Below are 72,089 nucleotides of genomic sequence, written 5' to 3' on the forward strand. Positions count from 1 at the left end.
ATGCATAAGTGAAGGGTAGGTATAGAAAACAAAAAGCCCCATGAAAATGAAAAGTCCATTAAAATGGAAAGTCAAAAGACATTTCATCTCCATACAAAAGAAGTTGTCGAGTGCGTTCCTTCTCCATTACCTTTCTTTTAGCACTTCCTTCTCTTTAGAATTTCCTTGCACTATGTAGGTAGAGTTTCCTTGCACTATGTAAGGTCTTGAAATCGTATCACTAGGACTCCTCTATGTCAGGACAAGGGTCCTGTACCCTAAGAACTAGGATAGTCATGGACTACGGTCAAGGGTCGGGCTAGGCAGTATGGACAGGGGATCCGTCTAGGGCAAAGGGCTAGGAGCCCGCCTATATAAAGGGAGGTTGGGAGGAGGATCTCAGGTCTAGTTTCCCTAGTTCTTACACTGGTATCAGAGCTTAGGAGTCTCTCTTCCACTCTCTCTCTAGGCGTGGTCACTTTAGGTCCCTAAAAGCAAGGTCTTTAGGTGAGAACCGTGGCTTTTCTGAGGCTTTTTCAAAAATAGCCTTTTTCCTTGCCAATTCGGGCAGTCTTTCCCGTTTTGGAACCGGGTGTGTGGTGCATGCTTTTGCGAGGAGTTTGGCTTGAAGGCAACACCATGGGGAGGTAGGAGGGTTGCCAAGAGCTCGCGGCCGTAGCAAGCCATACCATCAACTTCTTCTTCCTCGCGTTGAGCAGCACGCTGCCTCTGTGTTTTTTTGCTTCAAAATTCGCCAATTTCACATCGAAAGGCCTTTTGGCCATTAGCTTTAAGCCTTGGCCATTGGTAGTGGCCTTTCCCACAAGCAAGGAGGAAATTCACTGCAGCCCAAGCAAGGCGAAGCAAACACTCGGCTTTCCATATTGTCTCACGAAGTCCGACTACGCTCAAAAATTGCAAGAAATTCCTGAACCTGCATATTTTTCCGATTGCAACGAATTCAAGTGGCGTTCAAGCAACATCATAGCCGAAGCTTTCAAAAATTGAGCTTCTTTTCAAAGGCGACGCTTCAACCATCTACACTGCACGCGTTCAGTCGTCTTTTGAACCACGGGCAATAGTGCGGAGATCGATTTTTACGCCGCCGGTGCAAATTCTTGTTTATTCGACGGTTAAGTGCTACGACGCGCAAAGGGGAGTTCGCTATACTTGGCAAGTGCTACCAAAATCAGTAATTTTTTTCTGAGTACTTCTTTCACTGCACTGTGTAGCCATGGATTCGGATATCAACATGACATTCGATTTTGAGCAAAGTACTCCCGATCCTACCAATGACGGCTCGCGGCCGGCAGATCCTCTCAAGGAGAGTACCCGCGACGCCACGACAGGAGAAGATACTTATGAATTGCTCGATATTCAAGAATTTCATGCACTTCAGACACGAATGACAGTCATGGATGAAAATTTTAAGGCTTTAAATGAAAATGTTACTAAACTTTCCACATTAGTCATTCAATTGATGCAACAGCAGACTAAGAGTACTGCTGACACCCACATGCATGAGCACGTTGGAGCACAAGGACGAGGCCCAATTAATGAAACACTGCATACTCTCACTACCAAAGAGGTAGATGATTTGTTGAAGAATTTTAAACCACCAGTTTTCAAGGGCGAAGACCAGGACCGCAATAAGGATGCAATGAACATCTTTCTCAGTAAATGGGATGGAATTCACGCCTTACAGCGTACTCCGGATGCAGTAAGAGCTCTGCAAACGAGTTTAACCCTGGAAGGCAAGGCCTACAAATGGTGGAAGGCAAGGCCTACAAATGGTGGATGTCTCTCAAGGAGAAGAAAATCATACCACAGAGTTGGGCAGCCTTTGAATCAATGTTTAGCAAGGAATTTTTGCCTACGAACGAGGCCGATCGGAATTGGACTGCTTGGGACACGTGTTCCATGCGCCAATATCCATCACTCCTTGATTATATCTCTCACTATAGTGACGTCATCCTCAAGTTGGAAGGCTTGGATACCTTTCTATAAGTACGAGGGTTCATACGAGGTCTGACTCCAAAACTTAAGCCTGATGATAAGAAAACACATAACAGTAATGTGCCTGCTAGTGCACATAGTAGTACACGCACTCAGTACGGGCACAATAAACAAAAATTTATAGTTGCTAATTCAGATGCGTCTAAAAAACCCAAGGGGTCCAGGGATCCTCTCTCTCCTGAGGATTTTGATAAGGCCAAGAAAGAGAAGCTATGTTTTCAATGCTTAGGAAGAGGCCATGGCAAAAAGGATTGTCCCAAGGGAAAATCTGTTGCCCAAGGGAAGGAGAAAGCAGTGCACACGGTGCAACTACTGCCTCTCGAGTCTTCCTCAAAGTTCTCTACAGTGGAAATAACACACAATGAGGTGGTGCATGAATGCTGTCTCACAGCTTCCATGTGGCAACAAACCTTTGGACCACATGAGTTAGTACGTATGCACGGATATCTGCAAGGGCACAAGGTGCGCATCTTGCTAGATGACTACACACAATTTCATCAATTATGGATTGGTGAAAAAGCTCAAACTGCCTCAAACTCTGAGTACCCACTGCTACAAGGTAGCAATGATGAATGGACATAATAGTGAAATATGGGATACTCAATGCCAAGCTGTTCCATTGGAAGTACAGGGGTACTCTACTTGTTTGGATTTTCAAGTTATGAACATGGAAAGGGCTGATGTGGTTCTTGGTAGGGAGTGGTTGCATAGCCTAGGACCATCACTGAAGCGTAGCACAACAGTTTGATGTTTGATTTCCATGGCACACATGTGTTGTTGTTAGGAGAAAAGGATATACCATCATCACCATTGATTTGTATTGTCGAGCTTATGCAGCTCGTTTCTGATAATGAAATAGAACAGGTTTTCTTGTGTTACTTACTGTCTCATTTTCTTTCTAACATTGAGTCTATTGAACATTCCTCAACGCCTCATGCTTCTCTCCTCTATTCCACCAATTTCTAATTCTACACAAGCAAACGTTCCTAATCAATTACAAAAATTGTTAAAGGAATTTCAAGATGTCTTTCCTAATGATTTGCCATCAGGTTTACCGCTGACACACTCAGTGCAACATGGCATTGACGTGGCTGCAGGCTGTAAACTTGTTAGTAAACCACCTTACCATATGAGTTACTCAGAGGCTGCTGAGGTGGAACGTCAGCTTGTTGACTACCTTAGCAGAGGGTTTATACAACCTAGTTCTTCACCATGGGCTTCGCCTCTCCTTTTGGTGAAGAAAAAGGACGGCAGTATGCGCATGTGCGTAGACTACTGGGGTTTAAATGCGGTTACAGTTAAGAACAAATACCCATTGCCAAGGGTAGATGAGTTATTTGATAAGCTAACTCATGCTCGCATTTTTACAAAAATCAACTTGCGGCCAGGATATCACCAAGTCCGTATTCGGCATGCCGATATACCTAAGACTGCATTCCGAACACGGTTTGGACATTACGAGTTTTTGGTTATGCCCTTTGGGTTAACCAATGCGCCCGCGACATTCATGACACTAATGGATAGTGTCTTGAAACCATATTTGGGCAAATTTGTCATTGTGTTCCTCGATGCCATTTAGTTTATAGTGCTTCTGAAGAAGAGCACTTACAACATCTCAGGCAGGTGTTTGAGTTGTTACATGCAAACAAGTTATATGCCAAGGAATCTAAATGTGATTTTCTCAAGGAGGAAATTCATTATTTAGGGCATGTTATTTCAGCTAATGGCCTATACATGGATCAATCCAAAGTGGATACCATCCGGAAATGGCCACCTCCTAAAAATCTGGAAGAATTACATATCTTTTTAGGCTTTGCAGGTTTTTACCGAAGGTTCATTAAAAACTATGCTCACATTGTTGTACCTATGACGGACCAACTAAAAGGCAAAGGTAAGGCTTTTCAGTGGGGTTCCGCTCAACAGCACAGCTTTGGAACACTCAAAGACGCATTAGCTACAGCTCCTATACTAGCTATTGTAGATCCTTTGAAACCATTTTGTTTTGGAAACGGATGCCAGTGATCGTACTATTAGAGCAGTCCTGTACAAGACGGACGGCCAATTGCATTTGAAAGTAAGAAGCTGGATGTAGCTCAGCAGAATTATTCTGCTTACGAATGCAAACTCTATGCAATAGTGTCTGCCTTAAAGACATGGCGGCACTATCTGTATGGTGCTCAGTTCGAGATTGTGTTTGACCATGAAAGCATCAAATGGTTTACACAACAAACAGATTTAGAGGGTCGAAAAGCCAGTTGGGCCGAGATCTTTCGGGAATATGATACCAAGTTAAGGTATCCCAAAGGCCGATACAATGTAGTGGCAGATGCTCTCAGTCGAATGCCAGAGATAAATTCGCTCTTGTTCACTGAGCTTCGTAGTGAATTTTTAGAATCTCTCAAGGGCAAATATGAGCAAGATGCAACATATTCCAAAGTGTGGAGCCATGTTCAAAAGAGGGATCCTTCTCACTCCAATGCAGTAAGTGTACAGTTAACCTCCACACCTATTTCTCCTTTATCAAGTGATGAACTACAGCGCTGGAAGCATTTTACCATCGATAATGGGTACCTACTCCACAAGGGGAGAGTTTGTGTACCGACAGACACATACATTCGGCGCCAAATTCTTTATGAATGTCATGATAGTCCAAGTGCAGGGCACTCGGGGATTAGAAAAACTTATTCTCTCGTACGATGACAGTTTTACTGGCCAGGTCTACATGGCTTTGTTCAAGCTTATGTCTTGCATTGCCAAAAATGTCAAGTTAACAAAGCAGAGCGCCTGAAAGCAGGAGGACTCTTACATCCTTTGGAAATTTCCAATGGAAAATGGGAAAGTATCTCCATGGATTTCATTGTAGGTTTACCAACCACTATACGAGGTCATGACTCAGTATGGGTTGTCGTAGACAGGTTGACTAAACTATGTAAGTTTATTCCGACCAAATCAACGGTTAAGACACCAGAACTAGCAAAGTTATTTGTGGAAAATCTATACAAATTGTATGGGTTGCCAAGTAACATTGTTAGTGACCGTGACCCTAAGTTTAACAGCCACTCCTGGAGCGCTGTATTTAAACGATTGGGTACACAACTCAACCTCAGTACAGCTGATCATCGAGAAACGGATGGTCAAACGAAACGGGTTAACCAGGTGCTAGAGGATATGCTAAGAGCATACGTCAGCAAAAAACAGACAGACTGGGAAGAATACTTACCTATTCTCAAGTTTGCCTACAACAGCTCTAAGCATGTCACAACAGGTTTTAGTCCTTTCATGCTCATGTACGGGTTTCAACCTAGGTCACTAGTTACGGTGGGGTTGGCAACCGAAAAACTCCAACAGGGATTTTCTCCAAGACCACATGGATATGCTGAAACTTGCTCGTCAAAATGTCCGACAATCACAGGATCGGTATAAGAAATACGCTAATGAGAAACGTCGGCAAGTTACCTTCGAAGAAGGGGAATAAGTATTTTTACATGTGCCAGAACATTCAGAAAGTCTGAAAATTGGACCGACACCTAAATTATCTCCCCGATATTGTGGGCCTTTCAAAATACTCAAGCGAGTTGGTGATCGTGCCTACAAACTACTACTACCATCACATTCTCGCATTCATCCGGTGTTTCATGTAAGCCATCTATGAAAGCGGTTACATGGGGATGACAACGTCATTGACCAACATGTTTTGGTCGATAACATTGACCCTCCTACTTTACCACATGAACCTGAACGTGTGATGGATTATCATGAGTTGCGTACACGACATCATGTACGACAACAAGCCTTAATCAAGTGGAAAGACCGACCTGAAGAAGGTGCCACTTGGAAAAACATTAGTGTTCTTAAGAAGAAGTTTCCCACTTTTGTTTTCGAGGACGAAAACTCTTCTTTAAGGGGGGAGTAATGTCAGGACAAGGGTCCTGTACCCTAAGAACTAGGATAGTCATGGACTACGGCCAAGGGTTGGGCTAGGCAGTGTGGACAGGGGATCCGTCTAGGGCAAGGGGCTAGGAGCCCGCCTATATAAAGGGAGGTTGGGAGGAGAATCTCAGGTCTAGTTTCCCTAGTTCTTACACTCTATATAGATTTAGTGTGAGCCCACCATTTGTAGGTGGGATTACACTAAATCTAGGTTTTTTGGATTTTTTGGAATCTTTGAGTTTTTGACATTTTATATTTTTTGAAGCCATTAGGAATACCTTTTAATTTTTAATGATTATAGTAATTATATTTGTGGCTCAATCTAGGTTTGGTCCTTTTGGGCTAAACATTGCATGCTTGGGCAGGAATAAGCCTAGACATAGAGTGCTAATATTTGTGAATGCCACAAGTTTTTCTACATGTACATGTCCCATATTACTTGTTTTAGTTGTTCAATTCATTGTCATGCTATGTTGGCTCATACATTAGGTACCTCCTAACTACAACCCACCAGCTAGGTGGTGTCCCTATCATCTAGGCAGAGGTGTTTGTCCCTCATGAGGAGGGACCTCAGGGAGGTGTAGGGACACCTCTTGATGGCTTTGACTTTTGGCCTCACTGTCATACCAAGGGTAGGACTGGGCACGGCCAAGGGCCAGGACAGACATGCAGTCAAGGGGGTCCCTATATTTAGAAGGCCAAGGGCTTATATAGGGCATGGCTGGGTGGTGATGAGCATGTTCAGTTCCCCTGCCCTTTCACTGGTATCAGAGCAAGGTGGAGAGGATGGAGAAGCAGGGAGCTATGGAGGAGGGATGCATGGTGATCTCTCTCTCTCTCTCTCTCTCTCTCTCTCTCTCTCTCTCTCTCTCTCTCTCTCTCTTCATGGAAGAAAGCGAAGAGAGGTGATTGAAGGTCATGGAGTTCCAAGCCTCAATTTCTTGGGCTTGCATGAAGCTGCATGCACTCGAGGAAGAGGAAGATTGGGATGAGGCCTTCACTGTTTTGGGAGAGGCTCGTGGGAAGTGTCGCTTGCACACACGCAGTGGGCGGAATTGCTCAATGGGAAAATGGCCCTGGCTAAGCTTGATGGAATCGCCATGGCGATTCCAGTACATCTCGTCAAAGGCTCGCCCGCAACAGAGACCCATGGAGGGCGCCATCACTGTTTTCTCTCTCCTCCTCGACGGCTCTGTGCAACGCCATGGCCAGGCAAAACTTACACGTTAATTTTTATTTTTAGTTTTTTGGAATCCAGGGTTGGGCACCCTATTTTGGGCACCCACTCTTGCTAAGGGCTGCAGCCCATGCTATGCATGTGAGGCTACATCATGTTGCATGTCATCATGCGCCAAAGACCACCATCACAGGCTCTGCAAGACATCCCAGGTGCCGGGTTTTGCCATGGTGGGCCCAAACACAAGCTGTTGGATCACAATTTGCGCTCATCCATGGGTTTCCATGGCGGATAAAAGTCATGCTCGTCTTCGCAATTGGGAAGCCAATGGCAAGGCCATGTCTTCCAGCATGGAGCAATCCCGAGAAAGAGAATACCACAAGAATGATGTTATTGGTTGATTCAAGACGCGGGGGTTGAGGTAAATTAAGAGTTTGTTATCAAAATTTCGTGTGAGCGAGGCCTATTACAGATATACAACACCAAGCAAGGCTGCAATCGACAAGTATATGTCCTACCATGGTAACGACCATGGTTACGGCTACAACAAGTTCTCAAGCATGACTAAAGTGTCAACAGAGACCATCGACAAGGTATGCAGTAGCTTTTGTTTTAGGATTCATCCATGTTTTCAAACATGCTATGTAGCTCTGGCATGCAGGCACAAGCACGGCTTGTGACAGTTTCGTACGCATTCAACTTTTGTTGATTACTTTGTTTGCAAAGAATCACTGTTTTGTTGAGGGATCAATATCAAGCACGGCTTGAGTACACAATACTTCGACAACTCACGTTCATCGAAGGTTGAAGGTTGATACAAAGGCAACTCAATATTCGATTACGGTATTCGGCAAGGCCGACCGGTAAGTATAATTTCATAACTGTCTACCATCAGAAACATTTCAGGAGCAAGGCTCCTTATAGAGACACCCCAATAAACCGATTTCTGCCTTACGTCGGTTGTTAGTTTTTTATCTCTTCTCTCCTCATTGTGCTATCTCAAGGCGGAGGAAATCAAGATTCCTTGGCTTCATGCATTGGATGCATACTCATTTCCAAGCCATTACAGCTTGCCAGGGAGCATGCAATATAGGTACATGAAGCATCGTTGAAAAAACATTGACATCCACAGCTAGGAGCTGAATGCAATGTTGACCACCATATGAATTTTCACAATGCCAACTTGTCAAGCAAAGGTTGCTTTGAACAAGCAGTATTGGACAATCGTTGACATTTGATAACTCGGTTGTAGATGGTATCTTTTCACTATCGGGAAATGTTATGATTCTCAATCCGTAGCAAAATTTGGCAAGGCCGTTTCCCTATACCTTTTTGACAAGGTCAACCTTTGCTTTCGCTCGGACCTATGTATGTCACCAAGAGCATTTGTTAGCTATAAGCACTCAGGTTACATTCTTGTCTCATCCATTTGATGAACTTATGTGAAGCAAGGCTTCTATTTATGCATCTTGCATCGCCTATGCTATGAGCATACAAACTTGGGCGGACTTGAATATGCTTGCAGGTTATTTCATTGCATGACAGATGGGCGTATATGATACAAGGGACGTATCTGTACATATGACAGCTCTCACTCGTGCAACAGATATGGCTATGCGCCATTTTTAAGCGAGTTTTCTTCCACAGAATATCGGGCCAACTGGTTACAACGACGACCAAGTACTGCCCAATGACTCCGCATCACGGGCAGTGGCACACAAGTTTGGGGAACCAGCAAAATGGGAATATCAGCTCACAGAATCCCTACCAATCTAAATTGTGCAAGGCACTAATGGTTTTGGTTATCACGGTTGAGGCCATCACTCTCCGCAAGGGCTTACAATTCTTCATGCAAGGCATGCTCATGAGGTGGATTCAATTCTACCGCTTCATGCATTACACTTCCGCTATCACACTTGCAACTCTGTCAAGGACAGACTAAGTGATGGATTGTTTAATATGATTGTTGGTTGCTATTAACACGCAACAACACTAAAAGGAACCTAAATCTAGGACTTATTTTACGCGCAAAGTACCAATGCTAAGTCATCTTCATACAAGCACGACCCCTGCATGGTAGGTGGGTCGGAATGAGTTTTCTGTTTTTCTGTTACCTCTCTCGATGAGAGAGTCATACCGAAAAACTGCAAAATGCTTATAGGATAAGCTGCAATTTAGGCATAAGATGCGTAAGAGCACACAGCTTGGGTACACACTCTAACAACTTAAGGAAAGTTCCTCAACCCAGCATGCTCTCTCTCTCTCTCTCTCTCTCTCTCTCTCTCTCTCTCTCTCTCTCTCTCTCTCTCTCTCTGGGAATAATAAAAATCTTCTAAGAAACTTTTGATACATGTTTTGATCGTAAGTCAGCCTGACCCAAGGTGCTCTAACTCTCAGCTAACACGTGGTTAAGATGCTACTCAAATTAGTCTTGATCGGTTCGTCCATTGAACACTAACTTGCATAAATGGCTATGAGCGACACTGGCTAAGAGCCATTGTCAGGCCAAAGGTAAGACCTAACTATTGGCATTCTCTGAGTGATTGTTTTCAAGATCGAACAGACCTACCCCGGAAAGTACACATCGTCGTTACTCTTGTCATTACGGATCTCTAGAGTGTCATTTTTGCACTACATGTTTTCAGTGTGACACTCAAGTTGAGTTTTTGATAATCTTCAACTCACAGCAGTTGATCTCTACAAGGAAGTATCGATGCAGCAATCCGTTGAGACAACGTGGCTGTCCATAAGAGCAACGCTTTACACGCATGCGTATTCTCATGCTCTTGTTCTCTCTCTCTATAGCACTACGAGTGTCTATGGACGCATTGTTTTGGGGTAAGACCCCACGGGTGCTTACTTCAACTTTTCAATTGATTCTCATCATCCTGTACAAGGTTGACTATATTGTTTACCATTACCTGCTAGTTGAGCAGTTTCTACAAAGGGTCTTACCAAGTGGTTTGACTTCATAGATTTTACCCAACGGGTTTGGATTGCGAAGGCAACACCCAAGGTTCCCAGTGCAATGTTGCTTAATTTTTTCACAGGTGGGAGACGTATTCCTGTGCATTTGAATACCGATAACTGAACTTTCAGTTCAATCCCCAAGGCCATGCCAAGGGCATGTCGAAACAAGTATCTTTGGGCCGTGGTGTCCAATGTACATTATGCTCTTATGAACCCACTTGTAGGATTCGATTTGACACATGTTGTCACATGGGATACAACATGGTCCAGGGACTCAAGGAGTTCGGTTTAGCCAGTGTGGAGCAATGAATGAGGGTCCCTCTTACTCTTGTCGCGGAGTATTTAGAGTTATCTCCACACACAAGTACACCTTGTACTTGCAGGATGTTCTTTTTTAACCATCCTTACATGAGACATATTCCACATGTGGAGAATATGAGTCTCTGGACTGACACTGGCGCCCATTATTTCAAATATGTGTCACAACAAAGTCCCTAGGTGCTGGTCCCATCTATTTCCAAGACCATTTTCAGCACGACGTATCAGGAACAATTTCGGTGGCCAAAAATTATCGGATACTTAGAAAGACTTGTTAAGGTACAAGTGCTGCTAAGCAACTTTATAGATGGTTGTTTATACATATAGCAAGGCTCTAAATTGTTAATGAAAAAGTTTCATTGTTTGTACGTAGAAGTGATCAATGTTTCACCTTCTATTATGGTTCAAACGTTTCAGCAAGACTTGCAAAAGATTTCAAATGAAAGTATTTAGTTTCTTTTTAGAACTATTTATATTCCTTTTTAATGTGTGCTAGGCGCATCACATTTGCCATAAGTATTGGCAAGGATCACCATGGATATATAGGTTCGGATCTGGTTTTTGCTAAATGCATGCACACTAGGTGTTATGGGCCCTAGTGTTTAGCAAAGGCTGATTTGAAACGGCATGCATATTCCTCAAGTTGTGGCTTATGAAGCATTTTGCACTCTATATGCAGTATCTCTATGAGATTACTTTTGGGTCTACTAATCACCAATAGAGGTCATGGCTCAGTTTGGGTGTTTGTGGATTTTTCAAGATAACCACTATGGTTACTCCGGACATTGTTGATTCCTCAACAGTGTTACACGATATTGTGATTCCCATTTACCAGTCATCTGGGAAGACTGTCTGTAAACCGTGAGAAAAAACACACCTCAGTATTGTCAGTTATCCAAGGGGATACGTAGATTACAAACTGTAATCTTGTGCTGAAGGATATACAAAGTGTGTATGTTAGCACCAAGCGATCCAATCAGTAAGCATTTATTGCTCTACTTGGAGTTTGCTTACCATAAGTTAAAGCATGTTGCGACTAGGTGTAGTCTCTTCATGTATAAATCAAGTTCTCAACCTTGAACATTAGTTATGGTGGGGTTGTTTACTGCTGAAAAACAAGTCAAGGACTTCAACTTGGTTGATGAATTATGTTAGCAAGTTACTTTCATGGAAAGTGAAAAGAGGTACTCTTTAGGGTACATCTTTGTGTGATAACTCGTTTTGCATACTCATGTGTGTTCTAAATGGACTCTATACGCTATGATTGGATAGGAATCGCCAACACAAGATGGTTGCAAATGGACAACAATGTGAAAAATCAAGATGTTACTCTTGGTTTCATTGAACCTCCTGTTGAACCGTGTTCCGATCATCCATACAGTTGGATCCATGAAGGATGCCATTATAAAAAACATTAGTGTATCATCACTCTTGTTTTCGAGGACGAAAACGCTTCTCCAAGGGGGGAGTAATGTCATGCCAAGTGTAGGACCGGGCACGGCCAAGGGCCAGGACGGATATGCAGTCAAGGGGGTCCCTATATTTAGAAGTCCAAGGGCCTATATAGGGCAAGGCTGGGTGGTGATGAGCATGTTCAGTTCCCCTGCCCTTTCACTCACAAGCATAAATTACGAGACCGGTTCAAGTCATGCCAAAAACAAAGATAATACAAGCATGAATATGCAAGTATCCTCTTTCTTTATGTATAACTATATATACCATTTGCTTTATCACCTATAAATCTTAACAAGATGGTAGGAGTGTTCGAAAGGCTAAAAGTAAGTAAACTCTAGCATCGAAAATTATACAGTGCTATCATCCAAAAGAAAAAAGCTCACATCTTAGTGTTTATTACCCTTCACATTGATTGGCTCATTTGTGATGATTATGAAGCTCTAAAGAGAGACTCAAGAAAGGAAAGACTCTGCAAAGAGGGGCAAAGCAAAAGAGATTGTCAATGTAATACTGGAAAAATGTTGAGGCACTCATACAATTGCTAATTGGCCAACCAAATATCAACTCATTAATAATCATCAAAATATTTCTATGTGGGCTAGAGCCTTAGAAGCGTTGTAGCAGATTGTGATATACTAAACAACAATGATTTCAATGAAATGCTTCACACAAAGGTGAGAAAAGATTTATTAAGAAATTTAAAATTTTGAAGGTGATGATACAAACTATGAAGACTCGTTAGTAAAAAGAAAAAATTTCTATCAAGAAGAAAGACGAAGCAAATAAAAAAAAGGAGTAAAATCAGATGCAATTTCAAGAAATTGGAACCAAAACTAGTAGGGTGGTCTTCAAAGACCCTGTTATTAAAGTTGCAGTATAACAACAACAAAAAATTGCATTTGTTGTGGGAAAATGAATGGAGGCAAGGAACCACTTGTAAAGCTTGGGGTAAGCATAGAACAGTTTAGCAAACATCAAATAATTTGGCAAGAGTGCAATAAGCCACAATAGTCTCAACCACTAGCTTAGGTGCACGTAGTCTTATTGAGGACCTCCCAAGGTCCATAACTCCAATGAATATTGAGGCTAAAGAAATATAATCTCATTATGAATAATGTCATTGTTCAATGTATCAAAGTCAAAGAAGCAATGGTTGATAATAAGGTGGAATTAATGGAAGGAGAAATCCAAAGCTACAGAGGAAGAACGATTGGATAAATTCGGCAACTTGCAAAGATACATGTGGATGTAGTGGACTAAAACTCCCTATTCTAAATGTTCAACTCTTTTGATATAATGATCGAATGGAGCTCTCCTAGATGGGGAATCTATAGTACAAATGTTACCAAAGTCAATTTGTCTCATATTGGGAAGTGCCAAATTTGGCGAAACTCCATTTTAGGTGAAAATGAAGGATCAAAGAAAAGTGCAACCTCTTGCAATTGTCATAAAAGAAAAGGTTCAAGTAGCGGGACTAACTTGTCCTAAAATGTTCATCAAAGAACATCACTCAAACAGTCCTGTTGCATCCGCTCTCGCTCTTTGGCTTTACAAAGCAACAACTCCAGCAACGTCACACCTGCCTCCCCCACAATGCAGCATCGCAATAGCAAAAAAATATCTAGCCCTTCGCGTTGGCATGCGGCATCGCTCTCTCTTCTCTCTCCCGTCTCCCCCCCACGTGCTGGCTCCAACGTTTTTCTCATCGAAGGCATTAGAGCATCTACACACATTCTCGTTAATGAGACCTGCTGCGAAAATTAGAAGGGTGGGAGCTTCCTTCTTCTTTCTCTTGTTGTCCATCTTCAGAAGCAATATTCACTTTAGCTTTACTTTCCTTGAGAAATGTCATGAAAGATCATTGGTTCATGCACATGTGGTAGATAGGTGAGTTCTTGAAGCAATTCTTTGCAAGGTGTCCTAGCTTTTCATAAGAGAACCCCTTTAGTTTAAAATTAGAAGAGCTTCATAAACACAGTATCAGACAATTTGGGGATTTCCCAAGTTCCAATTGTTAGAGTTTTGGCATCTCTAGTTCCCAATGTGATCCCATTATTTATTTTGGCTTTCAGGTATTTACTTGGTGAGCCTAAGATACTTTTCCGAATTCTTGACGCAAGAAGAGGCCGCTTGGCGTGATCTCAGCCATTGGCTTTGATCCGAATCGCATGGCAAGCAGCTCCCAAGGATCTTTTTTTAGGCTTTTTAAATCGTGCGCTCGCAATTGCTTTTTTTTTTTCCCGACTCCTGCACACACAACAGAGCCCCTCCGCCTCTCCTAAACTCTTTGCACAATGCCTTGACTGACATTCGTCTACCCTACAGGTCCCATGCTCGAAAATTCGCCAGGAAGCAAGGCGATATGAGGAAGCTCGAACACACACACACACAGAGGTATGTGGGCTTTTTTTTAATCGCGCGCTCGCAATTGGTTTTTTTTTCCAACTCCTGTACGCACAACAGAGCCCCTCTACCTCTCCTAAACTCTATGCACTATGCCTTGATTGACATTCGTCTACCCGGTCCCATGCTCGAAAATTTGCCAGGCAGCCAGGCGATATGAGGAAGCTCGAACACACACACACACACACACACACAGGGATATGTGGGCTTCAAAGGAGCAATAACTCAGAGAGGAAAAGATCAAGGAGCAGAGCAGCGCCAAGAAAGCAGCAATCTCTTCTACGCAAGCAAACATGGAGACGAAGAGATCAGCTCATGTAAAGCCTGTGCTAAGAAGTAGGATACATGCTGATTGTAGGATATACTTGTCTCTCTAGATGCAATCATCTTTGAAGGCATGTGACACTATGCTCATATAAGATATCTGAGCGTGCAGCTTCATTCATGTAGCCCAATTCTCTAACGTCAGATTAGTGGCAGCATCGTACGATCAATCGAAGCCCCTCTACGCTTGCTTTTCAAATCTATGCTCGCTTTTCATAGCCAATTGTTGATACCTTTTCAAAGAGCTATATAATTTATTGGCAGCGATGTCGTACGGTTTCAAAGCAGCACCAAGAAAGCAGCAATATCTTCTATGCAAGAGGATACGAAGAGGTCAGCTCACTTAAAGCATGTGCTTAGAAGTAGGATACATGTTGATTGCATGATATACTCAACAAGGGCAGGGACAGAAAGCTTTGGGCTGTTTTCAGTGGATGCAAAGTGAGAGCATTTATCCAGATGCAATCACCAATGCTTGCATTTGAAGGCATGTGGCACTATGCAGAACGCCAATATGGGCAAGATAATTCATGATGATATTGTTATTCAAGGGCAATTGAAACAAAAATGTTGTGTGTGGCACTACCTTGGTTAACATGTATGCTAATTGTGGTGTACTTTAGAAAGCATTTGTGCTTCCTCACAAGCTTCTTGTCCGAAACATCATCTCTTGGAGCACAATATTGCAATGAATGAGAAGCAAAGACATCTCTCCATATGCAATCACCTTTGAAGGCATGTGACACTATGCAACATGCTCATATGGGCCAAAATATTCATAATGATATTGAGTCGAGGGTTGTTTCAAAACAACATAGTGCTTGGCACTGCCTTGGTCGACATGTATGCCAAATGTGGTGTACTTCCGAATGCACAAAGCTTGCGACAAGAGCTTCTCTTTCGGAATGTCATCTCTTGGAGTGCATTGATTGGGGGATTGAGGGATATGCACAACAGGGATAAGGCCAGGAAAATTTTGATTTTTTTCGGTAGATGCAAAGCGAGGGCATTTCAATCACCTATGCTAGCAACTTGGAAGTGCTAGAGGAGCTTTTTGTCTAGAATGTCGTCTCTCAAAACGCACTGATTGCAGGATATACTCAACAGGGGTAGGGACATAAAGCTTTGGCCTGTTTTCAGTGAATGCAAAGTGAGGGCATTTATCTAAATGCAATCGCCTATTCTTGCATCGTGAAGGCAAGTGGCACTATGCAGAACGCCCATATGGGCAATATAATTCATGATGATATTGTTAGTCAAGGGTTACTGAAACAAAATGTTGTCTAAAATGTCATCTCTTGGAGCACACTATTATAGCGGATGAGAAGTAAGGACCATGAAGCTACAAAACTCGCAGAATAGGATGGTTGCAGTTGGCTCTGGGAGATGTCTGCATTATTCGCATATTTATGGAGTACATTGGTCAGTGTGTATGCCCAAAGCTTCTCTTCCATCTTCTTTTTCGTATCCTTCACTCTTATTTTGACACGACCGCTTTTAATCACACTATTAGAGTCTTATTATCCATTCATCTGTAATAATTATGCAAATCTCGATTTTTAAATTTTGTATTTGAAAGATGACGATGTTTTCTACCACTTGGGTATTTCTCCTTTCTAGGTCGTCCATTGAGCTTCACATTTACTGTCCATTGGATTCTTTTTGTCATCAAATTTACTTGCGCTCGCCAATTGGATGTTACAAACTTCTTTCACGTAAACTAATGCAACGTCGGTCTTAACGTGTGTTTTGTGTTTGACAGAGACGACATATATTCACAACAGTGGACATTGCAAGGTTCGTTAACTGCATTCAATTCCCCATGGCTATATGTTTGCTTGCCGCAACACATAAATGCTACGGGAAGGGCACGGCTTCCATTTCTTATAATTTTTGGAGAGACCACAGTGCCAACTCTCCACCATACTTTTGTATAAAAGTATGGCACTTCTGCATTACGTGCACTGTATACTTTGCATTTTCAGTCTATGACTCTTCACTGCAAGGCGAAATGTTAAACTATTCACATTGCTTTTTTGTAGCTTCACTCAAATACTGGCCTGCAATTTGGACAATCGAAACGTACCTATACATCATTACAAGTCATTAAAATACTTTATTTCTTATTGCAGTTCATTGATGCTTTATCCACTTGCTTGTTTTAGATTTTGCACATTGCTTCCTTTAGTTACATTTACATGTATGTTTTCTTCAGAACTATACATTCAATGTCGATCAACATATGTACATATTAATTAGAGATGCAAGTCTTTGCATACGATTGCTAGCCGATGCATGTAATGTACTACAATAGTGAATGCGCCTTGTATATCTTTACTTTAGTCCTAAATAATTGATGCCACACTATATATGTCCTCGTCTCTCCCAGACGAGATCTATCAAAATCATGTTTGTTTAATGTTTCCTTAAGTTTAGTTTAGCTACACTTTTTCCTCACTAGTACATGCTCAATTTCAATCATCGTATCTTTATATCAATAGATACACACTTCTTTTCTCATAGATGCTTGATGTCAATCTGCGTATGCCATAATATGTTCTATAGATGTTTTATAGCAACGCCCACCAGGCAAGACTAGTTATTTTACTTATTTGTCAAAGTGGGTATGGCAATTTTGTAAGGTGGGTATATGTGTGACCTCTTGCCCCCGTTGTATACACATGCAGTTATTCATTGCCAAGGTTGATTGGTTCAGGAGACTCTCTCTCTCTCTCTCTCTCTCTCTCTCCCTCTCTCTCTCTCTATGCTTTTCTAGCAAGAATGATTTTCTAGCAAGTAGAATGTCCGAAATGGGTGAGGAAGGGAGTAATTGAAGAGCTTTTTTTTTTTTTTTTTTTACCATAAGAAGAAGAGTCATATTATATCATTATTAGCATGACCTACCAATCTATCATCCAGAGAAAAATAAGTGAGTTTCAAAACCTATCAAGCAAAAGAGTTTATGCATGCATTATCGAATCTCGATATAAAGAAAGCAATTGGCTCATTACATCTAATGTCACATGAGTTCACGAAGATGATATTGTTGAGGCAGCTTGCAAAAATACACGTGGATGTGGTGGACTAAAAACTCCCTATTCTAAATGTTCAACTCTTTTGATATAATGATCAAATGGAGCTCTCCTGGATGGAGAATCTATAGTACAAATTTTACCAAAGTCAATTTGTCTCATATTGGGAAGTGCCAAATTTGGTGAAGCTCCATTTTAGGTGAAAATGAAGGATCAAAGAAAAGTGCAACCTCTTGTAATTGTCATAGAAGAAAAGGTTCAAGTAGCGGGACTAACTTGTCCTAAAATATTCAAAGAACATCACTCAAATAGTCATAGTCAAAAAGTCGGAGCTTCCTTCTCCTTTCTCTTGTTGTCCATCTTCAAAAGCAATATTCACTTTACGTTTATTTTCCTTGAGAAATGTCATGAAAGATCATTGGTTCTTGCACATGTGGTACATAGGTGAGTTCTTGAAGCAATTCTTTGCAGGGTGTCCTAGCTTTTCACAAGAGAAACCCTTTAGTTTAAAGTTAGAAATAGCTGCATAAACACAGTATCAGACAATTTGGGGATTTCCCAAGTTCCAATTGTTAGAGTTTTAGTGTAGTTCCCAATGTGATCCCATTATTGGCTTTCAGGTATTTATTTTACTTATTTGTCAAAGTGAGTATGGCAATTTAGTAAGGTGGGTATATATGTGACCTCTTGCCCCCGTTGTATACACATGTAGTTATTCATTGCCAACGTTGATTGGTTCAAGAGAGGCTCTCTCTCTCTCTCTCTCTCTCTCTCTCTCTCTCTCTCTCTCTCTCTCTCTCTCTCTCTCTGCTTCCGCATCATCGACTTTGACATGGTATCAGAGTCGTGTTCTTGAAGAGGCTTGGAAGAGGAGGAGTTGTACCATGGAGTAGCAAATGAGAAGAGCTCGTGTAGACTCCCTTGTCGCCGGTGACCTGTCCCCCCCACTTTAGTGTTTCAAAACGCTACTACTCAGCGGCGTCGATGAACCCCTAGTACCAACATTTTAAAAGGCTATCCAACGGTGGCGCATGGAGTAGGCATTGAAACCCAAACCCCCCCCCCCCCCCCCCCCACACACACACACACACACATTTTTTTCATGAGTGATTCCAGCATTTCAAAATGCTCTAAACTAACAGGGGTGGGGCTTTTGAGCTGCAGAGAGGGGTGAAGTGACTATCCTTGGAAGATTGGAAGCAAGGCAATTTGAGCCTAAAACGGGGGCGTCAAAGCAGGAGCAGCTTGGGAGAATTCAAGAGTGGAGCCCACTTCATGTGGAGCTCTAGGCAAAGTGTGTGGAGCGGCTTGGAGATTGTGCGGCCATCTTTTCGAGTGCGAGAAGGTCTTGGGGGATTCACCGTTCAGTACCCCCCTATATAACGTGCGTTTGTGGGGTATTAAGAAAACCCCTCTTTTAACATGTCTAAATGAATAAAATGACCTTTTATTTTAGGATTTTTTTTCAAATTGAATGTAAAAACCCCTTATTTTAATGTATCTCTGTTTTTTAAAACCCCTCCTTTCGAACTCCCGTTATAAATTAACATGATTGCATAGTGCACGGTGCTAAGCCCAGATCTTGCAACTTCAACATGGTCCCCCTTTGCTCAAGCACCAGCAACAAACGGAACGGCGATAACTACATCCCATTGGAATTTGATTATGTGACTCTGGTTCTCACGGAAAGGCTTATGGGGCATTGTCACCGGCTCAGAGCCCTGTCCTACAACGGATCCTAACAACAGGTACACTTGCCTTCAAGATGACGAGAATCTCATGTGTCGATTGGGATGTTGCTAATATGAAGGCAATGTCGGCCATTGTGAAATTTCTTACAAAGGAAATTTCTCCAGCCATTCAGACTTTGAAGACTACCAACTAAATGTGGTTCAAGCTTGTTGGAATGTTTCATCAAGATTCTACGATGCAAGCAGTCACCCTTCTTGGACAGCTATTTGCCATCCAATTTCACCCAAAAGTTCTATGCAATCATTTCTTATGTATACATACATACATACATACATACATACATACATATATATATATATATATATATATATATATATATATATATATATATATATATGTATACATATATATACGTGTATATATATATATATATGTGTGTGTGTGTGTGTGTGTGTGTGTGTGTATATGTATATATACATACATATGTATATATACACATATATATATATTTATGTATGTATATATATATATATATATATATATATATATATATATATATATATATATATATATATATATATATATATATATATACACGTTGTCACATTTGTGGAAAGCGTGGTCATTTGTCTAAAGATTGCGGATCCAAAGGCAAAGATGGAGACTCTACAAAGGATAAAGGTAAAAGCAAGCATCATGAGGAAAGCACTGATAGTGACTCAGAGAAGGACAGCAAATAGCCCGTTGGTATAGTGGAGTCTACACTGGGAGTGGGAAAAAGGGGCAAGCAGTACTCTCTATATTTAATTTGGGCCCTTGTGTTGGAGTTCAAGTTATCGGTGTTTGAACCTGTGGGTCGAAGTTCAAGGCACATGCATCTAGCAAGGAACCAATCAAAAGTATCTAAAACACTATGGATGAGTCCATTGTTTTTGGTGGATCATGGACAAGATGTTCCACAATTCATTATCTTGGAATGTTTTGAACATGATGTGTTCACAGTTCACGAATGGGGATTCTTGGATGTACTGTGGTCTACAATTCAAGTTTTCTAAAGGACAACCAATACTCACGATGGCATTCTTTTAAGGGACAAAGCTGAGGGTAGAAAATATGAGGTGGATCCAACATGATATTTGTGGCTGGTGTGTCCATGGTAGCTTCTTCATCGACTTCATTTCACTATTTATGTCCATTATGAGTTGTAGAGTGGGTGTTAAGAGTTTTGGCATCCAGTGTGATCCCATTATTTATTTTGCTTTTAGGTATTTATTTTACTTATTTGTCAAAGTGTAGGTAGGGCAATTTATTGAGGTGGGTATATGTGACCCCCTTTCCCCCAATGTATACACATACATTTATTCATTGCCAAGGTTGATTGGTTTAGAAGACTCTCTCTCTCTCTCTCTCTCTCTCTCTCTCTCTCTACGCTTCCACATGTCGACTTTGACACCAATCTCCCATAAGGGGTGGCCATGTTGCCTGATACAACCTTAACAAAGTTTCTATTTTCATAAAAGGAAGACCATTAGCTTCACTAATGGGTTCAAGACTACCTTGTGCACCTCATTGGTTTTTGTCTTGAGCTTGTCATAGTCTTGAGTACATTTTCCTTGAACATAATCCCACTTCTCATTGTGTGCGTCATCCACTCCAAAGCTACATGATCTACCTTTCTTAACTTAGCTCGCAACCTACCTAATTGTGGACCGTTTGTTCTTGCAAAACTTCTTGAACTGACTATCAGACCAATAGTGTATGAAGCGATCACAAAATGTCACAACCTTTGCTGTAATAAACCTCTCTATCTCTCTCTCTCTGTCTCATATTTCCCTATTCAATAATTGCCAAATAGATTTATGAGGTCTCTTCGGATTCTTCTTGTGACGTTAGACATTTACCTCTCTCAAAACATCAGGACTCATCGGATAGAGTACAGTTTACAATCAATAATAGGTTAGATGTTCAATCTTTGATCATTTAAATAGACTGCAAAGTTTTATCATGACCCTTTCAAACAACAAAGATATTCAAAAATATAAAATCTGAGTCCTCTTACATGTTGGCAACAAAAGACTTGACGATATTTTTTTCATGACAGGCGTTTTTTATGTGCTGTGTCTAGCATACAAAAAACCCCAAAAAAAAACACTTTTACATGTGGAACTCACTGCTCAAAAAATACTTTTCTGGAAATAAAAATTGGGAAATTCTACATACGAAAAAAAAAATTAGAGGTAAATACACTATTATTTGGAGGTTTTTTAATTAAATCTCTGTAAATTTTGTAGGCTCTCCCCTTCAAATTGAAAAGTCAGGAGTAAAATTCAGAGTTTGTAGGTTGAATTACACTAAACCAAGGCTTTCTTCACAAACTACATTCGATATAAATATTGTGAACAACTGTTTAGCACCAAAAAAATGAAACATAACAGCACAATCAAGGAGAAACCCCGTGCACCATGAGCTACAAGATTCATATTAGCTGTGATAGTCAACCTAAAATAACTTCACAATGCTTTATATGGACAAGTGGCCCATGGATTAAATCCTCTCAATTCTATCTCACACTACTAATCACTAATAATGCTATTATCTCTCTCTTTTGAAGGTATGACTGATGGCTTTTCCCTCCATAACGCATAAACTTCATCTGTTCTAAAGCGTTGAGTAAAGGTTGCATCTTCCATTGGAGTAGTCACACCATGAGCAAACGCAAGCAGACCTGTATACGCAATCATCGCCCCATTGTCTACACAGTAGCGGTCATCGGTGGAGTAAAGGTTGCCACCTCGCTCACTGCACATTATCTGCATCATTTCTTGAAGCCTAATGTTACAGCCCACGCCTCCGACAATCAACACATCCTTTTTGTCGCAGTGAGCCATCGCTCTCTCAGTAATTTCCACAAGCATCGCAAACAAGGTTTCCTGCAATGGGGCAAAAAAGCGTTATTTCAATCCTTTTAAGGCTACATGCCACCAACAGACGAGCAATGTAATTGACAAGCAATGAATTACAAAAATAAATTTTCGAGGCCCTTACTAATATATACTAAGGCAAGGAACTTCGGTACATTAGGTATCGTACATTAGGTACGGGTACGATACACGTATTGTTTTTCACTCTCAGATAAGGTGCAGAAGGTACAAAATGTGTTTAAAAAAACTACAAAAATTCAGTTTATTTCTAGCTTTGTTGAATAAAGATGGAACTTTCATTTAAACTAGACACAAAGAAAAGATATTTGAAGTGATGCTACAATGACTCTAACTAAAACAAGGGCCGTCACTAACGCGCAGACGGCGGCCCTGCCTGCTGAGAGAGAGAGAGAGAGAGAGAGAGAGAGAGAGAGAGAGAAGAAGAAGAAGAAGATTTTAACGTCGTAGGAAACTATCCCAAGAGACCTTAAAGATCTATCCAACGAGGAGAGTTGAACTCAAGACCTGTTATTCAAGAGGGAAATGGCATAACCAATCTACCACACTTTGGGGGGGGGGGGGGGGGGGAGAGAGAGAGAGAGAGAGAGAGAGAGAGTGAGTCAGCTTGCTCTCGTCTCTGCACTCCTTGCACTGCTGCTATCGGCAAAGCCTTTGTATGCAAGTGCTATTTTATTACAAAGCATCGGAGAATCTGAAAATAGCCTAAAAAATGTGTACAATATTTGATAGGCACCACGTCTATATAACTACCTGCAAGCAGGCAGTGCCAACAAAGATCTTGGAAGGCACAAAGTATGACTCTACCGCCACACCCTTTTTATTTTTAACAATTATCAAGAGTGACAAACCGATCAATAGAATACGTACCATACGGATGGTATGGGGTACGCAAATGCATGCAACCATGTAATAGCTAAGGGTGCATTCAGACTGTGCACACAAGCGAGCCTCATTATCCTTCTTCCATGCCACAGCTTATTCGCCCTTTCGGGACATAGGGAGCTACTGTAAAGTGGTGCTATAGGCAGCAGCGAATAGTGATGGAGCTTCTCATTCGGCTATTGGTCCCCAATAAGTGGGGTCAGCAGATCTACGTGTGCCCGCGTTTCTTGCTGCAGCCGTCCTTAGAGACCTTTCGTTCCGAGGGGTAGAGGCCGCTCGCTGAGCTGGTGGGTCCGGACATGGTACACCTTTTTCCAAGCGAATAGCATCTTGCCACATCTGCGAGACACCCGTGCCCAAATCAGTGTTCCAAGCAGTCTGAAAGCTGCCTAAGGTCATTGCAACAGGTCATAACTCTAGTGGTTTGAGTGTTTGTGTGGGTTCCATAAGGCCCAGGTTTGAGTCCAGAGACATACTCCTAAAACACAGATACTCAAGGCCATGTACAGCCTACAGGGAAACCGCTAAGCGAATCTCAAAAAATGACAATCATAGGCTAAAAGGGCTGGTCAGGTGAGATAACAACTAGCTGCCTCGACATGCACCAGTAGACAACAAATGGCTTACAGCTGCAAGCTTGCTGGACAGAAGAGTCTCCACAATTCTCAAAGACCATATTATTATCAGAGATGTGTGAATAGTCCGGAGTATACATTATGATGTACACTCCCCCTCTTGGCTCCTCCCATTGCTCTGAATGGTCCTGCCCATGGTAATGAAGGTGCTCATTCCCATTCAAGTTCGATCCCAACTGTTTCAAAAGAATCTAAGGAACTTTGACTCCTGGTTGAGAAAGTAAAAGGCCTACTAAACTCATTGCAGTCAGCTAATCAGATAATTATACATATTCCACATAAAAAAACATACACAAAGTGGCATGCAAGCAATCGCGACTTCTTCTTGGAAGCATAAGGCTTGCCACTATCAAATTGATCCTCCTGCTGCTCACTTTGATTGTTGCACCTCGGTCTAGACAAAGCCTTCAAGATAATGAAATTCTTGTCACGATGTCAATTGTAATAATAATGATACAGCCTCATTGTTGCAGCCTACTTATTCCAAATCTGGAGAGTCACAGTCAAAGGACATGAGTCTACGACACATGATTCTGTCTGAAAGGATACGGTTCTTTAGTGAGAGTGGTTGTTGCAACCTACACTTAATGGATAATGGGCACGCTATTTGCCTATAGAAATTTCTATTCAACTAAAAGATTCGTCTGTCGCATGGGGCACTCCCTTTGTGATTGCTCATAAGGAGCCCTTGTATCATGCTTTTAAACAATTGACTTGGTGTTCTATATTGACAGATTGCTTACATGGCATAGCCACAAACCGGAGCAACACCCCCTCTCAGCTCTTGGACGGGCAACTCATTCCTTTACTTCTTCGGAATTCTCTGATGAACTATCATCTGGATCCCTTGGTTCTTTCTTTTCCTTGGAAGACTCTTGCCCAATTGAGGTGGACATTGGCTTGTCCGTAGGATAGGTCAATGAGTTGTGTCCCATAAGCCTTTAAATTCAATCAGACTTTTGTTGCCGACAACACCATCGAATCTCTTTCGGCACTTTACAACAAAACCGCTCAATCTGGTCTTTCAAAGTGATCCTCCGAAACGAGGACACTGGCAAATAGATATCCCGAAACCTTTGGCAATAATCATCCAAAGTGTCTTCCTCATTTATTCTCAAATGATGCCAAGCCGTAATGACGCCTTCTTTATATTTTTCCGTTATCTAGGTAGAAGTGAAAACTCTCTTGAATTTTACCCACTTCTCCGGTGCTTCTCTAAGCAACAACAGAGTAGACCACCATGTCTGTACTGTTAGGTGCAACGGAATGAATGTTTGAACTTTGCTCAAGATGAGTGCTCCGAACTATGCTCAAGGTTCCTTTTGTTCTTATGGAAGGGAGAGCCTTCCGTTCTTAATGAGAGAGTGCTATGATCACAAACAAAGTGGATGGACACTTTACATGCAAGTGTATGAGACTGAGAGATAGAGAGAGAAGAGAAATACGACACCAGAGATGTAAAACCCTCCTCTGAAGGCCCCACTCTCGTCGGCGAGAGTGGTCTACTATTGATTGCACAAACTGGTACAAACTGAATGCATGAGATTGATGCAAGTCTAGGCTAGATCGATGACGACGACGGGAATGGCGACACTGATCTAAGGGCTGAAATCTGCTACTCTTTATCTGTTGTCCAAAAACGTTGATAGGCTGAAATCTGCTACTGCTGAAAACGCTATTGAAAACGCTAATTTTGTTGGTCTTTATGGCTGAAAACTGTTGGTGCTTATCTGCTGAAATCTGATGGTTCTTAGGGCTGAAAACTGATGATCTTTACCTGCTGAAAATCTGCTGCTATGAGGCCGATTTTGTCATGCTGAAAACGCTAATGCTGCAGATCTGGAAAACGCTAGAGCTCTCCAAAAACACTAGGGCTGCAGATTTGGAAAAACGCTAGATGCTAGGATCTGCTGGCGATGACTTCTTGCTGAGAAAACGCTAGCCAAGAGAAAATCTGTGGCGATGGCTTCTTGAGGAAAAACGCTAGGACTGGGGATCTTCTTGCTTGGAAACGCTAGGCTGAGAGGTTATGGCGATGGGTGCTAGATGCAAAAACGCCAAGGCTGCGGGGGGGCTTGCTTGAGAAGTTGCCTGTTGAGCCAAGCTTTTGTTGCCTCTTCTGCCAATTAGTGCTAGTCTAGGTTTGCTTATATACAAACTTACTCAATTTACCCTACCTACTTTCCAACAAAAGTCACTTAAAAATAATAAGTGAAAAATGTCAAAAATAGGTAAAATAGGATAAATGCACTGGAAAATTCCCCTGAAGGATTCTGATGGGAATGCTTATGGTCATGCTGTGTACAACCAGAGGATATGCATCTACTCGAAGTGATTGGGCATGCACGGTCTGCGAACAGACTCACAAAAGTGCCAAATCATTTCTAAATCTAGACTGACTGGACTGACTGAACATGTTGTAGCTTGTCCACGGACACATAGGGTTGGATGTGTCACGTGACATCCCCTCCTTTTCAAAGTGAGGTACTGATACCCAACTGTATGGCGTCGAGAGAGATCGCCAATAGCAGCCGGTACTTGAACTTCATAAAGGTCTGCAAAGCTTGCTTCTTTGGCCGCGCCGAAAGCAACACAAAGTCTTCTATTGCTCCTTCAATGCTTCAACTTCGTCGAAAGTCATGCTTCTTTCTTCTTCAAGAATCTCCATGGCTGAAAATTCCTGAAACCACTTCCAACACAAACCATGAACATACCCATTCCATGTAAAGTGAATGGAAAAAATCTCGTCTTCCTCAAAGACTGTGCATGCAATGTAGATGAACAAAGAGACGGAGTGCCAAACCGTTCACCACACACACGCAAACAATGAGATCGAATCTTTCTCTTATGATCTAAAACAATCAACTGTGGCAATTCACAACAGAAATGCCCAAGCTTGATGCTCATATTTTCATGTACTCTTGCTACAACTGTGTCGTGCCAAGGAAGAGACATGGGATGTGACTTCCTTGAATGCATACCTTTCAGCTTTTCATGAATCATCCGCATACATCTGTGCTCATTTATGAGTGAATCGTGCTCAACGAACAATATGTCATGCCTAGGAAAAGGAATCACATAAAGACGGTGACTAAAATATAGGAAACGATCACGAATACAACACTCAAACAATGCGTGCTGACTAATCATGCGAACACATAGTACTTCCTGTAAGCGTTCTTTGGACCTAGGCTCGAGAGCCAAGACTGGTTCTTCCTGATTGGTCGAATCTTCCCGTGGGGGTTCTGTGGACCTCGACTCGAGAGCCAAGATCGGTTCTTCACGATTGATCGAATCTGCAACGAGGTTAGCTTCACTAGAGAAAGTATCAACTAACACATCATCCTTGTGAACAATCACATTATCTTCATGCAAATCATCATGCTCGTGAGAAATCACATCTTGATCATGCAAATCATCATGTTTATCATTATCATCCAAATCATCATGCTTGTCATTGTCATTCAAATCATCATGCAAATCATTGTCATTCAAATCATCATGCAAATTCTGTGTCATGCTCGGGAGAAGAAGAGACTAAGAGAGTCTCCTTTGCTCGAATCTCTTCAATCTTCGCTTGCACATTAGCAATGAGAGAGGAAGAATGAACAACATTCTTACGATTCGATTCTGTTTTTCTTTCTGCGTACTTGCGATCAAATTCTTTGGCCTCCAAGCGTAATTGCTCGCGCTCACGCTCCATGGCTTCCATTCTTGCTTCGTGCCACATTGTCATCATGTCCATCATTGTCTTGCACCAAGCCTCCATGGGATCTGGTGTAATCCTTGGCGTAGATGGGAAAGGGAGAGAATCGGAAAAACCTCTTGGTGGGGAAAATTCTTCTTCACCTCTCTCATGCTCATCACCTCCAAGCAAAGTATCCATTCCGCTTCGAGTGATGACCATCCACTGAAATCTTGGGTTCTTGTGGATTCTTGTGGTCTTGGGTTCTTAAGTTCACGAGGAACTTGGGTTCTTGGGGATCTTGGTTCTTGGGGTTCTTGAGTTGTTGAGGTTCTTGAGGTTCTTCTTTCGCTTGCAATCTATGTTAGAAGGATCTTCTCTTTACCCTAGTTCTGCTCTTTTCCGCGGGTGCACCCCTTGGCGGCCTTGCGCTCACACCAAGGTTGCTTTTTCCCACCTCATGTCGATTGGCCGGCCGCTAAGTGCACAGTCCGCTCTCAATGAGTGAAAAGAGGTACAAGGGGAGGCTGGACAAGCCCTTCTTTCCTGGGATTCCTGTCACTCTTCAAAAACACGACTAGGAATCGACACGCCCAAGCGAACTTGGGTTCGTGCGACCTCAACAAGCAAAAAAAAATCTGTGGTTCTTGTGGTTCTTTCCTTGAGTTATACAAAACACTGTCAAAGCTCTGATACCAATGTTAGGTGCAGCGGAATGAATGTTTGAACTTTGCTCAAGATGAGTGCTCCGAACTGTGCTCAAGGTTCCTTTTGTTCTTATGGAAGGGAGAGCCTTCCGTTCTTAATGAGAGAGTGCTATGATCACAAACAAAGTGGATGGACATTGTGCGTGCAAGTGTATGAGACTGAGAGATAGAGAGAGAAGAGAAATACGACACCAGAGACGTTGTAAAACCCTCCTCCGAAGGCCCCACTCTCGTCGGCGAGAGTGGTCTACTATTGATTGCACAAACTGGTACAAACTGAATGCATGAGACTAATGCAAGTCTAGGCTAGATAGATGACGACAATGGGAATGGCGAGACCGATCTAAGGGCTGAAATCTGCTACTCTTTATTTGCTGTCCAAAAATGCTGATAGGCTGAAATCTGCTACTGCTGAAAATGCTATTGAAAACGCTGATTTTGCTGGTCTTTATGGCTGAAAACTGTTGGTGCTTATCTGTTGATATCTGATGGTTCTTAGGGCTGAAAACTGATGATCTTTACCTGCTGAAAATCTGCTGCTATGAGGCCGATTCTGTCATGCTGAAAATGCTAATGCTGCAGATCTGGAAAACGCTAGGGCTCTCCAAAAACGCTAGGGCTGTAGATTGGGAAAAACGCTAGATGCTGGGATCTGCTGGCGATGACTTCTTGCTAAGGAAACGCTAGCCAAGAGAAAATCTGTGGCGATGGCTTCTTGAGGAAAAACGTTAGGACTGGGGATCTTCTTGCTTGGAAACGCTAAGCTGAGAGGTTATGGCGATGGGTGCTTGATACAAAAACACCAAGGCTGTGGGGGGTCTTGCTTGAGAAGTTGCCTGTTGAGCCAAGCTCCTGTTGCCTCTTCTGCCAATTAGTGCTAGTCTAGGTTTGCCTATATACAATCTTACTCAATTTACCCTACCTACTTTCCAACAAAAGTCACTTAAAAATAATAAGTGAAAAATGTCAAAAATAGGTAAAATAGGCTAAATGCACTGGAAAATTCCCCTGAAGGATTCTGATAGATTCTGATGGGAATGCTTATGATCATGCTACATGCAACCAGAGGATATGCATCTACACTAAGTGACTGGGCATGCACAGTCTGCGAACAGACTCATAAAAGTGCCAGATCACTTCTCAATCTAGATTGACTGGACTGACTGAACCCTGCTCATGTTGTAGCTTGTCCACGGACACATAGGGTTGGATGTGTCACGTGACATGTACATTTCCTTTTCAGTTGAAAGTTCATTAGACGATTCTGATTTTAGGCGGGGAGGGGGAGGGGGAGGGGGAGATCCAAATGGACGACGATCATATTCAAGTTCATCTTTTCTTTTGGCTCAGGAACAATTTCATGGAGCAATGAGGAACACCCTACAGTTTCAGGGGCAGTTTCATGGAGCAATAAGGAACAACCTACAATTGCCTTATCATCCACAAAGGCGGAGTATAAGGTTGTTTATAGTGCTACATGTGAGTTAGTGTGGTTACAGGGCTACTTTCAAAGATTGGCTTGCTACAATAGACCACAATCTACTCTGACAACCAGAGTTGTATGGCCATTACGAGAGACACGGTGTTTCATTCCCAGACAATTTGTTTGAGAGAAGACTGAGGAGGGCTCTATTCGACAAGAGTATGGTCCGACGTCAGACAACCCTTCAGATAAGTTCACCAAACCTCTTCCACAAGGGACACTATCCTCTCATGCAAGCTCCCTTGGGACTTGGCAAGATGCCACCCTTCGTACCTTGGAGCGTTCCGAGAAACGACTTCATCAGGCGACGTTAAACTGCTGTAAGAAATCAAGGGCTCGATGGGTGTCTTGGTAGACTGAAAACGTGTCAAACTTGATTGTTTGACCCCCAGCCTTGAACTCCTTGGTCTTCTTGTTCTTTTTCTCATTGTCCGAACTTTTGGCAAAGGATGAGGTCTCCTCCTCTGAACTGCTAGATAGCTCCCTGTGCCTTCTAGAATTTTTCAAAAATCTGCTTTTCTTGCTCTTTTTGTTGCTAATTGGACTATTTTCTTATGATTAATCTTTTCTTTTTATGATATTTTATTATGTGCACTAAGAACTGTTAAAAGATTGTAGCTACAAGAACTACCATCAGGAACGGACAAACTCTGATGTGTCATTTGATGGGTGACGGTAAACATCGCGAAGGAGTTTCCGTAAGTTCAGTGGAAAGGGCCGGGTTACGAGTGCCCCTGATGCGTCACATGATGGGTGACGGGTGCATCAGTAAGGGGGCATCCCGTAGGCTAAGGAGGAAATCCGAACTGAGTAAGAAAGTACGCGTAAGAACGCAAGCACAAGAATAAAGATGGGTTCAATGACGCTTTTTACGAAAAGCAGGAACAGTCGCAGGAGGACAGATGTTTTCCCACGAGGAGTCTGTGTCTGCATTGCATCTGTGTCGTGTCCTACACCCGGGGACGCCTAATGTGTCCGTGTAGCATTGTTTTCACTAACTGAGTGAGTTTTAAAGTTTGAACAGGTTCACACTTTATTTTATAAAGTGACCGGTCACTTTTAAGTGACTGGCCCCTTCATTAATAAAATAAAGCAAGCAAGGCTCGTAATAAAAAAAACCAGCGACACAAAGTCATTTGTGGCTCCTTCAATACTTCAACTTTGTCTATGGACGTAGGTCCATCTTCTTCAAGAATCTCCAAGGCTGAAAATTCTTGAAACCACTTCCAACACAAAAACATGAACACACCTATTCCATGTAACGTGACTGGAAAAACGCTTGTCTTCTCTAAAGACTGTGCATGCAATGTAAATGAACATAGAGACGGAGTGCCAAACCGTTCATCAAACACATGCAAACAATGAGATCGAATCTTTTCTTTCTGATCTAAATCAATCAAATATGGCAAATCATAATGGAAATGCCGATGCTTGATGCTCAATCCTTCTTGTGCTCTTTCTACGACTATGTCATGCCAAGGAAGAGACATGGAATGTGACTTCCTTGAATGCATACTTTTCACCTTTTCATGAGAAATCCGCATGCATCCGTGCTCATTCATGAGTGAAACGTGCTCAACGTACAATATGGCATGCCTATGAAAAGGGATCACATAAAGACGCTGACTGAAATACAGGAAACGATCACGAATGAAACACTCGAACAATGCGTGCTGACTAATCATTCGTACACATAATACTTCATGTGGGGGTTCTTTGGACCTAGGCTCAAGAGCCAAGATCGGATCTTCGTGTTTGATTGAATCTTCCTGTGGGGGTTCTGTGGACCTCGACTCGAGAGCCAAGATCGGTTCTTCGTGATTAATCGAATTTGCAATGAGGTTAGCTTCACTAAAAAAAGTATCAACCAATACATCATCCTTGTGAACAATCACATCATCTTCCTGCAAATCATCATGCTTGTGAGAAATCACATCTTGATCATGCAAACCATCTTGCTTATCATCATGAAAATCCTGTGTCATGCTTTGGAGAAGAAGAGACTGAGAGAGTCTCCTTTTCCCGAATCTCTTGCATCTGTGCTTGAACTGGAGAAAAGAGTCGCACCATCTCTTGCATTCTTGCTTTGTTCTCGCGATCAAATTTTGCTTCTCTTTCTTCGCGCTCACGTGCTATGGCTTTCATTCTATCTACGTATTTACGCTCTATAGCTGCCATTATTTCGTCGCTTTCTAATTTCCTTGCTTCGCGTTCTAACTTGCTGTCCATAAACATCTGCTCCAACTCCTCCATAGGAGTTAGTGCAATCCTTGTCGTAGATAGGGAAGGAGGAGGGTCGGAAAAACCTCCTAGTAATAAATTCTTCTTCGCCTCTCTCATGCTCATCACCTCCAAACGAAGTATCCATTCCGCTTCGAGTGATAACCATCCACGGAAGTCTTGGGTTCTTGTGGGTTCTTGTGTTCTTGGGTTCTTAAGTTCACGAGGAACTTGGGTTCTTGCGAGATCTTGGTTCTTGGGGTTCTTGAGGGTCTTGAGGTTCTTGAGGTTCTTCTTTCGCTTGCAATCTGTGTTAGAGAAGGATCTTCTCTTCACCCGAGTTCTGCTCTTTTCCACGGACGCACCCCTTGGCGGCCTTGCGCTCACACCAAGGTTGCTTTTTCCCACCTCACGTCGATTGGCCGGCCGCTAAGTGCACGGTCCGCTCTCAATGAGTGAAAAGAGGCACAAGGGGAGGCTGGACAAGCCCTTCTTTCTTGGGTTTCCTGTCACTCTTCAAAAACACGATTAGGAAAGAGGACTTGGGTTACCTGCAATCGCAACAAGCAAAAATAAAAATCTGTGGTTCTTGTGGTTCTTTCCTTGAGTGATACAAAACACTGTCAAAGCTCTGATACCAATGTAAGGTGCAACGGAATGAATGTTGAACTTTGCTCAGAATGAGTACTCAGAACTGGGCTCTCAAGGTTCCTTTTTACTTAGGGAAGAGAGAGCCTTCCGTTCTTTAATGAGAAAGTGCAAGTGATCACAAACAAAGTGGATAAACACTGTGAATGAAGGTGTTGAGATTGAGAGATAAGAGAGAGAAGAATACGACACCAGAAAATTGTCAAAACCCTCCTCCGAAGGCCCCACTCTCTATGGCGAGAGCCGTCTACTATTGATTGCACAAATATCTACAATGCTTGGACTCGACGACGATGAGAACGACAACGAGACGGGCTGAAATCTGAATATGCTAATGGCTGAAATCTGCAAATCTTTATCTGCTGAATTCTGACTCTATGTCGATGATGACGGCGATGACGACGATGCAACGACGACGCGCTGAGAACGCAGATGCTGAAATCTGCGATTTCCGGGCTGAAACTGCAAACTTCACGGGATCTAACCATGTGGCGAGAATCTGCTGCGGGAAGGTGAGATCTACGAGGTTCGGGAATTGTTATGTTGTGTCTAAGTGCTGAAAACTGAAAACGCTGATGCTTCTAACTGTTCCGTCGTGAAGGATCTGCAAAATGCTAGGATGGTATGCTGATCCAAAAACGCTAGGGCTAAAAATGGGTTCTGCTGCAAAAACGTGTGAATCTGCCGGTGCAAACCACTAACGCTAGTGCTGATCTGTCCTTTGCTGTCGCCAGCCTGATGCAGATGCAAAAACGCTGGCTGATATGGGTTCTTGATCCAATACGCTAGCTCATCTGCTGTGATGCAAAAACGCTAGAGAATCTTGGGGTTCTTGTTGAGAAGTTGCCTATGAGCAAGCACTCCACTGCCTCTTCTATCAGAAAGTGCTAGCGCTAGGTTTCTATATATACAAACTTATGAAATTTGCCCTACCTAGTTCCCAGCAAAAGTCACTTAAAAATAATAAGAGAAAAATGTCAAAAATAGGGAAAATAGTTCTATGTACTGTAAAAATTCTCCTGATGGGTTCTTATGGAAATCTGATGATCATGCTGTGTGCAACCAGAGGATTTGCATCTACTCTAAGTGTCTGGACATGCACGGTCTGCGAACAGACTCACAAAAGTGCCAGATCACTTCCTATTCTAGACTGACTTGACTGAACTAAACCCTTGTCATGATGTAGCTTGTCGACGGACACATAGGGTTGGATGTGTCACGTGACACTTAAAATGTGATATAATTTTGGGCATTCGATGGTTTCGTGAACATAACCCTCTCATTGATTGGCAAACAATTCGCTCACTCTAAATGCCAAAATTGACTCTCCCATAAACATTCGTGGTGAGGAGGGTCTTTATTTTTTACCTCTCATTTCTCACGTGCAGGTGAAGCTTGAAAAGAAACATGAGAAGGAGACTCTCTCAGTCCTTTCTTCTCTGAAGCACGACACATATTTTTTCCATGATAGAGTTGTGATTGTGATCATTGCACTCTCTCTCTCTAAAAGGAACGGAAGGTTCTCCCTTCCGTAAGTAAAAGGAACCCTTGAGCACAGTTTGGAGCACTCATCTTGAGGAATATCAACATTCACTTCCGCTGCACCTTACACGGAATGAGTGCTCAGTGGGTGCTCAAGGTTCCTTTTACTTTTGAGGAAGGAAGAGCCTTCCTTGCTTAGAGAGAGAATGTGCAATGACCAAAACAAGAGAGTGGAATGCAAACAATGAGAGAAAGTGTAAGAGAGAGTGTCACAAATTGCTGACGTATCAAAGCCCTGAAGAATGGAGCCAACTTACAGATGTCGGCCGAGAGGCCTAAACCCTAAGAAGAACAAGTAGCAGAAGGAGAAGAAGTCCTACCAACTTATGGGGACCTCGTCCGATGGGACCCCAATGACATAAAGGGATTAAAATAAAGTAGGACTCACACACACATGCAAAACTGATGACGTGGCAACTGTACGAACGCTCTGCGTTTTGCATTGACTGATGACGTGGTAGTTGTACGAATTCCGCAAATCACGCTGACAGCTTTTTGGCATTGCTTTTGAACCAGAAGCTTTTGAGTTTTGAAGGCTTTTCATGTAAATTGCTTTTGGGGCCTAGGGCCTTTAAATATGTGCTAAGGGCTCATTCTCTGGCATGCTTCCTGGAGAAGGTGCAGAGTCTGGAGTACTCACTTGTACAGTGTTGATGCAATATACAGAAATACCGAAAGGGGCGCCAAGGTTTGGGGCCAATACTCTCAAGGATGGAATTCCGCGGCGGAATTCCACCCCAGAGAGTAATGGCCCCAAACCTTGGCGCCCCTTTCGGTATTTCTTTATATTACTTGAACTCGGTACAATGCCGGTACTCACGCTCTGCACCTTCACCGAGAAGAGTGCTAGAGATGGGCGACGCATTATCAGAGACAAGTTGAGACAGTATAGAGAGATGCAGGGATCATTTGGTAGTCCACATGCTCAGATTGATGGCAGGAAGATAGGTTCAATGCTATGGTGGGAGGACTATGGCTATGATGGCCCTAAGCTTCAGAGATTGGCAATCCGTATTCTCACCCAATTAGTTAGTACCTCATGCTTGGAGCAATTGTGGAGTACCTTTAGCCACATTGCTTCCAAGAAGAGGAATCGGCTTGGAGTGGAGAAGGCTAATGATCTTGTCTTTGTCAGCGCAAATTTGAAAATGCTTTGCAAGAGTACAGACAAACAGACTGATCCTTTTACACAGTGGGAGATGGAGCAAGAGGCTCCTCAAGTAGGTGGAGATGCACATCCACCAAGTACTTCATCCGTGGCTGAGATCCAGCCGCGCCTAGAGCTCGATGATGAGGAATGGGAGGATGTGCATGATTTACATGCCGGATACTACTAATTGGGAGGCCTCTCAAGCTAGTGGCTCTTGAGTCTTGAGGCTCGAGAGTTGCGACTTTAGGACTTCCATTATCCTTACCTTTTTGTATGGCTGCTTGAGCCTTGCCCTCTTTGACATTTGTAGCTACTAGCATCTTTATGGTATTTGTCACCTTCAATCTTTTGGTATTGTGGTCACTTGTTTGGTCCCCTTGTAGTCTCGACTCTCATTATGGTATATGTCACCTTTGGTTTTTTTGTAGCACCTTGGCGGGCCTTGTTAGCCAAAATTAAGCGAAAAGTGTTATCTTTGACTTCTACTCTTGCAATTATTTGAGAGCTCTAATGTGTAATTACATATGTTATTGACAATTGTGTATGGGCGTTGTGTTTGTTCAATGTTGTGTATGTACTATGTACTCTGGGCGCCGCACATCCCAATCAAGTCATAATAAGGTTGAATGGTCTTCGAATCGCGTTTTTTGTTGGTATTAGAGTCAAAGGACTCTAGTACTACTTGTATTCAAACACATAACGCTAAAAATAACATTATTTGGGTGTTTTTTTAGCCCCCCGTTCCCGTTCGAGACCCCTTCCCGTTCCCCCGTTCTGCAGGGAGACCCGTTACCGTTCCGGGTAACTCTGATGCAAACCCCTCTTTTTCTTTGCAATCTTGTGCACTTGTGTTGTCTAGTATAGAACAAGTGTTTTTTAACACGCTCCCCAGGAGCCGTCATGTCCCCATGTGACTATGGCTAAAACCCTTTCTATATCCCGATCATGTTGTTCCCACGAGGCAAAAAAAAATGAGAATGTCATCTAGGAAAATAAAAAAACACGCACCAATCATGTCTCCAAAACGACCTACCATGAGACGGTTGAACGTACCTACAGTACTTGTCAATCCAGAAGGCATAACAACATACTCCCATTGCCCCCGCTCTATGCGAAAAGGAGTCTTGTAAATGTCGCCCTTGAATACCCTTACCTGATGGTACCCACTTTTGAGATCGACTTTGCTGAACACCTTCACACCATTGAGCCTATCAAGGATATACTCAATGCGAGGCATCAGAAACTTGTTCTTCACGGTCATCTTGTTGAGCGCCCTGTAATCTAAACACAAACGAGACGGCCCATCTTTCTTGCGAACAAACAAAATAGGAGCAGCAAAAGGACTTACACTAGGGCGTATCAAACCCCTGGCCACTAACTCGGTGAGTTGCTGCTCTAGCTTTGCTTCTTGAGACTTGTTCAAACGGTAGGGAGCCTTACTGAAGGGTTGTGCCCCCTCCATGAGTTCAATGCAATGATCCTCCAGACGCTTGGGAGGGAGACGTGGTGGAAGATCATCCTGCAAGAAAAGATGCTCATACTTTTGAAACAAACTTTAGTATCGTTCTAGGGTCCTGAGGTCCTGCGTCACTTGAGTGGCATAAATAAATGCCGCTAGAGCTCCTCGTCGTAACTCATGCTTAGCTTGCACATCAGAAATGAGAGGTAAAGAATGGAGACTCTACTCACCGCGGATGACCACGCAAGAGAAACCTTCCGATGAGAGAATGAGCGTGTTTGCCTTTCAATCAAAGAATGGAGCATGCCCACAAAACCATTTAATGCTGAAAATCAAATCACATCCTGAGAGAGGAGATGCAACAAATTTGCGACGGAAAGATGCCAGTTGAAACCCATGATCCGAGAGTTTCGTGCGAGGATGCCATGTCACAGCCGTGCATGCAACAAAAGAACACACCACACACACACACACACACACACACACACAGAGAGAGAGAGAGAGAGAGAGAGAGAGAGAGAGAGAGATCTTCATGACCAATCAACTCCGACAATAAATCAAGTGATTTTTACAATGGGGCAGTGCTTCCTTAGGGTAAAGGGGCCAATTACGAGACATGCCCCTTTTCAAGGCCTATCCTTACCCCAATAAAAAGGGTACTTTTTTCCTAATAGACGTGCGAGCTGGTGTGAAAAAGTGGTTAGCTCATTAAGTCACGGAGCGCTCACGTCCGTTAGATCACTAGATCAAGCCCTCTCGTGGAATTGTACTTCTTTTGCCCGGATTGCGTCCGCTTTCAAACTCTCTTTTGTTGAACTAAATATCGAAATCATGTTGCACAACTGACGAGATCTCCATCGGAAGACGACGCGCTTCTTTTGCATGACGCCAACCTCTTGAGCTCTCAAATGACCTACTGCATGTCTCGAATGACAAAGCACGGTCTCTGCTTGGGCGAGCCCGATCTCAATGTCCTTAATCTGGGATATTTACCCTATGTACACCCCAAAAGAATTAGATCAACTCAACTTAGCATATCAAATAAGAAAAAAATACTAACAATGACAATTTGATAGATAAGCTCAAATTTGGTCATTCACTTGAGATGCATACTGTTAATATAAACAAGGTTGCACATGACCAAGGAATGAGAAACCTACCTCACTATGGCCGGCCACAGCACAAAACAGCCCTCACGCCCTTATCACATGTCCTTGGGACACACTAGATGAATCCAAAGAGATGCCAAGCTCTAATATTATGAGGGTAATCCAAGAGTAAATGTGGAATTTCCAATGTCATTTCTTGGAAAGCACGTAGCTATATATTGCATGTAACAAACTTGGACACCCCAAGTCAAGATTCTACGACGACACAGCAAAGATTCACTTCAAAACAGTTCACCAAAAGACGACACGGCCCAACGTAGTTCCATGCCAAGAGGTATTGGCCCCAAAGACTGGCACCCCTTACGGTATTTCTTTTTATATTAATTTGTACAAGAGCTCGCGGGTGCTCACTCTCAGTCTCTACGTCCAAATGCCCAGAGAAGTGAGCCCCAAAGACTTATTTATTCTCACAAGGGATGCCCAAAAGCATAGCCCCAAAAGTTAAACTCAAAAGCTTTTAAAAATAAAGCAAACTATCCCACAAGCTTTCAATGCTAATTCAGCCAGCCAAAAGCAGCAGTGTAATTTCCGAAAATCCATACAACATGTCAACGCTTTTTACGGAACGTCTGTACATTGTCACAACAGCATGTCTAACGGATTTTGCGAAGATCTGTACGATACTACCATGCCAGCCTATCGCCGCTTTTCATGGGAGTCTGTCAGCAATGTGTATGTTGGGAGCCTGCCACGTCACCAATTTGTGACATACCCCCCTCTTGAAAGAATTGTAATCGCCCTCGATTACGCCTGCAAAACAAACAGAGGCCATAAACTGTCTTAGTAGACACTGACTGTTAGTACCGACGCACTAGACACAACACATCTAGCACTACAGTCACATCATCGGACATCACACGACATCGCATGACAAATTACATATAAATTCATTCCAAATCTCAGACCATGACCAATCGCATCTAGATCCATTCCGGACCTCACGAATGCTCGATTAACTAATTCTTATTGCAATAATGTCTATAGAGATTTATGAGACCGAAATGCTGCAGTCATTTCGTCTTTCAGTTCCTGCACTCAAACAAGTCAAGTACAAATCCATCATTTTCATTTTCGGGAATTCCAATTATAAAGTCATACAACAAAATATTACTCGGCCTTTTAGTATCCCTGAAACCCAAACGGGACATCAGTGACTCCATTCAAAATCGGAATAATACGTTGACAAAGGAGCAGAGTGACTCCCCTCTTGTGCAAACCCGTTGCACTAGATTCACCATCGTTGAAATCGGGGTTCTATCAGAGTAGACTATGCTAAATCGAATGCTTCAAGGTAAAGTTCCAAAATCTGAAAAGTATCTACTACGTCCTCCTCCTCCATCCACTTCGCATCCAATGCAGGATAGTTCTTGAATTTAACCAAGAACTGCTTAATCACTTTACATTTTATCTTTTTGTCCTTGTGTGCCAAAATCTATTCTAGAACGAGTATCTCCTCGCTTTCCTCCACTTCGGGTTGCTCATCTGGCTCCCCATCATCGGACACGTCGCCTTTGAAAGGCTTCAATTGACTCACATGAAATGCATTGTGAATCTTCCAAGTATTGGGCAGCTTGAGTCTAAAGGAGACATCATTTATCTTTTCTTTTATATGGAAAGGGCCATAATACCTCATGCTAAGCTTTGGAAAAAGCCGCTCCTTTCTCTTTTTCTTTCTAAGGCGTACCTTTTCAAAACATAAGAGCACCCAATCGTCTTCCTATAATTTCAAATCTCGTCGATGTCGATCTGTGCCTTTTTGTGTCGTTCCAGAGATTTCGCTAAAGCCTCCTGGACCTTGGCAAAAGCGTCCAAGTCCCTCGTGTACTTGTCAGCTTCAAAAATCTTATCTTTCGTGCTAAGGGAGGGTGGAACCTTCGTAGCACCTCCAATGATCTCAAATGGCGCCATGTTGTTGTAGGCAAATTCCACCAAAGGCAAAATATTTTTCCCATTGAGTCTTTTGATCAGAGATGTAAGACTTCAATAAATCCAGAACAACTGAATTTGAAATCTCAAATTGCCCATCTGTCTGCAGGTGGAATGATGACGAGAACTGCAACCGTGTGTCAACTTTCTCCCAAATAGCCTTCCAAAACAAACTCGCGAATCGGGGATCTCTGTCAAAGACTATTGTCTCAGGCATGCCATGTACTCTGAAAATCTGTGCAATGAACAGTCTCGCTAAATGATCCAGCTTGACTGTCTTCTTCACTCGAATAAAGTGAGCTTGCTTGCTAAATCTGTCAATGACAGTCTAAATGCCATCATGCCCACTCTGTGTCTTCGGGAGTTAAAAAATGAAATCGATAGCAATACTTTCCTAGGGGGCGAGTGGGAATGGGTAAAGGCTATAGCAATCCCTATGCCTTATGCCTGTCAGACTTGACGTTCTAGCATATTAAACAACTGCGTACAAAGTCGTCCACATCCTTCTTGAGTCTCAGCCAAAAGACGTAACGCTCAACACCTTTCAAGGTGGTGTCGATGCCGCGGTGACCCGTAAAAGGTGGACAATGGCACTCAATCAGAACCTTTTCCCTCAACGGTTGTGTGACGCACGACATCGTTTCCTTCATAAAGTAGCCATCTCGTATGGAATATCTTGCCACTACCTCTCCATTCTGTATTCAAGTGAATACATTAGAAAAATCCGGATATGTGGCGTATTGATCAACCATGTCCTCAAAGCTTCTATGATGAATCGTGGAAATAGCCAAGACTAGCAGCTTTCGAGACAAAGCATCTGCCACCAAGTTTTTATGTCCCTGAACATGGACAATCTGGAAGTGAAACTGTGACAAGATGTTAGCCCACCGCATCTGCTTTTCTGAAAGCTGCTTCTGTGACAAGAAGTAGCGCAAACTCTGATGATCAGTGAAGACTGTGAAATCGGCTCCAAGTAGGTAATGTCGCCACTGAGTAAGAGCATAGATCACTACCAAAAGCCCTTTCTCATAAATCTGTGCTGTCAATTTTGGCCTTGAAAACAATTGGCTTTCATAGGCAATCACATGGCCTTCTTGCATTAAGATCGCTCCCAGACTACGACCACAAGCATCACAATATACTTCAAAAGACTTTTGCAAATCCGGCAAAGTCAATACTTGTCCAATAGTCAATTTCTCTTTAAGTGTCTGAAGGTAGTCACCTTTGTGAATCCCCATAGAAAGGAACTCCTTTCTTTGTCGGAATGTGCAAAGGGAAAGCTACCTCTGCAAACTTTCGAATGAACCGCCGGTAGTAAGAACACAAACCCAAGAAGCTTCTAACTTCATGAACATTCTTCAAATCGGGCCAATCACGTATAATCTCAATCTTGGCCGGGTCCATCTGTACTTCTGTTGCTGAGACGATCTGTCCCAAAAAGTGTATCTCCGGCAAGAAAAATTCATTCTTTTTGGCATTGATAACTAACTTGTGATATCGCAATGCCTGAAAGACTTGTAGTGGATGTTGTCTATGTTCTGCTTCATCCTTGGAGAAGACTATAATGTCATCAAAGAAAGTACCGACAAATGATCTGTACTCTCGAAAAATCCTATCCATCATTCAGTTGAAAGTCACTGGAGCATTGGTAAGGCCAGTAGGCATCACCAAAAATTCATACAAACCGAAGCTCGTCCCAAAGGCTGTCTTGTAGACATCTCCCGGCACGATTTGGATCTGATGATATCCGCTTTTCAAATTGATCCTGCTGAAACAAGAGGATCCCTGAAGTTGGTCAAGAATATCATCGATCCTTGGAATCGGAAATCTGTTCTTGATGATGATTTTATTGAGAGCTCTATAATCAATGCACATTTTCCACAATCCGTCTTTCTTTAAAACCAACAACACCGGAAAGCAGTAGGGTGAAGTACTCAGCTGGATAAGACCCTTTTCCAAAAGGTCTTTCACTTGGTTCATGGTCTCTTCATTTTGGGCTTGGCTAACACGATAAGGTGTAACCGGCCTATTAACTTCAAAAAGGACGGTAGACTTTACTTCAAACCTTGATTTAGCTTTCACCCATCTATTCTACCTGTGCTATAATGACACAAGAGAGGGGAATGGGATACAGATGGTAGAATGCATCTGTATGCGATTCAGACACTAGATTGGCCCCTAAATAGGCGCCCCTTTCGGAATTTCTTTATTCTTTTACAATTAAGAGGAAGTACAAAGAGTGCTTATAGCACTAAACCTGTATCCTGCAGTTCTTAACCTGTATCCCGTAGTTTCTATCTTGTTTGGAGGAATTGGGGCAGCATAACGACGTAGAACCCTGCCCAAAACAGTCTGCAAGTATGGAATCCTAAGGAGACCACTGTCCTTGTCCCGATTCCACCTTTAATTGACCAAAACAGAGCATAACCAGTCTCTGTAATTTCTGGTTATTGACTAGTTTTTCTCTGTTTTCAGCTCCCTGTAGCCCCTGCACTGTTCCCTGCACCTTGGACTAGTTGTCCCTTGAATCTGGAATGATTCAGGGCATCGAAACAACCCCAAACCTGCAAAAATCAAAGTTCCGGGAATCCTAATCTGTATCCAACAATACAACACCTGTTTTGGCTAAATTTTGGTAGCACGACGACTCCAAAATTGACCCGAAATTCTTTACTTTAGAGACACACACAGAGCACTTTGCAAAGGAAACATGCGACGGGAATTAACACTTGAATACACACACGGCTCGGAAGCTAGAATGCCCCGAGCAGACGCTGACAACCTGTAGGCCCCAAAATTGGCGCCCCTTTCGGTATTTCTTTATACTTTGAGAGGGTAAATTTACAAAGTAGAGTCCTGGGAATCCTTTCTCTATATCCAACTAGATACCACTTGATTTGGCCAAATTTCGGCAGCATAACAACACCAAAACTTGCGCGAAACCAATTCCCCTACTGGAACTCACTTCCACTGGCATAAAACCTCTGATTCCTGCCCAAAAACAGTAAATTCAGCACGCTGTATTTACTGGTTTTTGCCCTGTTTTCAGCCCCAAACAGTCCCCTAAATGTCCTCTGCCAGTGGGGCACTATTCCCAATGGTTCTAGCGTCCGTATGGCTGAAAAACAGTCAATTTCAGACCGCTGTATTCTCTGGTTAGGACCTGTTTTTGACCTAATTTCAGTTGTCAACTGTCCCTGCACTGTTCCCAATGCCTTGGACTACGTGCCCCTTGATTCTGGCATGATTCCAAGCACAAAACAGTCCAAAAACAGCCCAAAATCAGCAATAAAACAGTGCTGATTTTTGTGTGTTTACTTGAGAGGTTATCACCCTCTTGTTTCCCTGCTTTGGAGTAGCAGTTAGCTACTCCTGTTCCTGTTCAGGGAGGCTCTTGCCTCAGCAATAGAGCATCAAACCACAAGACAGTACATGGTCAATCTGATGAGCCCACTAGAGGGACACAACCATAAAGAATAGGGGGGGGGAAAGAGCAGTGAGAGGTGTGTAGGTCATGACATCCTGCACCTCACTGTACATAGAGGGTAAGCCAACACTCCATTGAAGCTCTCCCACCTGTGACAGCACTCAAAAACGAGCTCACAGCTGAAAATCACGTTTTTGCCTTCTCTTTAAGTAGTAAACTGGCCTCAGAGTGCCAAGTGTCACTCATTTGTGCATTTTTCCACTTTAGACCCTCGGGTCTAAAAATATCTCACCTGCAGCCTCTGTTGACTTGGCCACAGAGTAACAAAATGATCCCCATGTCAAACTGCACGTAATGAGGCGAAGACATTTTGCCATCCAAAAATAGCAATCCCTAAAATTTAGGAGTTTCTGCCATTACATTCTTCTAGGTCATCTGACCCTCTTTGTACACTGCAGCCACACCCATAACTAAAATGTAGCCTATGTAGCAAAGGATTCCGCTTTGGCTGGCCAATGACCCCACTTTGGCTAACCATAGTCCTTGTCCAGCCTTAGTGCTCTTTAGCCCTCAGGCCTGGACTCTCTCTGAACAGTTCCACACTGGCTATGCAATGCAGGGCAATTAGATTTCCAGAGGGGTGTTTCCAAAAGGTAAAACAAACGAAATTCCCCAAAGAAAGAGAAAATAAACAAAAATGGAATTGCCACTGGCTGGTGACATAAGGTGGCTGGTTCGGTGATGTGTTTCCAGGAATCAGATCAACAATGCAATCCTCAAGACAAGATGGCGGCAACTCGCCTGGCAAGCCCTTTGAGAAACACTCAGCATGAGTGGAGAAAATCTTGGCGTTCTTTATCAAGTTCAAACATGTTCGTTCTGTGTTCATCATTTAACTCTTTCGAGTAGATCGAGTAAACAAAGAGATTGGATTTCATTGATTTGAAAATGGCCAAAGCCGATACAATAGGGACGGACTGCCCTTCAGTTTTACATTAAGTACAATTTTTCGGCTCTTTTCGTTCGTCAAAGTTGCTTTCTTTCCTAATATTCGACAACGGCGTTGTTCTTATGGTACCAAGGGACTTCTAGGAGGACGTCAGAACCTTCCAAGGCATTATGTAAAAGTCCTCGTGTCCTAAATACCCCTGACAATGCAACCGAAGTTTGCTAGTGGACAGGTGTAATGCCTCTGTTGGTGGTCCCATCCTGTTGGGTGTAATCTCGAGCCGCGCAACCAATTCAGGTGAAATGAAGTTGGCCTCGACTCTTCCATCGAAGAAAATCAGGGTTTCTTGAACTCACACTTTGCCCCAAGCTCAGCAAAGTTCTGTACTTTCATCAATCAGGCTTGGGTCAGTACCCATGCAATCTAGTATCAATCATGCTTTCATCTTGTCTTTTCTACCACGTTCCTCTGCTGCTCTCGAACTCTTTGGCTTGTCTTCAATCTGTTCTTGCTAGGCCTTTTGGGGCACTTTGTGGAGATGTGCCCATGTTCCCCGCAACCAAAACACTTCCCCTCTCTGATATAATTGGCCCTCTCTCGAAGAGCGAGCAGAGGTTGTGTATCCTTATCCTTCTTTTCTTGGAAACTCTTTTTCTTTCTACTTTGTTGGAGGTATGTCGGGTTCTTTGAGTCAAAATCTCATCAGCGGAGTAAGTCAAATTTCTTGAATATATTGAAAAACCCCGTTTCACATGACCCATTAATTCTTGAATAGAATCTGACTTTTGTTCCAGGCACTAGTCTCGGATCTCTGTAGGGAGTCCGCAGCAAAACCACTTAATCTGTTCCTTAAAAGAGATCTTCTTAAATGAAGAGGTTAGTAGAAAAGAGTCCCAAAATCTCTCGCAATAAGCGTCCAAAGAATCTCCCTTGGTCATCTGAAGATGGTTCCAAGAAGTTTGTATATCCCGTTCGTACTCCCGGGTTAGCCAACAAGAAATAAAGAGCCTTTTGAATTTCAACCACTTGACTGGAGCTTCCTTCCTCAGAAGAGTGAACCACCATGTTCGAGCATTTCCTTTAAGAAAAGATGCAGCCCTCCTACTCTTGGAATGCTCGGAGTAATGCTCTCCAGAGAAGAACTGTTGGATGAAGGCCGAAGTCTTCGGAGCATCTTGCGCCCCAACAAAGGATTCAAATTTAATCGATTGTCCATTTCTTTGAATTCTTTTGATTTCTCGCTTTTGTCTTCGAGGAAATCATATTGGTTAGCTCCGTAAAAATGCTTCTTCTTTGCATAAAACATACGGTCATCGAAGTTCGAACCGTCGGAGGATGACTCCTCTGTAGAACTATCAGAAACCGGGTAAAATCTGGGTTTCTTTGACTTTTTCTTACCCTTTCCGAAGCTTTGCTTTTTGCTTCGCTTTTTGCTTTTTCTATTTTCCTCGCTGGAGTCAAAAGAGCTAGAAGAACTGTCAGAAGAAGAGAAAGAAGAAGAATTGGATAGTCTTCAAAGCGTACACGCTTCTTCTGCTTTCTTGCAGATGCAAAAGAAGATTGACGGCCCAAATAACTAGGGTAGTCAATCCCCTTCTCGCTTGCTTTTTGGATTGATTGTTCGCACCCAAAAGCTGCCTGATCTGAGTCTGAACCACCTCCAGTAGTTCTTGTTCTGTAAACATCCTCGGAGAAGGAGGTTTCTCGATTACCGGTTTGATGGGTAGTTCGGTGGCTTTCTGCCACTGAGTGTGCACTTCAACGATGGAATGTTGAGACAAATATTTTGCGAATTGAGGGTCCTTCGCAAATTTAATCATCTACTTCGTGCACTCGTCAACCTGCTGGCGACAATCCATCTCTTGAAGTTCGTACTGAGTAGGCCGAGGTGGCCCGTACTCTTCCTTTGTTATTTCGGTTGAATCTTCTTCGTGCTCTCCTCCCGCATCAAAAAGTGGTAAAGAAGTCGACTGATTCTTCTTGGAATCCATAAGTGTTGCGAAAAAAGGATCAAATTTCCCAGTAGCAGAGAAATCAACCGCGCTCTGATACCACTGTAACAAACTTGGACACCCCAAGTCAAGATTCTACCATGACACAGCAGAGATTCATTTCAACACAGTTCACAAAAGACGACACGGCCCATTCCGTGCCAAGAGTTATTGGCCCCAAAGACTAGTGCCCCTTTCGGTATTTCTTTGTATAATAATCTGAGTGCAAAGTACAAGAGCCCGCGGGTGCTCACTCTCGGTCTCTACGTCCAGATGCCCAAAGAAGTGAGCCCCAAAGGCTTATTTATTCTTACAAGGGATGCCCAAAAGCATAGCCCCAAAAGTTAAACTCAAAAGCAATGGCTCCCAAAAGCATTGGTTAAAATTCTGTCATCCAAAAGCAGCCAACGCCAATTGCGGAGATCCGTACGTACTGCCACGTCAACAAACAAGCGCGTTTTGCAAAATTCTGCCACGTCAACAATCAACGCAAATTGCAGGCGTTTGTTCAGATCAGTACACCTGGCCACGTCAGCCTGTAGACACATTTCACGAGATCAGTAGCAGGGTGTTTATGTGTCCCCGGGCCTGCTACGTCACCAGTTTGTGACATCATCCGAAGATGGTTCCGAGCGGTTCGTATATCCATTCGTACTCGTGGATCAGCCAACAAGAAATAAAGAGCCTTTTGAATTTCAACCACTTGATTGGAGCTTCCTTCCTCAGAAGATGAGCAGACCACCATGTTCGAGCCTTTCATTTAAGAAAAGAAGCAACCCTCCTAATCTTGGAGTGCTCGGAGTAATGGAGGAGAGAAGGCTATGTCAAACTGTTGGATGAAGGCCAAAGCCCTCGAAGCATCTCGGAACCCAAAAAAGGATTCAAATTTAATCAATTGTCCACCTTCTTTGAATTCTTTTGCTTTCTTGCTTTTGTCTTCGAGAAGTCATATTGGTTGGCTCTGTAAAAATGCTTCTTCTTTGCATAAAACATATGGTCATCAGAGTCCGAACTATCAGAGAATGACTCCTCTGTAGAACTATCAGAAACCGGGCAAAATCTGGGTTTCTTTGCCTTTTTCTTACCCTTTCCAAGCTTTGCTTTTTGCTTCGCTTTTTGCCTTTTCTGTCCTCCTCACTCGAGTAAGAAGAGCTAGAAGAACTGTCAGAAGAAGAGGAAGAAGAAGAACTAGGTAGTCCTTCAAAGCGTACATGATTCTTCTGATTTATTTTAGATGCAAAAGAAGATTGACGGCCCAAATAACTAGGGTAGTCAGTCCCCTTCTCACTTGCTTTTTGGATTGATTGTTCGCGTCCAAAAGATGACTAATCTAAGTCTGAACCACCTCCTGTAGTTCTTGTTCTGTGAAAATCCTCGAAGAAGGAGGTTTCTTGATTACCGGTTTGATGGGTGGTTCGGTGGTTTTCTGCCACTAAGTGTGCACTTCAACGATAGATTGCTGAGACAAAAAATTTGCAAATTGAGGGTCCTTCGCAAATTTAATCATCTACTTCGTGCACTTGTCAACCTGTTGTCGACGTTCCATCTCTTGAAGTTCGTACTGGGTAGGCCGAGGTGGCACGTACTCTTCCTCTGTTAATTCGGTTGAATCTTCTTTGTGCTCTCCTCCCGCATCAACAGATGCAAAAGAAGTCGACCGATTCCTGTTGAAATCGATAACCGTCGCGAAAAAAGGATCTGATTTCCCAATAGAAGAGAAATCGGCCACGCTCTGATACCACTGTAACAAACTTGGACACCCCAAGTCAAGATTCTACTGCGACACAGCAAAGATTCACTTCAAAACAGTTCACAAAAGACGACACGGCCCGGCGTAGTTCCGCACCAAGAGGTATTGGCCCCAAAGACTGGCGCCCCTTTCGGTATTTCTTTTTATATTAATCTGTGTGCAAAGTACAAGAGCCCACGGGTGCTCAATCTCGGTCTCTGCGTCCATATGCTTAGAGAAGTGAGCCCCAAAGGCTTATTTATTCTTACAAGGGATGCCCAAAAGCATAGCCCCAAAAGTTAAACTCAAAAGCTTTTAAAAATAAAGCAAACTGTCTGAAAAGCTTTCAACGCTAATTCAGCCAGCCAAAAGAAGCAGCGTAAATTCCGGAAATCCGTACATGTCAGCGCTTTTTACGGAACGTCCGTAGATTGCCACGTCAGCTTGTCAACGGATTTTGCGGAGATCTGTACGGCACTACCATGTCAGCCTGTCGGCGCGGGAGTCTACCAACAATGTGTGTGTCTCTAAGGGCCTGCCACGTCACCAGTTTGTGACATTGCCACCATGTCACTTGCACCACTATAGCACACAATAGCTGTTGATTGAAGATTCGAGCATCTTAGTACTTTAAAAAAAATTAAAGATTCCAATAACTCCTTTCATGAGCCATGCATGAAAAACTAAAAGAAGCCAGCAAACAAGGGATGAGTAAAACAAAACCAAGGTAAAAGACGCGAACCAAAGGGTGGAAGGAGACAAAATGTGTTAGAGCCCGTTCACAAACTGGCATATAAAACCACAATAATATTATACAGTGTGATGTCCCCAAACCTAACGTCCAAATGGCACATACAATGCCTAGCATCTGCACAGTTTACCTTTTAGTCTGAAAGGCAAACTGAAGGTTTTCTTAAATCAACAATGTAGAAGAGGATCACATGAGGTAACTCTCATCACAGTACTAGACAAACTTCTTTCTTGACTATGTATGGCTATTGGAGGTTGAGACAGATTTGGAAGCAAATTTGTTTTGACATGTGTGACATAAATCAGCTTCTCACGATGAGTCTCCTAGCTTATGTATCTCCAAGAGATTCTTGATCAACCATCTCAATGCAGTAAACCAAAATAGTACCTGCAAACTGAAGCAGAGATCTGCATCAGTACACTCATTTGTTGCCAGCTGCTGAACTGCAGCAGCTTCTATAAAGCTTAGTATTCCACTGAATGACACATCCATGCCCTTGACAACATATGGGAGCTCAATGAACTTCTTTCCCTTCTTTGCTATCTAGTTACCTTGAAAAAAAAAAAATCAAATCAAGCATTGCTCTTTACCTAGGCCCACAAGCAGCAAAGCTTTTCTTGCTAAGCCAATCCAAAATTATGCCCTAGTTAAAGGGACTGCTCCCAAATACTCACCTGCTCTATGTTGTAGCCAGGGCTTGGGTCATTGGATATCTTTAGTACCCTTGCAAAACGATCGAGGCAATTCCCGACAGCAATGTCAATTGTCTCCCCAAATATCCTGTATTTCCCTTCACTGTATGCAATCACCTATAAAGTTGCAACATAAAGTGATACGTTAGCAAAAATATCACCAACAAAAGTCAATCCATAAACACTATTCTGTTAAAGTGCCGAAAGACATTTCGAGTAGCTGTCAGAATGCTGTAAGCATTATGTATGTTTTCAAGTTTCTTAATCTGTGTGAGAATCAAAACAAATTCTACACAAACGGCAAGCCCTTTCGAACCTGGGTATTTCCACCACTAACATAAAGAACCACAGGATCAACAGCTCCAGTGACGACACGGCCCATCTCGATGTGAGCCACACAATGATTGACTGCAACAATGGGTTTGTTCCAGAGAAGCGAAAGAATGCGCACAACGACTGCACCGGCCTGAAGGGGGGCGCCCATGCCTGGCCCACGAGTGTAGCAGAGGCAGTCTATTTGGTCCGGGGTAACGCCAGCTTCTTTCAGGGCGGCGTGTACTAGAGGTAATATGTGCTGCTGATGGTGGAGGGCTGTCTCCCGCGGCAGGAAACCATGGCCAGGAGGGGTGATATAGGTGTGTCGTGGGTTTGCCAGAATGGAGCCATCCAAGCTCACAATGCCCACCCCGATCTTGTTCGCAGAGCCCTCGATGCCTAGGGCTAGCATGCCTGGCGTCGACTGTGGTACTCGAGTCAAAATCAGAGTTCGCGCCTTCCGCAATTTGCAAAATTAGTAACTGGAAAATGCAAGGCTGCAGACTCGTCCAAACAACTTTGTTGATATGGTTTATATTGCGACACGTGGCACTGGAAAACAGTCTCCTTAATATATAGTATAGATATAGATTGAGGTGTTAATGCAGTGCCAATCAAAAAACGATTTATTTACATATAGTAGATGGTAGTGTAGAGAATTGCAAAAATTAACTTGGACTATTAAACCAATCATTGAGGAAGCGTCTCTCTCAAGTGTGCAAGCTAGAGAACATTGTTTTGTCAAGCTACAAGAAAACCCTCTGAGTAGTTAAACTTTTTGTTATGCAATGAGGAAATGACAGAAACTACAGACTTTATATAGTGCACAAAAGTGTCATACAAAAGTATGGTGGAGAGTCGGCAGTGTCTCCCAAAAATTATAAGGAACGGAGACCGTACCCTGCTTGGTAGACTAGTTGTGCGGTCTGAGTGAACGCAAATTCATGAAGATATGGACACTAATGATGAGCTTTTACGACTTGTTGACACAGAGGTTTGTCTTTCAGTTTGTAGACGCTCTTATTGTCGATTGCTCCCATTTTTATGGATTGCTCTAGCCAACTCATTCTTTAGCTTGTAAATGGGAAGGCTTTGTTTTTGCTCTTTATAATGATAGCTTTGATCGCTAGCCAAATGTGGTTGCTTTACCAAATTCATCCTTCTTCCACTCTCATAGAGAGTCGTATACCACAAAGCTCCTGTGCGACATGCCGCTCTCCTATTTTTGGTATGGGCTTTCCAAGGACAGTTCTAATCCTTTGGGATGGAATCAAGCACGGTCTTTTGCTATTGCTCTCGTATACATAACTCTTTAGCTAGAGCAGATTTTGTCATTATAACTCTCTGGAATGAAGCATTTGAATTTCTTATGATTTTCACAGGTGCCACATCAATCGAGTACCTTGTTTGCCCTCTAAAGACAGTTGGTTCATCCTCATTGAGCTCAATTTTCAAGCTCCTCTTTAGGGTCCTTCGTCTTGATACAAGATTCCAAATCCAGCAGCATCATAATTGGGGTAGTCCCTCACATCCTAGACTCCTGACGTTATTAGTTGCTTACCTTCCTAGCTCTCGAGCGAACTCTTTCTCTTTAGTGGTTGCTTAGAAGAGCCATTTTCATCATCCTCTATGATGATGATCCTAGAGAGCCTTTTAGAAGATCTTGCCTTGTCTTTTAGTCCACATCTCTCATGGAAAGGCTAGTGGCATTCCTAGTCATGGAAACAACATTAACCCATATCTCTTTATCACAACACCTTTTGCATCAGCAATCATGCACAATCGCTTCCTTTTGATCACGAATGATTGTAAGATGCACAAAGCAGCCATGATCCGTGAGACATGAAACCCTACTTTGATAAACATTGAATGGCTCAAGTTCTTGTGGTTGATGCCCTTTTGAAGAGTTAGGGTTTCTATCATCTCGATCCCTCTTGCTCAGATCTTTTCATTCATCATCGTTGTCACTACCCAACACATGCATTGTATCTATCGCTACAATCATCATGCTCTCTATGAGTCCTTTGATCACCTTCCTTGTGGCTATAATCCCTTCCATATTCATCCTCTTGGTCATGGTCCAATTGTTCGTTTGTCTTTCAGACACCGATCATGTCTATTGCTCATGTATTAGCAATCATATAACGTGTGGCATTTTGCTACACGTGCACAATCCCTTCCTTTCAATCATGAAAGCCTACTAGCTCCATAAAGCAATCATGCTCCTTGTCACATGAAACCCTACCTTGATAAACATTGAATGGCTCGAGTTCTTGTGGTTGATGTCCTTTTGAAGAGGAAGGGTTTCTATCATTTTGATCCCTCCTACTCTATTCTATGCCTCTAGCATTGTCTTCACTACCAACACATTCAGTTTATCTATCCTTGCGATCATGATGCTCTTCGTGCGTCCTTGGATCACCACATCCTTGTGGCGATGATCCATTATATATTCATCCTCTCTCTCATAGTCTCTTCATCTTTCATTGCTTCTCTAATGTTGATCATGTATCCCCCCATCTCCATCATCACGTCGATCATGTCTTTGCGATCTCCATCATCTTCTCTTCTGCACCTTCTGCCCTTGTGTCGACCGTCGTGTTCACTTCTACTATGATGTCTACTATTGCTTTGTTGTTGTTCCTCTTCTCTCACGTTAGCCTCGTGCTACAGATCTTTGACTCCCTCTCTGTAACCGAGGATGGAAACCCCAGGGAAGGCTGAATCGATACTTACTTTCGTGTTTATCCTTGCCCATAGTCTCATTTTTAGGGGGAAAGAGAGCATGAATGCTTGTTGTTGAGCTTTGGCGCGGAAGCGGATAGCTTCTAGTATAGACATAGCTAGGGAGATGAGGGAGTAGGTGAGAGAGGAGAGGAGAAGAAGACGTACTATACAAATGTAAAGAGAGTTAGATTAGATTTTCTTGTGCCTTATAAAGGCATTTACAAGCATAGGTTCACCGCCCAAGTTGGGCTGACCCCAACAATCGCCCCCTTCAGCCAAACTTGGCATAGTCGTCATCACAACGCCCCCTTCAAACTAAATTCTCACTCTCATGACACACAAAGTTTTAGGTTTTACTCTCAACCACGAGTTTTTGGTATACTCGTAAACCGTGAGTTTTAGGTTTTCTCACAACCAAAGGTTTTAGGTGTACCCATAACCTGACGCTACCAAGAGAGCCTCCCCTTTATCGTAGGTGGAGGTAGGCGTAGCAACCAAAACATGGAGTTTTTGGTTTACTCCCAAACCCTAGAGTTTTTGGGTAACTCTAGCTAACCTTGGGTTTAGGTTTTCCCAATAACCTCATGAGAGCTACATTTACAAAACAGGGCTTGTCACAGGGAAGGTCTTATCGCCGACACATGCGCGGCAGTGTCTAATCTCGTTAGTAAAGAATCTCAACGATATACGTTGTGAAGGATTTGGGGGTGGCCTCTATAACACCTCCATACTCACAAGATATATGAGGAAAAGTAAAGTAGCTCTCACAAGAGGATAGGATCCAATCTCCACTCACAAACACACTCACCCTTGCATTCACAAAACCCCGCCTACACTCGATTAGCTTCCCTCTATACTGTCATAGCCCTAGCTATGATCAATTGCAGTCAAGGAAACAAAAAAGGCACTAAATTTTGGGAAAACAAACCAATGAAAACAAAGAAAAATCTCAGCACTTTTGTTCATAAACACCATACCCTCACACCATCTCAGCAGCCCTTGCATATGCAAGAAGGGGCTCCATATTCGCTCCCAACCATTCACACAAACCCATCAAAAACTATGCCAATCCTGAGTTATACAAAAACTCATGATGCTCAGCCAAAAAACTCAGAAAAAACCATGGAAAACATGGGGAAACAACCTCCCATTCACAACAATAACAAGGGGCTTTCGCTGCCAAACCTTAGTAGTAGGCACACGCGTACAAGAGAGCTCGCTTCACGCAGCTTCCATCACCAAAAAGAGAGAAGAGGGGTGAAAGTGCAGAGGTCACCACCCATGTTCATGGCCTTGTTGATGAGAGACACACTCTCCAATCAAGGCTCCAAGCCCTCGCACACACACATGAGTACCTCCACTACACAACCCCCACGCACCACCGCAGACTGCAGCAGGAGAGGCTTTCTTCTTCACAGCTGAAAAACTCCCACTCACTCACGACCCCAAGCTGATAAAAGTTCAGTTTTTCTTCATATTTTTAAAGCACTTACTCACACTTTTAAGTCTCGACACTTCTATGTACAAAAACAGCAAAACTATGTACCCCGCACAACTGGCACACATGCGTAGAGATAGAGGTGCCCCTCTTGCCTTGCGAGAGCCTGGTGTGGTGAGTTGAGAGTGTGTCTCTCCTCAAGGGGCTGATGAAAGTGGGTGCTTAGCTTTGCATATTGACCTCTCTTCATCTTGGTTTGAGGTATGGCAGCCATGTTGTTTGTGCAGCTAGTCGAGGGTAGACTATGCGTTGCAATTCCTTGCTTGTACATACGCAAAAGGGCAAGGTTTTCCCCAAGTTTTCCATCACTTTTTTTGAGGTTTTTTTGCTGAACTTTGTGGGTTTTCAAAGTGAGCTTGATTTGGATGGGTTTTGGTCAAGCTATGTGTATATATAAGAGCGCCTATGGAGTCTCTACTAGCACATGGAAGGGCGTTTGAAAAGAAGTGGAGCTCTTGGTTTTATGAGGAAAAGTGCAAAGATTTCCATTGTTTTTATTTAATTTTTTACTTTGGTTTTCTTGGTTCCCTTGCTTCCTTTGGTGCATCCAAGTATAGTGGGAGTTGTAGCAGTGTAGAGGGAAGCTAGTCGAGGCTGATCGGGGCTACGTGCGAGTGAGACTGTCAAAATTCATGAGAGAAGATCAGCCCATATTATCTTGAGAGAGCTATACTCTTCATCCTCTTTTCTTGGTGTTGGTTTGAGGTGTTGTAGAGGCCAGCCCCCCAATCCTTCACAACGTCTTGACAAAAAATAGCATCATACTCACGAAGACGGATGTAGGGTTCAATGCCACGGGTTCAATTGACATATACATCAATATGGTTTGAAATACATCGCTTCATCATTTGTGCTTCATCATTGTGGTCATTAAAGACAACATGCACATTGCACACGTTGCTTTGTGTGAACAACCTCTTAAATAAAAGGCCATTTTGATGAAAAATAATAGTAATTTGTGATAATGCTTGAGAAATAGAATTCGCTGGCAAAGTAGCTGCCGTGAGAATTTATCAATGCCTTCGTCAGCACTGATGTGTGTGTGTGCGTCATCGCTACCATCTGCAGCTCGTAGCCTCTAGGCTCCATCTCCTTGCCTGAGGTGGGCCGCCTGCGAGCTCAGTTCCCTTGGAGCTTATGTGACTGCCGGCCTACCCGTGACGCTCACCAGCATGGTGACTCGTGCTGGCCACCACTCGCCCCTCTGCAGTGCTCTCAAAGCCCTCGCTCATTGCGTGCTGCTGCTGCCCCTCTCTATCACCGGATCCAGGCCTGAGCCTCATGCTTCCAATTCGCCATCTCTAGTTTTGTCTGCTCAGCCCCCGGGCTGTTGCCCTCGTCTCAAGGCTGGCTATGCCCCTTCGAGGCTTGTCTTCTCACGGGCCTTTGACCTGTCGAGCTCCCGGCTAAGGCTATATTATCGAGGGCGAAGACAGGAGAGCACCACAAGCGAGCACTGTTGCAACGGCCTTCTCGCTGGCAACATTCAACGGGCAATAGCTGAAGCCATGAATGAGATCTCCTGGAAGGTCGGAGCCGTGCATGCTGATGATGGCTCCCAAGAAGTCCCTTCGCTCTAGCAGCATTTGGTATGACACAGACCAACCCCACTTCTTTGGCAGCCCGTCTTCATACCTCAACTCATGAATACCTACAAGACCTTGCCCCGAAGCTCTGATACCAATTGTTGAGCTTTAATGCGGAAGCGGATAGCTTCTCGTATAGACATAGCTAGGGAGATGAGGGAGCAGGTGAGAGAGGAGAGGAGAAGAAGACGTATTGTACAAATGTAAAGAGAGTTAGATTAGATTTTCTTGTGCCTTATAACGGCATTTACAAGCATAGGTTCACACTTTGTCCGCCCAAGTTGGGCTGACCCCAACACTTGTGCGAAAACATTTCATGAAGTACTCGGATTGCTCAGTGTGTATTCTCTTTGAGGCTTCCCGGTGTCGCATACAATAGAACCTACGATACAACCTCTTTGTTGCTTTTCTTCTCATGAATCAACCACTCTTTTGGCTATGCCAATTTGCCCGCTTTGGTGTTGGAATTAGGGTTGCAAGAAAACAACACAGGTTGGAGAAGACGAAGGAAGCTCAAGGCACACAACAGAGAGTGTATTACTCAGTGTGGAATGGAAAGAAGATATCCCTAGAGTGATGGGCATATATATACAATACACGAGGAAAAAACCTCCTAGTGAGGGAAAAAATGCCTTGATGGTCTTGAGTGTGCTCACACACATCACTACCACATGTATATGGTAACAAATCCCCCCCCCCCCCCGCGAAAATGATGCGATGAACGAGAGCTGGCACATAGAGTATAGGGAAGTGCCATGCCTTGAGGAAATGTTCGATCCACAAGGGGGAGTAAGCCCAAAGCTTTGTGGAAAGCTTCCAACTTCTCACGAGACAATGCCTTTTTGTGAAAAGATCTGCAAGGTTGTCCTGTTTTGGCACATAAGCCAAGTTGATCTCTCCCCTGCTGAGAGCCTCTCCCTGACGTAGTATTAATGCACCTCAATGTGCTTTGTGAGAGCATGAAAACATTAGGGAAATTTTGGACTCAAATTTGGTCCTCTTAGAGCTAGAGAGAGAATGCAACGCGACCAAAGGATGGCGGACTACCGTAATGGTAACTCGATTGTTTTTATCTCAAATTTCAACATTTTCAAAAAATAATATTTAGTTGCATAAAAGACTTTAATACTAATATACGTTGTGATTTGCTCAAATATTTCTTGTGAGGACTGAATATAGGACATATGTACCATAACTCGCACTCAATGCAGTTGTGCGCACTTTTTCGATAGGAGAGACATCATAGTATTCCTGCTCATTCTCATTCATTTACGCTCAACTAACTATTTTGCTTGCATTTGACTGTATTGTGTTTGCGCTCAGAAACACTCCCCCTCTCACATCTGTGTTGTGCATCTTGCCATAAAAGAATCACTAATGTAGAACATAAGACCTCGACGACCATCCGCAAGTATTAAGTCTGTCGAAATTTTCAACAGCTTCGATTGGGACAATGGTCAATGGCTTTCCACCACCATTACAGTTGGAAGTTGGGTTTTCCTACAGACCAGGAAGAGAAAGAGCACGGGCAACGAGTTTGTGAATAGTTATAAAGGTAGGGTGAAAAACTTTCGCTTGTCACAAACGGGCAAAGCAGTCAAAGAGGTTCTCATTGAGCACGAATATATGCACTCAGAGTTGTGTCCACAAACAATGCCAACAGGATTTCCAACAAACCAACCAAATTGTAAGTTTTCTTACATCCACAATAGATTTTAATCTTCACTCGTGTATTGTGTGTTTAACCTGCCTTGCAGATATTTATCCTCCCGACAAAGAAGACTGGCAGCCGGTGGATTGCATTATTGGCATTTTTTATGCATGCCATGCAACTGTGGGAGAGCTACTCTATAACACTAGTGCTTGAAGAGCGTTAGCTGAAAGGGAAGTTTTCTTCTTCGATCACTTTTATAATGCTTTGCGTTCTGTGCTTGGCTTTGGCACTTTAGAATATCTCCCGGTTCCTTCAAAGGACAGTCCAGAGTGGCCGGTCCCTTCATCTAAAATTACTGAGTGTTTCAGACTAAAGCTCCATCGAGAAATACAAAAGTGCTTAAGACCAAATATTGCTAGTCGACTGGTACGTGTTTCAATCTTCATGCCCATGCATGTGTTCATCGACTTTTTCCATGATGAAGAGATTAGGAAGACTGGAACTATGCTACTCTGCAAGACAGAGAAATGCTTTGATTTTATGGATGAATCTTGGGATGTCCATGATTCTGATGGCATCTTATGCAAGGTAAATAAGAAGTCTATCGTGTGTAAGTGCATGATAGCTTCTCAAAATTTCATAGCTTCCTTCCACTACATAAGGTGGCATCGAGTGAATGGTCATCTGGTAGCTTTGGACCAAGATTTAAATGATGAACTGAACAATCCTTTGAGAATGCTTGAGGTATGGTGTGGACTTGATCTGCTAACTGTCCTTAGCATTCAAGGCAACACGACACTACAACAAGTGTGCGAGTATTTGGAGAACGAGGTTGACCTCACCCTGCCTCCAAAACATCTTTTTCAGTGCAACATGCGAAAGGTAGTATGTTTTGTATGTAAATATTAATGCACTGTTAGTTATTTCCCTGCTGGTTATCATCACCAATTATTGGTCTAATCTAACTGTTCGATTAATTGTAGTATAGTGCCTCAGAGAAAGGAGAAGAAGACATTGTGCGCAGAAATAAAGGATGACTGACGGTTTCTAGTGCAATGCAACTCTTGATTGAAGAAGACGACTCACACAATATATCACATTGCTCTGAACTGCCAATATCAAAGAAAGTCGTTGATAGCAAGCGTGCAATCTATATTCATGCGAAAATGAATAGTTCACACATAAAGTCTTATAACATTTATCTTTTCAAAATTGACTCAAGTTGTCTTTATATTGGGTTTAATAATGTACACAATAATGTCCAATTAAATCCATTGATGAGTAGCTCTCATTTACAATTGAGGGGAGCTCTCTCTCGCTCGATTATCATGAGTGGAATGTAAAGGCTTAGGAGATGGTCTTGGGGTAGGGTGAGGGGTTTGGGGTTGAGGGAAAGATTGTGCAGTGGCCTCGTCTTCCTCGATAAAATCAGGTATCACAAAAAGACTATAGGTTGAGTGACCAGAAACACGAGGGGAAGCAGGTCCAGGCGCTTGGTCTATTGTTGGTTGAGGTGCTGCTTCGTACCTCCGAGGTAGAGGCCGAGGTTGTGATCGTGGCGGTGGCACGACAAATGCATATGCGGCTCCTAGAGGACGAGTCTCCACAAGATTGATCATATTCTGGATCATCGTCGTCCTGAATGCCTCCACATGAACGTTCGAATAATCTGCCAGGTTCCTTGCCTATAAACAAATTCTCTAGCTTTTATATGTAATTCAAAGAAATCATGTGTGCAAGAATTACAAAAGTGAAACATTGCACTTACACATCTACACTCCTCATCATAAATGCATTCCAGAAGAAGCTTCGCATTTGCAAGAACTCTCCATCCACAAGAATGCCCGTCTTGTTTTGGGACCTTGCAACTCAAAATTAGCATATCTTCCCAAACACTGTGTTGGGTCAATGCTTTCCATGCAGCGACAAGTTTCTGAACAGACCTGCAAGACATAGCATATGGTGACCACACGTTGCATCGAAATCACAGAATCAAGAAACAAGTAACTACATACCTTCGAACATTCCCATGAAAACCATGCGGAGAATTTGCAAGGTAGCAACGCTTGTGCTCAATGTTTAGTCCAACAAGGCTCCAATGTGAACTGATTACACAAAACAAGGAATTTGTTTGTTATTCCTCAGTTGTCTCGTGGAGGCAACCCATCGCACTTCTGACCCACCGATAATCCAAATTCGCGCTCTCACAAATCTGGCGAACTACTCTTTGGAAGGGTAACTTAGGAATAGCCAAAGAGATATGCCTCTGGAGTTTGCGCAACTCTTTGGAAGGGTAACTTAGGAATATGCCAAAGAGATATGCCTCTTGCAGGTAAACCTTCCTTGCGGTTTGCTTCGTGCGAACCATGGAAACAAGTGTTAAGCCCTAGAAATCATTGTGCGGAAGGAAAAGAAGGAGATTGAGCAATGAGAAGGTTAAGTCGCAAAAGGTGACTCTTAAGAGGTTAGGTCAGAAGTCAAAGAGCAGTGGGGTATACGGAAATAGAAACGTTATATAAGCGCCAAGGACATCATCATCATTATTAAACGTGAAATATGCATGTGGCGATGACCACACTTAATTGAGTCGCTCATCTTCATTGGGAAGGGTGCATCATCGCATGGAGGACACATGGCATACTGCATGTCGATTATGTGGTTGTCACGGCACAATGCGATATGGGATGGGCCTTGATCAACCAAACCCCCTCCTCGCGTTGTGTCGTGGCAAGGAAAAATGTAGCGGCACAATGCAAGAAGGGGGAGTATACCGCAGCAAGAACTCCCTATCGCGTTGTGACACAACACTTTTGATGGCACACAACAACGCGATAAACAGTGGCACGCAACAACGCGTTAGGGACCACCCATATCATTGATGCGCCTCCCTATCGCGTTGTGGCACGACATTTGGATATCGCGTCACAACACGATAGGGACCACCCATATCGTGGATGCGCCTCCCTCTGGCGTTGTTGTGCGACATTTGGTTGTCGCGTCACAACGCGATAGGGACCATCCATATCGTGAAGAGAGCTCCCTATCACATTGTGGCGCGACATTTTTCTGTTGATGCAGAGCGCGAGCATATCAACGTCTGTGTGACATAAACCTCCCACTTAGATTGTGGTGCGACACATTTATAAAAAAAAACTCTTCCTTCATAATCAGTAACAAAAAAAAAAAGAAGCAAAGAGACTGAGACAAAGGAACAAGATATTTGGACATTTGCATTATCATCAAGGAATCCATTACACAAGAGTAAGAGGTGATAGATGCACTATCTTGTTTGTCCATTACAATACAAATATTATTCTTCCTCCTTTATCGTTGGTGGTTTATTGTCCTCGGTCTTTGCAGTACTAGTTTCCCACCCTTTGCCTTATGGTTTCCTTTGTTTTTCTTCTTCAGCTCCTTTTGAAGAGCTTTTACATCAGCTATCATTTTCTCGACCTCCTTCATTTCGGCCATCATCTTTTGGGAAAGCTTTGCCTTTACTCTCTTCTTGTCCTCCATACCTGCGTTGTGTAGATGTGAGCAAGTTATGGAGTGTGTAGTCAAGGTGCTTTATATAGCTACGGTACTCACCCAACTGGGACACATGTCATAGGGATGGTTGAGCTTACCTTGGTCTTTGTGCTGCATTCATTGCACCGTTTCTAATGCAATCATAAGGGTGGCTATAATGACTTGATCGAGTTTCTGAGGAGTCTATATATAGAAGGCCCGTCAGTCCCCCCTTTGTACTCCCTAGTGTTAGGCGGTGCCTTCCTACCTTTACCCTAACCAACAACCCAAGTTTTATTCCCTCTCTCCACAAATGGATCCCTTTCAGATCGAGATAGAGGAGGAGCTGCCTTGCTCTAACGAGGCACCCAAAGACAAGTTGTACGATTTTCTTTATAGAATTTAGCTTCAACAAATGGGAGCAAGAATTCAAGCTTGTTTTTAACCCTACCTTCTCATTGCAAGAGTTTTTGGCTTCTTTGTCAGATATCCTTGCAGAGTTTCATCAGACATACAAGCAACAGACGATCAGCGGCACATTTGAGTTTGAAAGTTGTCGATATGTTCATATGAAGGATATTAGTTCTGATTGTTCAAAGAAAAATATTTTCTACAGGAGCAGCCTCAAGTTGCCACTGCAGTCTCGCAGAAATGACATCAAATGTCCCGTACATAATTGAAAGTGTCGAGTTACAGAATACTATGTTGGGTTCATACTCTTTTTGAATGTTAATCTGGACGATCACCAGGACACATCAGCAGTCACCATTTGGTCACTACTGACGAGTTGGTGCAACCACCAAGTGGTGCTTTGTGTGTTTCAAAATGTGTTCAGTTGCCAGAGGGAGCTTTGCCAACAAATGTGCACCCTACCGTCCCCATCGGTGATCATCATTATGTAATGCTTAATGACATCATGGAACTATTTGACTTGAGAGAGGACTACTGCCTTGCTATAGTTGCTCAAAATCTACAAGAGGATGACAGTATAATCGACCCTGCCGATGACAAGTATTCTATCATGGATGCTCATGTAACAACGGGTGAGTTTATCGAACCAACAGAGGCACTAGCAATGATATACAAGGATGCAGCCGCATGTGCCGCGACGCTTCTAATGGAGTTGGAGTTCAGGGCGGTACAGGAAAGGCTTGGAATCACAGAGATGGGTAGAATTGCTCCATCAATGACATTGACACCTTCCTCATCCTCTACAAACAAGAGTACACTTGACTTATGGAATGTTGCATTACTCGAAGAAGATGAAAATCAAAAGGTATACTACTGTGTAAATATTTTTTTGCTTCCCCATATGAGAGTTTCATGTGTATATACGAACACTTGGCTTTTATTTCTTGTAGCTCGTAGTCTATGATGATAAGTTCATTCCTCGTCCCCATGGACAAGGTATAGGAGACTTAGGAAAGAATTCCTCCCTTGGTCATTACTTGGAGAATTTGAACGCACCAAACTTCCTCTACTTCCATTCCAGCTTCTCTGAGGACAAGGCTGAATTCCCTCTTTTTGTATTGAAGACACTCTCAAGATATCTAGGAGGAGCGTCCATTAGATGGAACGCAGACAAGGTGATGCTGCTAGACAAGCAAGCAGCGATCTCAATTTTTGGTGTAGGGCCTGGCATGTATGGCATGCGCAATCGCTACTTTCTATCACATGCTGCGTATGGTCTAGCTTGTGGAATCACAGACCCATGCCAATTGCCACAATATGGAAAACATGATGTGCTGAAACAAAAGCAATCAATCATTCAACTTATAGAAGAGACCCCGCAGGTTGAGGCATATGAGGAGATCCAATTGCTCGACCTCAACGTGCTTGCGACGGATGTTGATGACGAAAACGCGTCATTCAAAGAGACCGAGGCACGAGGACGAGGGTCCTTCGGGTAAGGGAAGGAGGCCAGAATATTTTGTATCATTTCTAGATGACTATAAATAAATAGAATGTATTTGTTTTATGCATCGAAATTAGATTGATTATGTAACAATGTCTTGCAATGTACTTTTTTTGTTGCAACCATCGTTCACATTATGAAAAGTTAGAATGATAAGAGTATCAATGTCTTGCCGCATTTTTAATTTTGTTGCAACCATCATTCACAATATGAAAATATGAAATTACATCGATTCTTCTATATACATTAAGTTTGGTGTTTGGATCTTGCTATGGCTGAGAGTTATGGCATAACTTGCAACGGTGTTGTCCAAACCCTTCCCACACGCTGTTTTTGTAGCCGCCAATCTGCATGTTGTCTAGCCATAGACGATAACTCCCATATCTCCTTTCTTCGCCGTTTTTTTGGCTAATCTCATCGCATGGCCAATCTGACTTTGTTTGACTTATTCCTTGTGATGTGACTTGTGAATTAGTTTTCGATACATCCATTGGTGTAGCTCCTCTAAGCTACTTGCTTTGTTCGCACCACCTCCATGTCGAGTGTGACTGAAATAACCAGTACGAGCTTGGCAATGGAATTTTTTCCATGCCCTGTATAGACCAAACACCCAAGTTGCCATATTGCCTTGCAAACCAAGCATGTGATTATAGATAATGTGATGCACAAAAGGCATGCATACATTATAATGATGAGTATTCACAATTCAAAAGATTATCATGTCATCAAACCAATTACGGTACCATGTAGTAAGTAATATGTTGATTTATCCACGCACTTATGAATGTCTTGTGGAAGGTCTCCATAGCTTCTTGGAATTTTGTATAGTCGCCATCAGTCCATGAGTTCAATTCATGGAACTTGAATATTGCGTCCAAGGTTTTCCATACCTTCACTTTGCGAGTCCTTGCTGCACCATTGTCTGCATAGTCAACTACAACATCGTGCAGATTTTTCCACCTGTTGTATCGTAATGCTTGTCTTTCTTGTGCACTTTGGCTTTTGCGTTGTCATCCAGTTGTGGGCAGTGAAAGGAAGAGCCGAGCTTTCACACCACTGATGGATAGCTTCTTTGGAACATCCCGACCATTTTTCGATCTCTTCTCATCCTGCTCTATCTTGACATGTCCTCCGTGCAAACCCATTTCTGAGAAGGCCATCTCTAAGGCTGAGATTGCCCTTTGCTTTGTAGAGAGAGGTTGAGTGGTTTAGGCAAAACAGATGTAGAGAATCATTAGTTTTTCTATTATTCTACAAAGTGCATGCATTGTGCATATGTGTACTCTAGATAGTGGGATATCCAAAATGGGTTGAAAGTTAGGGTTGTGCATATGCCTATTTGGAGCTCTTCTCCAAAATGGTTTGTCAAGGATGTGAAGCCCTCCCATGCAATACAAGCAAGGTCTTTTGCTTGTTGCTCCTTTGGAAACGTTGTGCATGGATTTCAAGGTTTTAGGTCTCCAACCATGTGCCACTCTACATTGTAGGATCCCATGCCCTCCACGTCCAATTTCTTTCCATTTCTCTGTTCTCTTATTTTTTTTGGTAAGTTTGTTTGATGAAAAACCCAATTCAATATATCGAAGTTCTCAGCGGGCACCTGAAAAGATATATTTGAACTTCTTATAATGCACATTCAAAAGCATTCAATTGAAACATAACGATAAATTATCTTAAACATAACTTCTACGCACCTTGAACGTTGCAAAAAGGAAAATGTTGCACACTAAAGTTTCGAGGATCATCTGGTCCAATGCTTGCATCCAGAGCTCTATTCATAAGTGTGATTGTGACTCGCTCAACCTTTGTCTCCTTTACAAGCTCGCACTCATCTAGCTTGATGATAAACTTTAGGACACCGTTTCACTCTTAAGGTGTAACATCGAACAACTGCACAATGTATGACTGCAGTGCGATCATATCATAAAAAATATTGTTATAATTGTCATAGACCATTTCTTCTCCTTTTGGCAATCTGTATGTCGTTTCAATGTGGAAAGGACTTCCTAGATTTTGAAGCACCTCCTCATTGACTTCATGTCTTGTTTTTTGATATAGAGAAAGGGTTTGCAAGTATCGTATGCTTGATGCAAAACTTTTTGACTTGTCTTTGCACAGACCTGAGTAAGAGGAGTTAGGAATCAAAACCCTTTTCTAGTGGAACAACACTGCAAATGATGCTACATACTTGAAAATGGCAGCATATCCCTTATTGGATATACCAGCTTCATCCAAAATTGATTGAACGTCCCATGCAGAGAGTTGGTTCTCCTGTAAAAGGTTGTCAAGCTGTTTAGCAACGATCTTACCATAGCGCTTATCATCCAAGAGGCCAGCTACATTTTTACGATTCAATATGAGCCCGTAATGGGCCAAGGAGGTGGTTGTGCTTCGCTCCATTTCCTTGTCAGGGTGAAGCAAAGATCTGCGCAAGCATGTTAGTAATAAGAGATGTGAGAGTTTATGAATATAAACTTAAGAAGGATAGATGCACTCACTTGATGGCTTGCACTCTTTTCTTGATTCCTCCCAAACCAAATTTCAAGTCCTCGATGTCTCTTAGTTTTCTTTCTCTTTGGCGAAGGCCTACCACTGTCTTTTTTTCTCTGAGTTGATGTGTAAGCTCCTTGATGACCTCCTTGCTGCCTTCAACCTGTTTAGTACATTGCATGACTTTCTGGTGTAAGCGGAAATTCTCGCTTTATACAATATCTCTCTCTTGTTGCAGAATGTCATTTCTTGCAGTCAACTGCTTAGTGTAGCCATACAAGCCATGGTGGCCATCTCCGACTTAGTTTAGTTAAAGACGTAATATCCTTAAAATGTGGAGTGGAGTTTGTGATGGGATATTTTGGATACATTTTGCCGTCCAGCCAAAGGTCTACATTTTTCATGCCCTGTGATCTTAAGCTCTCTTTCGAAGCTTCAGAAAGCGTCTGATGTTTGTTTTTCTTGCAGAGGGGTTCATACTCTCGTGAGAGCTCTATGTGCATGTGATACACATCTCTCATATTCCTTGTAGAAGTTTTTCATGGAGAAGCTACAAGTGTCGACTGACATGACTAATCGAAATAGTGTGCAGAAGGAGGTGGATGCGATAGAAGAATGGCAATTTGAATATCACGCGCGTGAGAGAGAACGTAGGAGGGATGGGGGGGGAAGAAGGAGGCGAGAAAATAGAGCTTAGTTTCAAAAACGCAGAAGATTAAGATATTCAGCATTGAATTCAGTAGTCGCTGCGCACAGTGAAGTGTTATCATGACTGGAATACTTTTTGGGTTTTTAAATAAACGTACCTTGCATGAATAAGATATCCAGATTTTAGAAAACATGTATGAAAAGGGTTAAAATGAATTTTCTATTATCTCTCTCTACGCTGACATGGCATTTCTTACACGGCCCAAATTTGAGTCCAAACTTTTCCTAATGACTGTGTTTCTCACAACTTCCAATGCGCTTTGACTGTTAGTGTAGATAGTGTTGGCAGTGTCCTTTCCAACACCCAAATCAGCCATTAGGCATCTGAGCCATACACACTCAATCGTAGTTTTGAAGACTGCCTTGTATTCAACCTCACAAATGGAAGTGGCCATGTAGGTAGCTTTTTGCTCAACCATGTATGCATGAGCTGTTGAGCATGAAACAAAAGCCACTTGTGCACACACATTAGGCAAAGATTGGTTGATCCCATAGATGACCTCGAGCACTAGGGTATTGGGCCAAAAGATAACGACATTGGTCGGTCCCATAGATGACTTTGAGCACTAGGCCTAAAGATTACAGCATTGGGAGATCAATGAGATCCATGCATGGCATGATCAGACAAGAAAGAGTCAAATTGTGTGGTCTTTCTCAGACCTTGCTTCTATGCGGAGACTTTTACTCCCTTCCCAACTATGCATTACATTATACACCCCAAATTTGATATAAAAGGGAGTTAGCTAATCTTCTCCATATTATGGCTTAACTCCCTTGAGCATATAGTTCACATACTCTAGAGCTATAGCTCCATTTCTATCATCATCTATACACGTTGTGAGCGGGATGGAAACACACAGAACACCTCTATAACGACCCGACACACACTCTTGGAAAGATACACACACACACACACACTATGGGGCACCACTCGGCTTACACAACACACCTGGCCGAGACCGGGAACACACCTATGGAGTGAGAGGAGAGAGACTATCCACTTGCCCACTCCACACACACACACACACACACACACACACACACACACACACAAAACTCAGCTCAAAAGAGGAGAATTTCTGATTTTTAGATACAATAGATCTTGGGCCAACACCAACGGGGCAAATAGCTCACACAATATGGGTAAAATAAGCCAGAAACAATCATAAACTGGAGCAGAAACTTCGCTCATAGGAGAAACTTGCAAAATGGACAGCGCCATCGCGTCCGAAACGGCCGAAAACCCCACTCTACAATGTCAAAGTGCTCAAATCCGACCTCGGATGAGCAGTTTACGACCAAAACAGGCTCCAAAAACCCCAAAAACACAGTTGCAGCTGTTCCTCCTCTCTTCTCCACGTTTTTTCTGGTCTTCTCTCTGTTTTTTTAGTTACCACACTTAGCTTTATTACTTGGGCACCCTTGGCCTTTTAGATGACCTCAAACGGACCCCGAACAGGTCAAAAACTGACCTTGCAGTGCATAGTTGTCACCCTGCTGCATCCATGCGCACACCTGGCACTCAAATTTTTCCAATAATGCATCCCGCCACCACGTGAAGTGGCCCCAAAATATGGTCCTCATGATGACCTTTCTGCATAATTATCACAAGAAAACATCCACGTTGTGTCCGTACTCATCCACGTGCAAGTATTGACCCCGTTCGGCGTCCTGACGCCACCAGATGCCATCTGACGCACCTGCTTAACTCATGTTGTCGGCCCGTGGATAGCTTCCTCGAGAATTTCTACGCGCTTCCAAGTCCTCATTATTATGAAAAAACACACTGATATTGGTAACGATGAAAATCGATGCACTATGTACATGTTGTCCTACCTGTACACATGTGGGCCCCACGTAACCACCTGGCTTTGGAAAATGGGCAATCCTTTATTCGATGCACCATGCATGGATATGTACATATGCGCAATTCCTTGCTCCAAAAAACTCCTGACATAATTTTCCCATCCCCTAGCCTGCTAGATCATTCATGATCAGCAGTAGCAAAAAGCGATATGAGACTCGCAGCATCACAAGTCTCCTCATCCTTCACCAACACTCCTTGATCCACAGACAACTCATCTGACTCGACGATCATTAACCTGGCATGATACAATTTAAGACGCAATCCATTTACCCTTGACTTATGTAGAACCCCATCCAGGTTAGCCAGCTGATATGTACCATTCGGGAAACACTCCACTACCTTGAAAGGGCCTTCCCACTTAATTTGAAACTTCTTTTGGAAGGTGTTTGTTGGAATTAGGGTTGCAGATAAACACACACAGCTTGGAGAAGACGAAGGAAGCTCAAGGCACACAATAGAGAGTGTATTGCTTAGTGTGCAATGGAAAGATAGATAGCCCTAGAGTGATGGGCGTATATATAATGCACGGGGGAAAAAACCTCCTAAAGAGGGAAAAAATGCCCCGACGGTCCTAGTGTGTTCACACACATCACTACCACGTGTATATGGTAACAAATCCCCCCTGGAGTGATGCGGTGAACGAGAGCTGGCACATGAGTAAAGGGAAGTGCCATGCCTTGAGGACAGGGTCAGTCCACAAAGGGGAGTAAGCCCAAAGCTTTGCGGAAAGCTTCAAGCTTCTCACGAGACAATGCCTTTGTGAAAAGATCTACAAGGTTGTCCTGTGTTGGCACATAAGCCAAGCTGATCTCTCCTGCTGAGAGCCGCACCTCAATGTGCTTTGTGCGAGCATGAAAAAATGGGTTCCTCGCAACTGCCAATGCGCTCTGACTGTCAGTGTAGATAGTGTTCGCAGTGTCCTGTCCAACACCCAAATCAGCCATAAGGCGTCTGAGCCATACACACTCAACCGTAGCTGTGAAGACTGCCCTGTACTCCGCCTCACAACTCGAAGTGGCCACAGTAGGTTGCTTCTTGCTCAACCATGATATATATGAACTGCCAAGCATGAAACAAAAACCACTTGTGGACACTCGCGTGTCAAAACAACCAGCCCAATCTGAGTCCGAAAAAGCATGTAAGTCTGGCAGCAATGATCCCCCCTTGGGATAAAACAAACCAAGATGTAAAGTGCCACTAAGGTAGCGGAAAATCCTCTTGACAGCCTGCCAATGCTTAGACCCTGGGCTATGCATAAATCTGCTGACCTGTGAGACTGCAAACTGAATATCTGGCCTCGTGTTGCATACATAAATGAGGCAACCAATAGCAGTTTGGTAAAGAGTGACATCAGCAGGATCGCCAGCATCATGTAGACTCAACTTCAAACCTGTTTCCATGGGAGTGGCAATAGGTTTGCAATCCTCAAGTCCAAACTTACATCGCAATGTCTCTATGTAACTTTTCTGACACAAGGCAATACCACCATCACACTGCTTAAACTGTATACCCAAGTAATGATGCAACAACCCCAAATCTTTCATCTTGAAAGTAGCATTCAAATCAGCCTTAAATTCAGCAATATGTCTCTCATTTGGTCCAATGATCAGCAAATCATCGACATAAAGAACCACGATGAGAAATACATCACCCTCACGCTTTACATACAATGTGCTTTCTGTTGGACTGTTACGAAAGCCTTGTTTGACCAAATGAGTGTCAGCTTTCTCATACCAAGCACGAGGAGATTGCTTCAACCCATACAAAGCCTTGTTACATTTGCACACTTTGTCCTGTTGTCCTAATCTGACAAAACCGCGAGGCTGCGTTACATAAACTTCCTCAAATATGTCACCATTCAAGAAAGCAGTAACAATGTCTGATTGATGTACATCCCAACCAAAATGAGCTGCCAATGCACATAGAAAACGCACAGTAGTCATACGACAAGTGGGAGCAAAATTTTCTTCATAATCTATGCCTTTTTGATGTGCATAACCCTTTGCAACAAGTCGAGCCTTATGGCGATCAATCTCACCATCCGGCTTGCGTTTCATCTTGTAAACCCACTTTGTACCAATGGACTTTTTGCCAGGAGGCAAATCACATAAAGTCCATGTGTCATTTTCTATAAGTGCATCATATTCTGATTGCATGGCAGCCATCCAATTTTCTGAATTCTGTGCTTCATCAAAAGACAGGCTCCTAAACATCATGTAAGCTAGACACAGCCAAAGCATAACAATCTGGTGCATAAGATGCATGGCGAGAGCCTGGACGAGTACGACTAGACAAAGGTGCATCCAATTCACTGTCACGCAAAGTGTGCACCAGCCATTTTGGCATACCTCTAGCCTGCTCATTTTCAGCCCTTTCATCATCAAGTACATAATGTACATCTGCATCAGTAATAGGCTGATCTAAAACATTTTCAGAAACCCCCATAGGCTGTACATTTGCCTCATTGGAACTTACATTCGTATTTCCACCACTGAAAAGAGGCAACAAAGTGTCATAAATGTCATGTGAGCTTACATTACTGTCTCTAGTACATGACAACAAGGGCTGAACAGAATCTTCCACAAACACTACATCCCGAGAAACCAGAATACGTTTTGTTTGCGGATGATACGACCTGTAACCTTTGCTTTCAACACTATAACCAACAAAAATACATTTGACAGCCTTATCATCCAATTTTCTGCGCTGCACTTGTGGCACCAAAGTATATGCCAAACAACCAAAAACACGCATGTGCTCAATAGAAGGCTTTCTATCATGCCATGCTTCATATGGAGTAATAGACTGCAAAGCTTTCGTGGACACCTATTAAGTACATAAGTGGCACACATAATGGCCTCAAGCCAAAACGAATGCGGCAAAGCTTGACTTTTGACCATACATCATGCCATTTCCGTCAGTGACATGTTTTTCCTCTCAACAACACCATTTTGCTAAGGTGTATAAGGCACTGTACATTGGTGTTTTATCCCACGACTAGCCAGAAATGCATTAAATTCATGAGACATATACTCCCCCCCTCGATCGGAACGAAGGGTGCCCATAGTACATTTCGAGACATTTTCAGCCATAGCCAGAAATTGTTTGAAGCACATAAAAACTTCAGACTTCGCTTTAAGCGGAAATACCCATGCATGCCTGGAGTAATCATCAATGAAAGTCGCGAAGTACAGGTAATTGCCCAAGGACGGAGTTTGCATGGGCCCACAAACATCACTATGCACAAGCTGCAACCTGCATGTGGACCAAACTGAACCATCCTTTGGAAACTTAGAACGCTATCTTACCCAAAATACAGCCTTCACAAACATGTTTGATAGGTGCTTCAAGAGGCGGCAAAGAAGCAACCATATCAGATTTCTGCAAACGCAGCAAACTGGCAAAATTCAGAAGACCAAAACGTGCATGCCAAAGTTTTGCATCTAAAATAGCCCTTGAATCTGCAATAGCATTTGCAAAATTTTGTCCACACTTGTCATACAAAGTGAGCTTATATAGCCCATGACACAAAAGGCCAGATGCAACAATTTCATCACCAAAACTGAGATCATGAACTGTAGATCTGTCATCCACAAATTTGACTACAAGTCCAAGTCTAGCAAGTGCGGATACAGACAAGAGATTCTTCTTGATCCCAGGTACATAAAGTGCATCAACAAGTGTGAAGGAACTACCATTAGCAGTAGTGAGCACAATCTTTCCAACTCCCTGAACTGGATAAGAGGCGTTGTTGGCACAAGTGACTGAATTCCCATGAGGGGCAGACTCGAGAGAGGTAAACAATTCACGATGTGAGGTAATGTGCTTTGTAGCACCACTGTCGAAATACCACACATGTGAATCTGCAGCAACTGACAAGCATGCATCATGGATAGCATGATTGTAAGTGCACTCTGCGCTAAAAGCCCATTCTGCATCAACATCAGCAACACAGTCTCCTTTCACAGAAGACTCAACAATGGCTGCATTTGTAGTGGAACCAGCATTTGCAGTGGAACCACCCTCTTTCTTCTTAGCCTCTTTGGCCTTCAACTTAGGACACGACTTGATCAAGTGATCATTGGCTTTACAATAATGGCAACGCATCTTCTTTTTGCCCTTATCACCAGAATTTCCAGACGAAGTACTGCCAGCAGAAGCATTGGGAACATAATTTTTGCCACTCGCAGCAGAACCATAAGAAGTGGCTGCATTACTGTTACCACCCTTTCTTTGAGAAGCAATAAAGGCCTGTTCAACTGCACGCTGCCTAGTCCTATTTTTTCTAGAAAGTGACTCTTGCAACAGCAATGTGCATAATGCATCAAACTTGACAACTTCAGGATTTCCTTGGGTCATCGGTCTCCAAGTACTAGCAAAAGTCTAGTAGGAATCTGGTAAGGCATCAAGAACAATCTGCACAAGGGAACTGTCAGAAATGACTTCACCTGCAGAAATAAGCTGCTCATTGATATCCTTGACACTAGCAAGGAAAGTGTCCATATCATCTTCCTCATGCATAATCTTCGACTCCAGCTC

At 42.9% G+C, this 72,089-nt stretch overlaps 1 protein-coding gene across 1 annotated transcript; it reads right to left on the minus strand.

The window, feature by feature from the left end:
• Window positions 1-21,600: 21,600 nt before the first annotated feature.
• Window positions 21,601-50,079, minus strand: LOC147426235 (Actin-like ATPase superfamily protein). Its single transcript, XM_086498093.1, has 4 exons — window positions 49,600-50,079; window positions 49,266-49,400; window positions 48,979-49,134; window positions 21,601-22,226 (listed from the first exon to the last, which is right to left on the minus strand). Exons 1-4 carry the CDS (start codon window positions 50,008-50,010, stop codon window positions 21,870-21,872), a joined length of 1,059 nt encoding a protein of 352 aa, XP_086354219.1. The 5' UTR covers window positions 50,011-50,079; the 3' UTR covers window positions 21,601-21,869.
• Between the last annotated feature and the right edge of the window lie 22,010 nt (window positions 50,080-72,089).

This window comes from Adiantum capillus-veneris, chromosome 24 (genome assembly GCF_014529385.1).
Source record: "Adiantum capillus-veneris isolate H3 chromosome 24, ASM1452938v2, whole genome shotgun sequence".
NCBI classification, from domain to species: domain Eukaryota; kingdom Viridiplantae; phylum Streptophyta; class Polypodiopsida; order Polypodiales; family Pteridaceae; genus Adiantum; species Adiantum capillus-veneris.

Bases quoted from the DNA above. Each gene is read 5' to 3' on its own strand.
- LOC147426235 (XM_086498093.1), bottom strand. From the start codon at position 50,010: ATGCTAGCCCTAGGCATCGAGGGCTCTGCGAACAAGATCGGGGTGGGC. The intron at 49,135-49,265 runs GTGAGTATTTGG...CAAGGTAACTAG, and splicing joins CTGGCTACAACATAGAGCAG to ATAGCAAAGAAGGGAAAGAA. The intron at 22,227-48,978 runs GTACTATTTTGG...GCCCCATTGCAG, and splicing joins ATCTCTGCTTCAGTTTGCAG to GAAACCTTGTTTGCGATGCT.